This window comes from Canis lupus, chromosome 12 (genome assembly GCF_011100685.1).
Source record: "Canis lupus familiaris isolate Mischka breed German Shepherd chromosome 12, alternate assembly UU_Cfam_GSD_1.0, whole genome shotgun sequence".
NCBI lineage: Eukaryota > Metazoa > Chordata > Mammalia > Carnivora > Canidae > Canis > Canis lupus.
Window position 1 is genome coordinate 65592908 of NC_049233.1, and position 61084 is coordinate 65653991.

Below are 61084 nucleotides of genomic sequence, written 5' to 3' on the forward strand. Positions count from 1 at the left end.
AAACACGTTGAGTGAAGGAATCTAGACAAAGAAAAGACCTGGGGTGGGGGGCAGGTGGAGGGGGGTGCGGGGAAAGGCCTGGGTGGCTCAGTCGGTTGAACGCCCGACTGTTGGGTTTCGGCCCAGGTCGGGACCTCGGGGTCCTGGGGTCGAGCCCCACGTTGGGCTCTGGGCTCAGTAGGGAGTCTACTTGAGGATTCTCTCTCTCTCTCTCTCTCTCTCTCTCTGTCTCTCTCTCTCATAAATGAATAAATGTGGGGTTTTTTTTTAAGGTACCTACTGGCCCGAGGGCACAGAGCTGGGATTTGAACCCCAGCGTGGCTGACCTGGAAGCTTATCCTCTTTCTAGGGCTCCCCGGCCGTGCCTCCTGGCTTCTGGCCTGGGCTCTGGGTCTGCGGATAGGGGAGGGCCGCGCACTAGCCCCTTCCTGTGCCTGAATCATGAGAGCCTTGGGCTGGATTGCTTCTGAGGTTCCCGATAGTTCTAACATCCTCTGGCTCTGGACGTCTCTTTCTTTTAGAAAAATCATTTTTTTTTTTTGAATAGTTGATAGTCATACGATACACAATTCAAAAAGTCCCAAAGGGTATACATGTCACCGACCCGAGAGACTAAAGAGACGTGAGCACCAAATGCCACCAGTGGTCTGCAGGACTGGATCCGGGCACAGAAAAAGGATGTGAGTGGAAAAGCCGGTGGAAGCCAAAGCTTGGAGTTTAGTTCATAGTGATGTACGACGCTGGGTGCTCAGTGTGGCCCCAAATACCGCGGTCACGTAAGGTGTCCACGTGAGGGGCAACTGGGGGAGGCTCTTTGTATCATCTTTACAACTTTTCAGTAAATCTAAATTATTTCCAAATAGAAGTTTTTTTGTTTTGTTTTGTGTTGAGTATATAGTGAAACGTTGTCCCCTCGCCCCTGTCCTTGGGCCACCCAGCCCGTCCCCCGACCGCACAACCGACATCGCCTGTTTCTGACGGGATCCTTCAGGGATGTTCAGAGAACGTCAGAGCCGGGGTCCATATTGTAGAAGTGTCATTTCTCATAACAGAAAGTGTCTGTGAGACAAATTCCTCAAAGTGGGGTTCCTGGGCTTATCGTTTGGTTACTGCCGTGGGCCTTCCACGCAAGTTGGGCCGATTTATCCTCCCCCCCCCCACCCAACGGGTAGCAGGGCCTGCGTTTGGCCAAGAGACCCGGTCACCTCAGTGCGAGTGAGACCGCCAACTGCCGGGAGGCTCATGAACAGACCTTTCTAGAATGTCACAGAACGTGGGTCCGTTCGAGGCACGCAGCCGAGGCGAGCGGGGCGGCCGCGGGGAGCGAGGGCCGGGCGGTTAGCGTTCCTCACGTCAATCCTCACGTCAGTCACTGCCGTCCTCGGGACAAGACGTTCACAGGCCATTGTCTCGGCTCCACAGCACACAAAGGGTCAAGCCTCACAAATTTGCTCATGGTGGGGGGGAGAAAAAACCCCGCAGGTCAAAATGTTCAGATTACAGGTCCAGGAAAATCCCTTTACAGAAAGAAGACAGCAAATCCCCAGTGCAGTCGAAAGGACAAAACTCTCTTCACCTCCGAGATTCTCCAGTGAATAAACCGGTTAAACATGGTTTGGATTTACTGCGCATGAAAACAACTGGATTAAGGTATAATCTAGCTAGAAAGGAGAGGAAATGTACCGAGAGAGCTAAGGAATGACACAGCTGCCGGGTTGGTGCGTGCCAAGCGGGGGGGGACGTTCCAGTTTTATAACCAACTTCTTTCTCTTAAACGGTTAACTTTCCTTTAGATCAAGATAGCGAGTCTCTGCTTGCACTGGCCTCTGTGGCAGCGACGACACCGGTATCAGGGCAACTGCGGGAGCACTAGGTGCATCGATGGCCAGGCCTACCCGCCAGCAGCCTGGGAGATCCACATCGCGGGGGGCATCACCCGGGCACGGGTTCCAGGACGAGGAAGACCTGGCTTTGGGTGCCAGTTTCACCTTCTACTGGCTGTGTCACCTGGGACAACTTACATCGTCGCAGCATTTCTCTAGGGATCATGAGGACATTAAGCACCCGATAGGCTGCTTTGAGGATTAAATGAGATGATACATTCGAAAGCCCAGGCTGAAACCTCAGCACGCAACAGATGGATGTTTATAAAAGCATAAAATAAAACACACCGTACAAAGAAAAGGAATTCGTTTAATACATTTATTATTAAAGTGTTTTTGATTTTTTGAGACCGTGCGAGTGCACGTGGGCACACACTCACACCCCCCCCCCCATGTGAGTGGTGGGAGGGGCAGGAGAGAATCTCTAGCCGACTCCCCGCTGAGTGCGGAGCCTGATGTGGGGCTCGATCTCACAACCCCGAGATCGTGATCTGGGTCGAAACCAAGAGTCGGGCACTTAACTGACCGAGCCACGCAGGCATCCCATTAAAGTGTTTTTTAAAACTTGTGATAAGGGGATCCCTGGGTGGCTCAGCGGTTTAGTGCCTGCTTTCAGTCCAGGGCGTGATCCTGGAGTCCCAGGATCGAGTCCCACATCGGGCTCCCAGCATGGAGCCTGCTTCTCCCTCTGCCTCTCTCTTAGTCTGTGTCTCTCATGAATAAATAAAATATTAAAAAAAAATAAAACTTGTGATAAAATAATATGTGGGCCTTCTCTTTAACACACTAAACAAGATTCGGGGGCAGGTCTAAAAACTACAGTCACTTTCAAGTAGTGATCGGTGTACTTCTAGATCTGCAACGACAAATGTGATCTACAGACTTGTATTTATTTATTTATTTTTATTTTATTTTATTTATTTTATTTTATTATTTTATTTTATTATTTTATTTTTTCAGACTTGTATTTAAAGGTGCTGAGTCACAAGTTCTGCTTATCCTACTGCTATGGTTTGCTCCTATATTCGTAATGGGAGAAACGCCAAATCCCAGTTGGAAAATACTACGTACAGAGGTGCAACCTTTTTTCCCCACCCAAATTCAGACTCCAGATTAAACAATATCACCTCCTCTGGCCTCCGGACTGCTGATGAAAAGCATCTAAAAATTGTCAAGCCAGCATTCCTTTTACTCTTCCACGCTGGCTGATTTTCTGTTGGTCTGTGATTTTCTGCAATTAGAAAATGATATGCCCATGTGTGGTTTTGAATTTGTCCTGCTGGCTACCTTCTCAGCTCCCTGGACCTGTGGTTTGGTATCTTTAATTTTAGAAGGTTCTCAGCCATTACTTCGTATTTCTTTTTGCTCTGTTCTCTTTGCCTTCTGGTATTTCCAGTTATACCTTTGGGAAGGATCCCACAGTGTTGGGGAGTTCTGGGCTTTTTTTTTTTTTTTTTGCATTTCAGTTTGGGATGACCTATCAGATGCATGGGTTCTTCCTAAACTATCTCAAACCTGCTCATGGGCCCCTGGAAGGCATTCTTCATTTCTATTACAGTCACTCTGATTTTTATAGCACATCCTTTTGTTGTTGTTTTTTCCCATTTGTTTTTATTGAAGTTTGATTTGCTAACATATAGTATAACACCCAGGGCTCATCCCATCAAGTAGCATATCCTTTTGATGAAGGGTTTCCATTTCTGATATTACCCTTCTGTTCTTGCATGTTGTCTTTTTCTAATAAAGCCTTTAACATATTATATAGTTATTTTAAATGTAATTATTTTAAATTCCCTGCCTGAAAATGCCGAAATCTATGTCACATGTGACTCTGGTTCTGATAATTGCTTTATCTCTCTGGACTTTTTGCCTTTTGGCACGCCTTGCAGATTTTTGTGGAAAGCCAGGCATGTTGCATTGGATAACAGAAGGTGAGGTAAACAGGCCCCTGTGGAGACTTACGGAAATCGGATAGGGAGTGGATGTGTTTGGTATTTGCTGTAGTTATAGGTACCAGAGGCTTCAAATTCCTTTAGGTCTGCTTTTGTCTCTCTCTCAACTTTGGGTTTCTCTCATTACTCCTCCTCAGTCTTAGAGCTTTCAGCTGTAATCCCCTGTGACTATGCTGGAGCCCTGGGGGTGTGGCGGGCAAGTAGGGGGAACGTGTGCATTCCATTAGGTCCATTCCGGGTTTCAGGGGGGCCTGTGACCTTCACAAGTGTTTCCAAAGTGCTAGATAGAGCCTTGGCCCTCTGCCCGCTTCCTCCCTTCTCTTCCTGCAGCATTCCCAATCTTGTTTCCTTGAAGTCTTGACAATCTTGTTATGTGCAGTTTCCCCCCGTTAGGTGAGACAGGAAGGCTTAGAGGGGCTGGTGTGCAAAGAAGGCCCTTCCTCCAACTGGAATTCTGGCTCTGGCAAAGTCGGCCTTTGGCCTTTGTAACAAAGAAGGTTCTGGGTGTGCTTCACCGTGATTATTCATCTTGTCTCCCTTGCCAGAGCTGTAAGGTCTTCCCTGAGCTGTACTGTGGGAACCTGGTGGGGTTCCTGGAGGTAGGCCCAGGAACACATGCAGCCCCCCAGAACTGCAGTCTCCGGGAGCTTCTCACTCTCATGCGAGGCCACGCTCAACTTCAGTGTAAGTGTTCCTACCAGCTCATGACTCCAGAAGTTCCTGCTCCATGTAAGCAGATTTTAACGGTCAATTCTAGATGAGCCTCTCTCTCTAGATTTAAGGGTGATGGTTTGCCCTGCAACCTCAATTCAGATGGGCGGGTCTAAGAAAAGACACCGATTTTTGAGTTTGTCCAGTTTTTTTTTTTTTTTTGGAGAGATTAGAGCACACATGGACATGGGCAGGGGGAGGGAGGCCTGTGGGCAGAGACAAAGGGGGAGAGATAATCTCACACAGGCTCTATGCCCAGTGCAGGGCTTGATCTCAACACCCTGGGATCTTTTTTTTTTTTTTTAAGATTTTTATTTATTTATTCATAGAGACAGAAAGGCAGAGACACAGGCAGAGGGAGAAGCAAGCTCCACGCGGGGAGCCTGATGTGGGACTCGATCCAGGGTCTCCAGGATCACACCCCGGGCTGCAGGCGGCGCTAAACCGCTGCGCCACGGGGGCTGCCCAACACCCTGGGATCTTGACCTGAGCTGAAATCAAGAGTCGGATGTGACTGAGCTGCCCAGGCGTCCCTGTCCAGCTTTATCTTGTAAGGGTGAGGGTGCTAGCTTCCAAGCTCTTTACATGTCAGAGTTAAAACTGCAAGTCCCCTTTATCTTGAATAGCTATTTCCTTGCCTCCATCTGAACTCCCAGATCCCTTCTTGTCCTCACAGAGGTCACACTTTCTCTTGGGCTAGACTATCAGTGCGTCTTTTCATGACGACGTCCTAAGAGGGCTGAGTTTCTTGAGAAAAGGGGCCATGATTAACCTCGTGTCTGTTAACCCTTTGCACATATGAAATGCTTAGTGTTGATTTTATCAGATTGCTTCCATGTGCGGCCTCCATTCCAAGGACTTTGTGCTGTTAAATGAATTATCCTAGTCTCTGAATCAAGGTCTTGTTTTCTTAGCAAGGTTGGAATAATGCAAATTTCACTTACATTAAATTGAGATTTACCAGAGTAACTTCTCAAGATCTGGTAAGTCCTGTCTCCCTTGATTTATTAAAATTCCAGTTAATCAAGGGTGCCTGGCTGGCTCAGCCAGTAGAGCACACCACACTCCCAGGGTGGTGCGTTTAAGCCCCATGTTGGGTGTGGAGCCTAATACACAAATTAACAAAACCCAATAAATTCCAGTTAGTTAGCATACAGTATGATATTAGCTTCAGGTGTACAATATACACCAACACCCGGTGCTCACCATGCCAAGTGCCCTCCTTAATCCCCATCCCCTATTTACCCCATCAAGTACCCTCTCCCCTCTGGCAACCATCAGTTTGTTCTCTACAGTGAAGAGTCTGTTTCTTGGTTTGCCTCTTTTTACCCATTGCTCATTTGTTTCTTAAATTCCACCTATGAGTGAAATCATATGGTATTTGTCTTTCTCTCGATTTCTTGACTTCATTTTGTAATGACTTAAGTAGCTAAGGGGAAGATCAAATCTGAGCAAATTCTAGGAAAAGGGCCTTCCAGCTAAGTGTCCAAACCAACTGTTTCAGAATTATCTAGGAAGCTTTAAAAGAAAAATTCTTGGGATTCACTCAGTCTTAGGGAGTAATTATGGTGCACAGCTAAGTGTAGAAAAATAAGATACTTTTTAAATTTTTTTTAAAGACTGTATTTATTTATTCATAGAGACACAGAGAGAGAGAAGCAGAGACACAGGTAGAGGGAGAAGCAGGCTCCTTGCAGGGAGCCTGACGTGGGACTCGATCCTGGGTCTCCAGGATCAGGCCCTGGGCCGAAGGTGGCGCTAAACCGCTGAGCCAGCCGGGCTGCCCCCAAATAAGATACTTTTGATCAACAACCTATTCATGTTCAAAGTGCTTTTTATATGTGTACTTAAAAAAAAATCTAACCACAAAACCAAACCAAACTTATCCATTCATTCATTCATATTCAGCCTAGAGGACACAGGAAATGTTATTGAAAATTCACCCTTTTATTCATTCAATAAATTTACTGAGCACCAAGTAAGGACTGATTAGCAAGTCACCAGCCCTGTCCAGAAGAAGAAAGTACACTAACATGTGGCTTTTAGAGTCAGACATGCTCATGGTCTACATCCAGAGCCATCACACCCAGGGTAACCGTGAGCATGTCCTTTACACTTGTAGGGCCTCCGTCTCCTCATCTCTATCATTTACTTCCTAGGAAGTTCTGTGACAGAGATCGCAAAGGGAGTATTGAGGAAGACTTATATTCCATCCTCCTAAAACGGTTTCTAACTCCTCTCCTAGTCCAAACACACACACTGAAATCATCACGGCTCGCGCCCGCTGAGCAGTTAAGCTACACACCAGGCAGCGTGCTACGCTATCTGTCCATCCATATGTCAAATTTTATCTGTGAAGGTCTAGAGGCCAGCAGCCTCCTCCTTCCATTGGCTGTATTTATCCTCACTCCTGTAACCAAAACATTGACAAAGCAAGCTGAAGCAACAGGACCAGGACTTTTAATCTGGAGTGGACCATAACAAGAAGGTTGAGCTGAAAAGCCACAGGGTAGGAGAAAGCTAACTAGGAACTGCCATGGGTTTAATGGCACGCTTTGCTGCTGCCACTACTGTATCAATGACTACCACTGCCATCAGATAACTATTATTAAGTCTTTACACGTCCCAGACACTGTTCTATGGATTTTACATTTAGTTCTCAACAACTCTGTTACTGATGCCGACCCTTTACCACTGCTGAGACAAGGCATTTATTTTTTTTAAAGATTTTATTTATTCATGAGAGAGAGAGAGAGAGAGAGAGAGAGAGGCAGAGACAGGCTCCATGCAGGAGCCCGACGTGGGACTCGACCCCAGGTCTCCAGGATCACGCCCTGGACTGATAGGGTGCTAAACGCTGTGCCACCGGGGCTGCCCAAAGCATTTATTTACTGAGAGGACCCAGAGTCTGAGACTTGCAACATAACTCACTGCCACATTGAATTTCAGGAAGGCCCTTAAAGGGGAACGCCGGGGTGGCTCAGTAGTTGAGCGCCTGCCTTCCGTCCAAGGTGTGATCCTGGAGTCACTGGGTTGAGTCCCACATCAGGCTCCCTGCATGGAGCCTGCTTCTCCCTCTGCCTGTGTCTCTGCTTCTCTCCCGCTGTCTCTCTCATGAATAAATATAATCTTAGAAAAAAAAAAAGATTAAAAAAGAAAGGGAGACCCTTAAGAGCTTCTGGAACCTCCTTCCACATGGGTAGTGTTAACAGCACCTGCACTTTTACTTCACAGGGTTAAAGGTGTCATTTTATCTTTTTAAAAATCTTTTTAAAAAGATTTATTTTAGAGGGAGAGAAACAATACATATACATGCACAAGCAGGGGAAGGGGCAGAGGGAGAGGGAGCAGCAGACTCCCCCTCCCTGCTGGGCATGGAGCCCCGTGTGGGGCTCGATTCCAGGACCCTGAGATCATGGCTTGAGCCAAAATCAAGAGTGGGACACTTAACCAAGCCACCCAGATACCCCAAAGGTGTCATTTTAATATGGACCATGGTTTTAATTCTCTAAGAGACAATGCTAAGGAGTACTTTTCCATATCAGGCAAAGAGGTGTCACCAGAAATAAGCAACTTTTCACCTATCTTTAAATCTTCAACTTTTTTTTTTTTTTTTAAGATTTATTTATTTACTTATGATAGACACAGAAAGAAAGGCAGGGACACAGGCGGAGGAAGAAGCGGGCTCCAAGCAGGGAGCCCGACGTAGGACTCAATCCTGGGACCCCAGGATCACACCCTGAGCTGCAGGCAGGCGCTAAACCGCTGAGCCACCCAGGGATCCCAAACCTTCAACTTTCTAAGAGCATGTCTGCCCTTAGGCAATTGTAGAGACTAAAAGCAAGCAGGCCAGTACAACTCATCCTTAGACACGTTATGCCCTTGCCTATAAATGATCAAAATCAAAAGAATTCCACAGTGAGTGGAAGTCTTCACACCTCTGGTGTTTTTCTGAAGGTGGCTGTCCTGTGCGTTGTAGAAACTTTAGCAGCATCTCTAACTTCTGCCCACTGGATTCAGTAGCAATCCCTAGTTGTGAAAACCAAAAATGTCTTGAGATATTGCTAAATATGCCTTGAGAGCAAAATCATCCCTGCTTGAAAACCACTGCTTGAGAGGAATTTAGAGCTACCATTATTCTGTTCTGAGTAACATAAACTGACAGCTTTTTACTTCTCTAGCTCACTGAAACAAAACTTACCTTTGTTTAAGCTTTGTACCTTAATTTATAGTAACTGAAATGTCCAGTTTATGGAACTGTGAAATATTTAAGTAACAAAAGGCCTTACAGGGTGGCTCTAATTCCTAGTAATGTTCCAATCTGCTTGGTGGACATCCTAAGTTTGGCCCAGACCTAGGCTGGGTTCCTCTCAAATGGATGATCTGTCTCCACAGAAGATAGGGGACACCACTGAAGTGGGAGGACATGCTTTCTTTACTTGGTGGTTTAACCCTAGGTCACAACGGGTCCCCCCAAACCACCAGATGTTGTACAGATTCTAATTAGAGAACACATTCTGGCTGCAAAGGTCTGGCTACAACACAAGTTAGGCAGCAAGAAGTCATGCGTTTTCTGGTTTCTTATCATCTCTATCAGTCAGGCTAGGACACTGTGCCCTTCTCCCTTGGTTAAAGAGGATAAAGTATCCCAAGCCAAATTAAAGAGAAAGCATGGATCTGCTGACCAAGAAAAGGGTTATTATACCCTTGCTAAGTTTGCTTTAAAAAGTCACTCAGATGAACTAGGAAAAAAAATTCCTCTGCAAAATAGGAGGCACGGTATTGACTTATCTTAAAAAGGCCTTTTAAGAAGAATGACTTGAGATTATAAAGCATTTTTCAAACACACAAAGTGCTTCATAACAACTCAGTAAGCTTTAAGGAATGCTTTCTTTTAGTACGTCACTTTTTTTGTTGTATAAAAGAAAATACCCCAATTCAAAGGGTGGTAGCATATTTGATATCACCACTGTTTAAGAGGAATGGAGTTACAGGAATGAGAAGTATATAATTAGTAAATAATCCCTCTCAACAGTGAGTTAAAGTAGGACAGCCATAAAGGGGGAAAAAAGAAGCCGGAGGCAACACAATCAGTGCATATCAGAAATGCTTTTTTATTTTTATCTGAAAACAACTTAAATTTTTAGACAAATGATTTTAGTATATAAATTTGATTTGTTTTTATACAGAATATAAAGATTTCCCTCATTGATCTTCCACGTGAAGGGTATTACAAGCCTGAAGGGAGATACTTTCTGCACACAAGTGTGTATCTTACACATAGGGTACTGGAAACCAATGGTGTAGTGCTTCTACACATAAATTAGGTCAAGTGACATCACATATTAAAAAGGAGCAAGAGAAATGTTCTAGTTAATCAGATTCAAGAAGCAAACAGGACACAAAAACTGCAGATAAGACCAAGTCAGTAACTTTAGTTAGGACACTGCAGATTATACTGGAGTAATAGGTCTGCGAGGCTATAGTGTGTACCACATTAAAACAGCAAGGAAGAGCTATTCATAGAGAAAGGGTGGATGAGGGATTTTCACTAAAGCAAATTAACTTCTTGTCAACTGCCAAAACAAAACAAAACAAAACTGAGCATATGAATGTTAGTATACTGAAGGCGTGTTATACCAGTTTCTGTGCAGCATGCTAAAAGTTAGTTAGAACTTCTTCACTGGTGCATATGAATCATTAATAGTCATGGAAAGTTTTTTTTTTTTTTTTTTGGCGCCCTTCTCACCAAATTTCAGGCATGTCTTATTTTAGATGGTGTATAGCTTTTATCTATAATTTCGTCCTGTAAAAACATGTGAAGACAACGTTCATTCTGTGCCAGAGGATGACCAGCAACCCTAGGAATAAAAAACACAAACTTAGTCTAGTATTTTTCAAAATTGGGGCTGAGGGTCAAAACATATATTCTAAGGTTAAAAAGCATGTACAATTTAGTAATAGTTAAGTGTTATTCTGGACCACTCCTAAAGCTATGCTCTACCAACTAATGGTAGATTTCCCTTCCTTTGGTTCACAAGGGTCATTTAGACAACAATCACTAGCTTTGCACTGCTTCTGGAATACGTACCCAGTTAATGTCTTTATATATTTATTTGTATAGGCACAAGAAACCTAAATTAATATTAATGTTAAAAGTGAAACGTCATTAATTCTAAGAACCCATTTAAAGAAGGAAAAGATACAGGATCAGAATTAGAAATACACTGAAGTTCAATAAAACCTCAAAAAACTAAGAGACACATGTTTCCAGTTTTTATTTCTTCTTTTGGCTTGCTTTAAAGGTTTCCACTGCAGACTAACCGTAAGATGAAAATGGATAATGAGATTTCTATTTCTGAATTAAAAACACCTCAGCCAGCACTGCCTTCTCCAAAAGGAAAGCATGTTCATAGACAATGAAGGTCATGTGCTACAGCAGGTAACAAAAAGTTAAAGGCTTGTACAACTTTCCTTGTATAACCATTCACAGTTCTTCATTGCTTATTACTAGATTAAAATTGAAGTGTTGGTCAATACATAAGTTCACACAACCATATTCTCCAGCATTTGACTTTATTTGGTCAAAAAGATTTTTTTTTTAAAGATTTTTTTATTTATTCATGAGAGACACACACACACACAGAGAGAGAGAGGCAGAGACACAGGCAGAGGGAGAAGCAGGCTCCGTGCAGGGAGCCCGACGTGGGACTTGATCCCAAGTCTCCAGGATCACACTCTGGGCCAAAGGCAGATGCTCAAACACTGAGTCACCCAGGCGTCCCCTATTTGGTCAAATTTAAGGCCAATGCATAATTATAGTGACCTCTTTCCTGGCATAATTCTATTACTTTGGTTTTAAAAAATGGCTATAAATAATAATAATAATAATAATAATAATAATAATAATAAATAAAATGGCTATATTTCAAGAATAAAATTAAAAGCTAGAAATTTTGGTTTAAGAGTTTCTAAAGTAAAAAAAAGGTTTTCTTACATTGTGAAAAAAGATTCTGTTGTGAAAATTTTAAATGTGTACCTTCACACAAGACATGCTGATAATACTTCCATCTGCAATCAAACAAAATGATTGCAAGTGTACTGTAAGTTTTATTGTTCATGCTAGAACATACCTTAAATGAGAAAGAATCATAAGTAAAACTGTATTTTTAAAAATGCTGCATTTTTAAATATAATTTGCATATATTAACCAAGAAAAACAAATACAGAACTTAGGTCAATGCAAAGATACTCAAGTGTGTTAATATTTATCACATGATATTCAACTTGTTATATACTTTTACTTTATTAAATGATACAAAAAAGTTAGTCAGGAAATGGCCAAAAAGAAAAGCACTGTTCCTGTTTAGCTTAATACCTAAATTACCAGTATTCACCCCAAGTCATCTTGGATCACTATTCCACTTACACCTCGCGAGGTACAGAAAGCACTTACTTGTTAATAAATTGCTCCAGCCCTTGCTTCCTTTCTTCAATAAAATTGTCATCAAATATTCCATCATCTCCTCTAAAAGGAAGCTGACGCAAAAATGCTTTTCCAGGGAGAGGGGGAACTACAACCTAAAAAAAAAAAAAAAACACAGGAAAGAAAGTTCTTGAAGATGCTGACTAGGTTGTGAAAATTTATAGAGCACACAGAGCGTGAAGACAAAGTATATGTTCACTAGGATAGCCATTCCACTGTTAAACCAAATTAAATATAAAAGAAAATCAGTAACAAACATACTGAAAAAAGATTCAGTGTTTGGAGGCAAGAGAACCAAAATGCAGAACAGCCCATCAGACCACGGCTCCTCAAAAGCATGGCCCATAGCTTATCGTTTTTTCCTCAACTTTTCGAGGCACAGGTGTACAAAGAGAACATTCGAGCAATGCTGCAATAAAGGCTGCGATGCCTCTAGACAGTCTGGACACCACTTAGGGGAGACAATGCTTTTTTAGAATAGAAACTGCAGAGATAAAAATCAACCTTCAAAAAACCACAAAAAAAACCCAAAAATCAACCTTCAGTTATGTGAAGAAATGAAATATTAACCAATTCTTTCCAGCATGGGCAGGTAAGAATTCTGTGGTCTATTTCCTTTACCTCACACCATCTGCGTAGATTCCTACTTGTGTTTGAAGTGAGGATAAAATAATCAACAATTCTGTTACCACTCTTCCATTTTCTAGGCTAAGAAACATGTCAACTTTCTCCCAAATCCACTCCCTTCTCTCCCCCCAAGGATCATTTTCTTCCTACATAGGAATATCCTAATTTTACCTTTCAAACCCTAAAAGGGGAAGATAAAGTTGTCCTCCTGGGTTAACTTAAACTGATCTCTCTCTTCTACGAATTATCTGGAGCTCCAATATTGGAGTTAAATAGCACATAGCTAGCTATTTGTTTCACAAGTTAGGTTGGTTTCTCAACCATGGCACTATTAACATTTTAAGCCAGATTAATTCTTTGGGGGTGGGGTGGGGAGAGCTTTCTTGTGCACTATAGAATGTTTAATAGCATATCCAAGGCCTCTACCCACTAGACCAGGGAGCACTCAGTTAACACCCCTTTCTTGTTATAATAAAAACTATCTCCAGACATTGTCAAATGTCTCCTGGGGGACACAACTGGCCCTGGTGGAAAACCACCAATTTATCTTATAGATGCCTTCAAATAAAGACCCTGTCTCAGGCTTCCTATGGCTTTTTAAAGGAAGGCTGGGCACACAACAGAAGTTCGAATATCTGGTAAATGACTAACCACTTAGCTGGATCCATATCTTACACAAAACAAAAAAAGGTATAAACAAACAATTAGGCAAGAAGAAATATAAATAGTAAACACCAGTAATAAAATTATACATTTTCTAAAAGAGGTTAAACTTTAAGCCCCTGATACAGTTTCTATTCTAAAACAATGATCCAGCAGGGTGAAAAAGGGAAAGATCAACACAACTTAATTTAGAATAGCAAGGAATAAGAGCAAAAAACCCCCACAAAACCAAATGCCCAACAGAAACTTCCTAATTTCTTCCTAGATCTACTCTTCTCCCCAGATGACCGATTAAGACATCTAAAGATTTATCTCCATAGCATTCTTGAATCTCTCTTCCTATATTAGCATTTGAAGTTGACAGTTAAAACCTGCAGGGATATTACAATTGAAAAGTGGAGATCATGACCAGTAACTGAGCCCCAGTGGAATGGCTATCTGATGGGCAGGGGAAAACATCTGTAGCTATAAAGCTATTATTAAAAAAAGAAACTAGAACCAATGCACTCAACAAGTAACTACCATTAATTCAGGGCATAATTTAGTATGAAATTAAGATTACTATGTATTATCTGCAGAGATATATTCTTCCTAACATAATATTCAAAACAGCCACTTAAATGGTGAGGTTGTAGGTAACAGGATTAATAATCTACAAAAATCATGAGTGGTCTGTTTAGCAAAGATTCCAAAGATCCTTTTCAACATCAAATTATTTTTGCTTAAGCAGTCTGAAAAGATCTAGTTCGAGTTCTTACCATTCTAACAGTCATTAATCCAAAGATATGTGTATATGTGTGGAGTCATAAGTAGACAGGAAGATACTTAGGTCAGAATAATATAGAAAAACATACTTAAATAAAAGCTAAAAGATTTCACCATAATGACCAGTAAACATAATAATTACCACCTACTTTCTAGCCTCGTTTAACAGATTTTGGTTAAAAGTACTAATTTATAAACAAAAATAACTTGACTAATTGTTCTTAGCAATATTGTAATAAAAGTACAACGTTCACATAGGTTAAGCCCCTCACATATATTTTTTTAAGATTTATTTATTTATGATAGACATAGAGAGAAGAGAGAGAGAGAGAGAGAGAGGCAGAGACACAGGAGGAGGGAGAAGCAGGCTCCATGCTGAGAGCCCGACGCGGGACTCGATCCCGGGTCTCCAAGTTCGCGCCCTGGGCCAAAGGCAGGCGCTAAACCGCTGAGCCACCCGGGATCCCCGCCCCTCACATATTTAATATGCCTCAAAGGAAGCAATTAAGTGAAAATCTGTAGAATGGAAGATTTTTTGCAAATTACTATCTGAAAGGGACTTGTAAGAGTTTTTTATATATTCTAGATACAGCTCAATAATAAAAAGACAAAACACTCAACTAAACCGGCAAAGGGTCTAAAAAAAGGTATTTCTCCACAGAAGATAAAAAAAATGACCAATAAGTACATGAAAAGATGATCAGCATCACTAGCCCTCAGGGAGATGAAAATCAAAACCACGAGACTGCACCTTACATACTAAGGCAGCTGTAATAGTAGGGGCACTTGGGTGGCTCAGCCACTTAAGTGACTGACTCTTGATTTCGGCTCAGGTCATGATCTCAGGGTTGTGGGACTGAGCCCTGTGTGGGGCTCTGAGCTCTCAAGCCCTCAGCAGTGAGTCTGCTGGAGATTCTCTCTCCTTCTCCCTTCACCCCTCCCCCAATGCGTGCACTCTTTCTCTCCTAAATAAAAATAAATAAAACTTAAAAAAAAAGAAGACAGATAATAGTAAGTGTTGATGAGGATGTGGAGAAAAGAGTGGAACTCTCCTACATTGTTGGTGGGAATGTAAAAATGGTACAGCTGCCTTGGTAAAGTCTGGGAATTCTTTAAAGTTAAAGAGTTATCATAGAACCTAGCAAATTCACTCCTAGGTATATACTCAAGAGAAGTAAAAACATTATGTCCAAACAAAAACCTGTACACAAATGTTCACAGCAGGATTATTCACATAGTCTAAAAGTAGAATCAATCCAAATGTCTACCAACTGATGGATAAATAAAACAAATGAAATGTATACTCATACAACAGAATATTACTTGGCAATAAAAAGAAATTAATTAGGTGGGAAAAACCAAATTAATGCTGAAATGTTGAAAACACCTTCAGTGAAAGAAGCCAGAAACAAAAGACTACATATTCTATGCTCCTATTTATATGAAACGTCCAGAACAGACAAATCCATAGAGAAAGTCAATTAGTGGTTATATAGGGCTGGGTGAGGAGGGGTTGAGGGAGAAATTGGTAGTAACTACTAATCGGTATGGCATTTCTTTTATGGAGTGATTAAGATGTTCTAAAACTGACTGTAGAGATGGCTGTACAACTCTGTGAATATACTAAGAACCAATGAATTTTACTTCAAATGGGTGAACTGTATGGCATGTGAATTAATATGTCAATGAAGCTGTTATTTTTTCAAAAAGTGATGTATACATTCACCAAATGTTTTTTTTTATTTTTTTTTTATTTTTTTTAATTTTTTTATTTATTTATGATAGTCACACAGAGAGAGAGAGAGAGAGAGGCAGAGACATAGGCAGAAGGAGAAGCAGGCTCCATGCACCGGGAGCCCGACGTGGGATTCGATCCCGGGTCTCCAGGATCGCGCCCTGAGCCAAAGGCAGGCGCCAAACCGCTGCGCCACCCAGGGATCCCCCAAATGTTTATTAAACACTGCAGTGCACCATGTGCTACGTTAGTTAAGCAAAGCCCAAAACCTATAAACACACTTCTTCCCATAAATCAAAGACAAATACTGTACAATCTCACTTTTATGTGGAATCAAAAAAAAAAAAAAAGTCTAACTCACAGCAACAGATAGTAGCAGATTAGTTGTTGCCATGGGCTGGGGGATGGGGGAAATGGAGGATGCTGGTCAAAGTGTACAAACTTCCAGTTATAAAATAAGTTCTGGGGATCTAATGCAGAGGATGGTGACTACTGTTAACAATACTGTATTGTACACTTACATGTTGCTAAGATAGATCTTAAATGTTCTCACCACCAAAAAAAAAAAAAAAAAAAAAAAACAAAATTATGTGAGGTGATGGATATATTAGCTAAGTTTATTGTGGTCATTAATTCATAATATATACACATAACCAATCGTAATGTTGCATTCCTTAAACTTGCACAATGTTATCTGTTAACTGTATCTCAATAAAGCTGAGAAAAAAGGACACTTCTTCCCTGTGGTCATAAATAATGTTACCCAAAACTTTCCTAACTTGTACATTTAGATCTTCAAATCATCTATAATTTCTATACAGTGAGTTAAAAATTTTTATTCCTAAATAAACAGCCAAATGTTTCGACCCCATTTACTGGAAAAAAAAAATCATTTTCCTTACTGATTAACAATGTTATTTTTGTAATAAACTAAGTTTCCAATAAATATGCAAGTTGGCATTCTAAGTTCTATTACATTCTAAGTTCTATTACATTCTGCTAATCTAACTGCTTGTCCCTAAAGCAATACTAAACTGTTTTAATTACTACAGCCTTAGGAGAAACTCTGATGTCTGCAGGTGCTCAGTATATGCTGAATATAATTTAGGAGTCCTCTTGGTGTTTCCTTTGATTGTAAAGCTCATCTATAAATCTGCAAGTTTATTAAAAAAAAAAAACCCACTAAGATTTCTATCAGAATTTTGTGAATTTATAAATAAGCTAGAAGATAATGCTTTACTTTGATCACATCTACTGCTAAAATGTCACCTCTAAATGAGGCCTTCCTTTGACGACTCTATAAAAGAGTACGGTCCTGGCACTCCGTGGTTGCCTTGGTTTTGTTTTTGTTTTTTTTTCTTAACAGCATTATCACCATCTGACATACTATATAGCTTACTATTTTTTCTGTTTTCCCTTCACCACCATCCCAACTTCATCAACTGAATGTAAGGACCATGAAAGTGGGGACTATGTTCACAGCTCTAACTCACAGAACACACAGAATAAGCTCTCAAATATTTTATTTATTTATTTTTGCTCTCAAATATTTAAATAATGAATCTTTGAAAGTGAATATTTCAAACCAAGAATGTAGTCTATTTATTAAGTTTTGCTTTTGTCTTTCAGTATAGTTTTAAAGTTTTCTTTACATGGGTCTTATATTCCTAGTTTTACTCATAAATATTTTATACTTTGGTATTTTGGGGGGTAAAATTTTCCCCTTTACATTTTGATAGAATGCTATGATTTGTGTAATATATTGCTCTTGCATCCAGCCACAGGTATCTAGTTAAGGAAGTTTTCCTTCCATTTCAACTTAGCACACTTTACAAATGAACACAAGTTAGGCTCTACTTTAGGGCTTCTACATATTAACTTCTGATGTCCTCCAAACATAGGGCTAGAATAAGGAACATTAGAATGAGACTGCCTTGCTCTTATTATTTTTGCACCCCAAACCACTAAATTTTAAGACAAGATGACTCTTACCAAGGTATATAAGTGTTTTTTTTTCTTTTTGTAAGAGTGTTTTTATGTATCATCTATTAGACCATGGCCATCATTAAAACTAAGCTGAAGGGATCCCTGGGTGGTGCAGCAGTTTGGCGCCTGCCTTTGGCCCAGGGTGCGATCCTGGAGATCCGGATCGAATCCCACGTCAGGCTCCCGGTGCATGGAGCCTGCTTCTCCCTCTGCCTGTGTCTCTGCCTCTCTCTCTCTCACTGTGTGGCTATCATGAATAAATAAAAATTAAAAAAAAAATCAATTTAAAAAACAAAAAACAAAAAACTAAGCTGAAGAATATCAGCACGTATCACAGAGTAAAAGTAGTCCTGGTTTATGAAACTTCTGTTCTATGTACATGTGTGATGATGAAAAAATGCATTATGAGTCAATAAAATAAAAAAATTGCAAATATAATCATATGAGACATATTAAGGAAGAGAAACTTGGCAAGAAGTGTGTGTGGGTGGCAAGAGTGAATAGGAACATGAGGGAAAGGAAGGAAGTAATAGCAAAAGAGCTCTAAAAAGGAAGCATTATCCAAGTGTAAGTCAGCAAAAGCCTCAACTGGGCCATTAAAATAGATAATTCTTACCTTGCTCTCTCTTTCTAATTCACTTCGCAGCCATTCAAAATCACTGTATCTTCTTCTAACAGTAGATTCCTTCAGCTTGAAAATAGGCAGATTTGTCTGAAATTAAAAAAAAATCACTTCTAAGTTGAAGCATGGGACAGGGACTTCAAAAAAAGCGGGGGGTGAGGTGGGGAATCTGTCAAACTGATAATATGGCAAGCCTGGTTACCCTACAATAAGAAATAAGATAGAAAAATATCAAATACAATAAAATGTCATCTCATGACAAAATAAAACTTGGTATATTATTTACGCTGGAGTAAAATTTTTAGTTTTATTTTTTAAAAAGATTATTTATTCATGAGAGAGAGAGAGAGAGGTAGAGACATGGAAAGAGGGAGAAGCAGGCTCCATATGGAGAGCCTGATGCAGGACTCGATCCCAGGATCCCGGGATCATGACCTGAGCCAAAGACAGATGCTTAACCACTGATCCTCCCAGGCATCCTGGAGTACAACTTCTAAATGCACATCTGCAAACAGGCTTTAGGATGTCATTCTGCCTGAGGTCAGTTACATAAATATAGGCCATTTTTTTCTATTTCATTGAGCTGTAGAAATGCCAACTGAACAGGGGTGAGATAAAGCTAGCTCTGATTGCTAACCAGTTTAGATAGTACCTAAGCATATAATGCTCACAGGGAAAAACTAAGGGAAAGGAGACCTTAACAATCTTGAAATTAAGTACAAAATATCTCAATAAATATTTATTGAATATTGTACGAATAAAGGATTATGCTTAATGGTCTTCTAAAAGATGCCAGAAACTAGCAGGGAAAGTATGCAATGTCTGCACTGTTACTACTAGTAGGAAATCAGAAGTCCTACACATTAGGTCAGGCTCATAGATCCACAGCTTTATAGGCTGAGGGCAAGTTTAAGAATTGGAAACATAATGCCCAGGACTCTGAAGTTACACTGGAATGGAGACTGTTCTTTATAAGACTGCAAAGACCATTTATGTCAACTTCTAAACTTAAAGTAACAAGAAAGATTTCTATTATCTTTTACTGATCCCTATAAAATGAGAAAATATACCACCAAACCCAATTTAAAATGGTTGATAATTAAGGATATTAGCAGAAGCAGTATACCACCATGATTTCATTATCAAGAATAGAATTCGAAAAGCACATAACATGACAAAGTTTACAGGAGACAGAAATAATCTAACACAATGCCATACCATATGGAAAATGCTATTTAATACTATATACTCTTAGATCATATTTTGTCTTTAATTTGGTCTTTGCGCTTGCAGAACAGCAAACTGTTTTACAGCTGAAAAGAAAAAAGTTAAGCGTCACCAGAAGGGACATCATCCATCACATAAACTTCACTCCTAAGAAAATTTCAATCATTTGTTAAACCTAATGCCACTGGTAAGTAATTGTCATTCAGCAAAAGAAAAGCTTTTTTATTCAGGGCCTTAAACCCATTTTGTAGTAGGTCTCATTTTTTTCCAAAGTGTATTAACTTCTCCATGTTGTATACCTTATAGCTTGGAATCTTCTACAGATGCTATTGGGCATAACACTGGATAGGTTTCAAGCATGAAACCAAATCTCACAAGAGGTTTAAAAGCACTTGAATTTTCTTTCCCAGGTAACCACAACATTTGTTCATTGTATTAATGACTAAGAGCAAAATTGCACCTAACAAGACTCTTATTATACTAAAAGTCAAGCTTATATTTAGAGATGCTGGCTTGCTGTACAGAAGGGTATTCTCATTCCCCACAGGGAATAAAATTAGGTCCCCTAGGGAGCAGGATGATAATTCCCAGAAAGAAAGCACTGGATTATTTCTCTCTAATTTCACCCATTGGCTTTTTAACCAAGTTCACCCTTCCGCATTAAAATATTAAGTCTTTGTAAGTGTCTAAAGATAGAAAGGCTTTTATAGAATTGAGTGTTTTCTGCAGGTGAGATTTTACATTTTGAATTCCCTCCTCTCAAATTACTTTACAAAAGGGATTAGCTGCTCTCTTTATTCAATATGTTAAGATCAAGCTTGTGAAAAGAGTTCCCTTCGAATTTTCATACTTCTGGGTACGGAAGTCCATAAAGTTAATCTCTGAAACAACATATCAAGCTTACAGGTACAATGTTGAGGGAAGAGTGCCAATTCAGCTCATTTTACCTTCCATTTTCCCTTTTGAACTTTTGACACAATCATGACTCTATCTGATTCACTTTAATAGAAGGGGAGTGGGAAGGAGAAAAAGTCCATTCCTTTCTGTGATTAGCTAATAATTTGATAGATTATACAGCAAAAAAAAGGATCACAGTTAAAGAAAATTCTTTTATTTAATTTGCTCAGTTGGCTATGATTTCTCTTTACATGAGGATTGCTTTAAAGTTTTGATAAAGTCACACCCTTTAACTCTTAATATTACCTGCCCTTTACATTTGGAGTGGCCAAGTTTGCCAGTTAACTTCCTTCTGGTCAACACCACCATCTTTCAACTCAACTGGACCAAAATAAAAATGAAAACATGTGCAGGTGTTTTCTTTAAGCCATTGATTACAAACTATTGATCTGTCACTTTCAACTTATTTAACCCACATAACATGTTCCATTTTTGTTTTCTAAGTATTAGAGAAAAAATGATTACTTTTTTTTTTTTTTTTTTACTACCAGTTCAGGAGGATTCAACTATTTTTTTAACTAAAGATTTTATTTATTCATGAGAGACAGAGACAGAGAGAGGCAGAGACACAGGCAGAGGGAGAAGCAGGCTCCCTGCAAGAAGCCTGATATACTACTCGATCCCGGACCCTGGGATCATGCCCCTGAGCTGAAGGCAGATGCTCAACTGCTGAGCCACTCCACCCGGGTGTCCCAGGATTCAACTATTTTCAGTTTGGGAACATCTCTAAAAGGGCCAGTGCTAGGTAAGTTAGGGAATATAATGAGGACTGAGATGGAGCCTTTTGAAGCTTGTATTGGGGAGGTTGAAGGATAAGGGTATAAAAAGTTTAAATTTATGTAGTTAAAAAGTTGAAAGACCAAGAACAAATTGTAGACAAATATTTGCAACACAGAACAAAGGGATAATTTTATTAAAATGTAAAGAACAGGGACGCCCGGGTGGCTTAGCGGTTTCTCACTTGTCTTTGGCTATGGGCATGATCCTGGAGTCCTGGGATCAAGTCCCACATGGGGCTCCCTTCATGGATTCTGCTTCTCCCTCTGCCTCTCTGTCTCTCATGAATGAATGAATGAATGAATGAAAATAAATTAAAAATTGGCAGAACACGGAATAACTAATGGCAAGTAATGTTCAAACATCACTCACACAAGAAATGCCAGTCAAAAGAGTAAGATCCCATTTTCACTCATCAGACAGGCAGGTATTACATTTAAATACCTCGTGATGGTGAGGAGAGGACAGCAGTCAGCCAGCCAGTCACTTGAAAAAAATGCTGGGGCCTATGGGTGGCTCAGGCAGTTAAGCATCTGCCTTTAGCTCAGGTCATAATCTCAGGGTCCTGGGATCAAGTCCCACTTTGGGCTCACTGCTCAGCAGGGAGCCTGCTTCTCCCTCTCTCTCAAATAAATAAATAAAATCTTTAAAAAAAAAAGGAAAATATGTTGATGGTAGTAAAAACTGGTACAACCTGTAAGGAGAGCATTTTGGTGACATCTATCACTCTTTTAAATGCATGTATCTTAAAAATAAGATGAAAACCCAGAGTGAGGCAAACCATAAGAGAGTCTTTTTTTTTTTTTTTTTTTTAAGATTTTTTATTTATTCATGAGAGATAGAGAGGCAGAGACACAGGCAGAGGGAGAAGCAGGCTGCATGCAAGGAGCCTGATGTGGGACTTGATCCCAGGTTCCCAGGATCACACCCTGGGCTGCAGGCGGCGCTAAACCACTGCACCACCGGGGCTGCCCCCATAAGAGAGTCTTAATGCTAGGAAACAGGGTTGCTGCAGGGGAGGTAGGTGGCAGAATGGGTTACAGGGTGATGCGCATTAACGATGGCACTAGGTGTTATATGCAACTAGTGAATCACTAAGTTCTACTCTTTAAAACTAAAACTAAATAAATAAATGCATGTATCTTTTAAGCCAACAATTCCACTAGGAATTAATCCTACAAATATTCCCATGTATATAAAAAGATATCGGTATGTAGAAGTTTAAGCATTGTTCATGTAATAGTAAAATAAACAACCTAATAAAACTGTTACAAACAGAAAATGAAACATTATGCAGCTTTTACAAACTATATAATTCAGCCACAGACTGATCAGAAAGTCTGCCTGAGGGCAACCCGGGTGGCTCAGGGGTTTGGCGCAGCCTTCAGTATGCGGAGTGATCCTGGAAACCAAGGATCGAGTCCCATGTTGGGCTCCCTGCATGGAGCCTGTTTCTCTCTCTGCCTGTGTCTCTGCCTCTCTCTAGCTCTATGAATAAATAAAATCTTTAAAAAAAAAAAAGCCTGCCTGAGATGTGTTAAGTATAATACGTTTCAGAGCATGCGACTTTTTTTTTAAGCGTGGGACTCGATCTCAGGGCCATGAGTTCAAGTCGTACGTTGGGGGTACAAATTGCATAAAAAAATAAAATCTTAAAAAAAGAAGTTTCAGAACAGTATATATAGTATGATACCATTTATATAATAAAAGCATAAAGGAACAGATAATGGATTTGGCTGGTATTCTTTCAGCACATAAAGCCATGCTATTGGAAGATAGTTGAAAATGGTTAAACCAGTATGAACTACACACTGAGTAATATCGAGCACAGATCATGGGAAAACTGAAAAGATTAAACTGTGTCCTGAGTATGCCGCTAAGATATGTGTATCTGTGAGCACCAGGAGTAAACATCTCTGAACAGGACAATAACCTTGAAATAGAAAAACAGAACAGAGAAGTTACCAAAAAATTGAAGCCACAGAATCGGACAGAGTAGCTACATGTTTGTGCATGAGGGGTATTAAGAACACTTGGTTCTGGGGAGCGGGGGAGAACATTTTTTTTTTTTTTTTAAAGATTTTATTTATTCACGGGGGGTGGGGGTGGGGGTGGGTGGGTAGAGACACAGGCAGAGGGAGAAGTAGGTTCCATGCAGGGAGCCTGATGTGGGACTCAATCCCGAGTCCCTGGGATCATGACCTGAGCTGAAGGTGGCGCTAAATCGCTGAGCCACAGGGGCTGCCCAGAAGATTTGGTTCTGTTCTCATCACAAGAAAGAAAAATTTGTAATTATGTATGATAAGCAATGTTAACTAGACTTATTGTGAACATTTCACAAAGCATGCAAATATGGAATCATTATGTTGTACACCTGAAACTAATGCAGTATGTCAATTATATCTTTTTAAAAATTTATTTAAGTAATCTTTACACCCAGCATGGACCCAAACTCACAACCGTGAGATCAAGAGTTGCTCTGTCTCCCTACTGCTCATGACTCCCATGTCAATTACATCTTTAAAAAAAAAAAAAAGTCACTTCTAGCCATTTCTAAGGCTTATCTGCTTGAAGAATATGGACAAGAGTCAGACTACTGAAGCAAATTATAGCAAAAATTCCTTAAAGGTTTTACTTTGGATTTCATTTAAAATGCTTTATAGATGAGGCCCCTAGGTGGCTCAGTCAGTTAGGCATCTGCCTTCGGCTCAAGGTGATGATCCCGGGGTCCTGGGATCTCTGCTGCTCCCTTGGCTTATGTATGCTCTATCAAATAAATAAATAAAATCTTAAAAAAATAATTAAAACATGCTTTATAGACTTACCCAGAAAGTGAATTCTGAAATTAAACATAAATGATAAATATTAAGATGACTGAAACTTTTATTTTTTTAAAAGATTTTTTATTTATTTATTCAGAGAGAGAGAGAGAGAGAGAGAGGCAGAGACACAGAGGGAGAAGCAGGCTCCATGCAGGGAGCTCGATGTGGGACTCGATCCCGGGTCTCCAGGATCACACCCTGGGGCTGCAGGCGGCGCTAAACCGTTGAGCCACTGGGGCTGCCCTGACTGAAACTTTTAAAAGGCAACATTTAGTATTCTCTCATCCCGACATTGATATTTCCCCCTAATTTCAGAAATTGTTCTAAATTGCTCAGATTGAGCATAAACTAGAAGACACTATTTTCTGCTCACTACTGTTATTTTACCTAATAGGTAAAACTGTCAAACTCAATGATTTGGAAAAAAAAAAAAAAAAAAAAAAAAAAAAAAAAAAAAAACCTCAATGATTTGTATTAAATAACAATATTTTATTTGTAGGAATACTAACCAGACAGGTAAGATCAGAGACGAGTAAAACTAGTCTACCATCAGGCAAGAGCCATAAACAAAGCCATAATCTTCACCTATGTGTATAGGTATATATTATTAATAATGCTGAAGGGGAATTTGAGTAACCTTGGTCTTTGCAAATGCATTCATGGAACTGTGAAAGTTGTACAACTCATGTTTCATTATAAATCTAAAGCAAAGACAGAGGCTCCTACAAACACATCAGCTGTTTTCATAAGATCTATATAAGAAACCCAGTATTAAAAATAATTTAAAGCTATGTCAGGGCTATGGTACAAACTAACATTTAAAAAAGCAAATATTGTAATTATCTGCCTCTCAAAAAGTTAAGCAAGTTGCTGGGAATTCATAAAGTCTATAAAAACGATTTTATCCACTGGGGCACCTGGTTGGCTCAGTTCGTTAAGGGTCTGCCTTCAACTCAGGTCATGATCCCAGGGTCCTGGGACTGAGTTCCACGTAGGGCTCCCTGCTCAGTGGAGAGCCTGCTTCTACCTCTCCCTCTGCTCATGCTGTCTCAAATAGTATCTTAAAAAAAAAAAAAACCCAATTTTATATACCATTCTAAAAAATGCCTTTTTAATTATCATAACCCAAATACTAGTTAATATGTCAATACTACTTAATAACAATTTGGGGGGATGCTTGGGTGGCTCTGTCAGTTGAATATCAGACTCTTGGTTTTGGCTCAGATTGTGATCTCAGGGTCATAAGATCAAATCTCTAGTGAGGGTCTGTGTTCACCACAGTCTTAAGACTCTCCCTTTTCCTCTGCACCTCCCTACCATTCTCTCAAAAATAAATCTTAAAGACAAATAAATATGGGATACAATATAAAAAAGTGAAAAAAAAAAAACAAACAAACCCCAAATCCCTACTCTATATCCTACTTCTATTACAAAATCAAAGATATCACACTGGTTCTTCAACCCAGTTATGCTTCAGGATTACCTAGGTACCTTGAAACAATTTCTTAAATGGTACAACACAAGTATAGAAAAGTGAGCAAATGATCTTGAGGGTTATAGCTTGGTAAGTTTTCAGATGGCAGCAATCTGAGTAGTCTTTGAAAACACACAGTCTTGAGGCCTACCTCAGAGCAACTGAATCAGTTTCTAGTGGAAGAGGCTCTTAAAAGATTTTATTCTAGAGAGAGAAAGAGAGTGAGCACAAGGGGGTGTAGAGGGGAGGAAGAAGGACAAGCAGACTCCGCACTCAGTGCAGTGAAGCAAGCTGCAGGTCTGGGATCTGCCACAAGATCATGACCTGAGCAGAAATCAGAGTCCGAGGCTCAACTGACTGAGCCACCCAAGTGCCCTGGCAATGAGCCCTTTAAAAAAGGTTTCACCGGACACCTGGGTGGCTCAGTGGTTTAGCACCTGCCTTTAGCCCACGGCGTGATCCTGGAGACCCGGGATTGAGTCCCACATTGGGCTCCCTACAGGGAGCCTGCTTCTCCTTCTGCTTGTGTCTCTGCGTCTCTATCTGTGCCTCTCATAAATAAATAAATAAAATCTTAAAAAAAAAAAGTTTCCCGGATGATTAATACAAAAGTTTAGGCATTGTTACTATAACACATCTGACTGGTTCAAACGATCATCCAACAAGCAGCGAAACCAGTGCTTAGATGGAAATTTATAGCTGTAAATGTCCATATTAAAAGAGATGAAATATCTCAAATGAATAAACTTCTTAGGAAACTAGAAGAATAAACTAAACACAAAACAAGTAGAAGAAAGGAAATAATAAAAATCAATGGAAATAGAGAATAGAAAAACAGAGAAAATACAAATGAAAAGCATTCAATGCTTCAAATAAAGAAATGAGATTTTAATCAAATTTAAGATTATTTTTAGTATCTTGTTTTACAAAACATTGGACAAGTCATACTATTCCTTCTACAAAGAAAATTAAAGTCAGTAACCCTACTCTTTCTCACTCTGTCAAATCTCACAGAGATTCATTCAATACAAAAGTACACACTTTAAAATAGTCTGTATCTTGATAGTGGGTAAGAGCTCAGTCTCTGGGTTCAAATTCCAGCATCACCACTTACCTATATAACGGTGGGTCAGTTAATCGGTTTTTCAATTTGCTCATCTACAAACTGCAGATAATAGTGTGAAAGTATATCAAAATAGATGGTTAAAGTTGAACTAGCCCAGATAATTTCTTTTCTACTGCTTGGAAAATCATAGAAGGGATATTTTGAAATAAACTAAATGTGTAGCTCTGGAAGACCATGTTCTTAGATTTCATATAGTTTTTATAAAGATGAAATGAGGTAATATACACAAACATGCTAGAATTGAACCTAGCACCCAACAACTGCACAATAAATCTAAGTTGTTTTTCTTACATTACCCCTTTTGTATCTTTTTAAACTCAGCAAAAAGTTCTAATATTAGCATACTCTCCTTTGCCATTAATCAATTGTTGTTATTGTTATATTTGCTTTCTCAATCTTCTACACAAGGTTATTTTTGCTGAACCATTTGAGAACCAACTGCAGACATCATAAACCTTTACCACTAAGCACTTCAATGTGCATGCCCTAAGAACATTCTCTTATATAACCACAGAACAAGGACCAAATACAGGACATTAACATTGATATGCAGTCCATATTCATATTTTACCAGTTGTCCCTTTAAAATTAGAAAAAAAATTGGAATTCAATGAAGAATCAAGCTCTCTGCTTTGCCGTGTCTTTAATCTCCTTCAATTTAGAATAGTCTTCCTGGGGGAAGAAATGTGTGGGAAATATCAGAAAGGGAGACAGAACGTAAAGACTGCTAACTCTGGGAAACGAACTAGGGGTGGTAGAAGGGGAGGAGGGCAGGGGGTGGGAGTGAATGGGTGACGGGCACTGGGGGTTATTCTGTATGTTAGTAAATTGAACACCAATAAAAAATAAATTAAAAAAAATAGAATAGTCTTCCTGATGTTTTGCCATTCAAGACACTGACAATTTAAACAGTGAAGGCCAGATATTTGAGATACATTATACTTTTGAGTTTGTTTCCTCCTGACCAGTTTCATGTCCTGCATTTCTGGCAGGACTGTTCCTAATGGCAAGAACGTTGAAGCATTTTCAATGCATCATATCAGAAAGGACATGATGTCAGTCTGTCCGATTACTGATCACCCAATTAAGGTTAAGTCAGCCACATTTCTCCAATGTAAAGTTACCTTTTTTCCTCTTTAAAATAGTTTTTTTTTTCTTATTCTTACATTTGTTTTCATAATAAAGTTTAGTGCCATTTGGAATTTATCCACCTAAATTTAAAATTTACAGAACTTGCAGAGCACAGAATGAATTCTGCTTCTTGGAGAAATTCACATTTTTAGGTGAAGTTATTTGCCTGACTAACCATGAGGAGTCTAGCTTATCACAGAAAAAAGCCTTATTCCCTGCCAAATATAGTGCCAACATATACATATATACGTATATATGTGTATATACGTATATATGTATATAGGTTAAGTACCTTACGTTTTCAATTTGATTTAGTAAATAGATTCAGAAGAGGATTTATAGTCTACTTGGCTAAAATGAAGCCATGGATATTTGTACTTGCCTTAGGAGAAATTCAGAGCAATTCTCAAGCTTCTGTGTATTTTGCCTTTTCATTTGCAAGAGGAGAATATATTTTGCAGAGCACATTAATTACACAAGATACCTGGAGCATTCAGAAAATTCAAAAAGAATAAGACTAAAAACTTGAAGAAAACTATTCATTATTACTTAGTTGGTTTTTTTATTTGTTATAATAATATATCAGAAACAAAACTCTAAAGGGATGAAATGTTATGAGGTATTCTACTTAGTGGTGAGCATAGCATAACCTATAGACATGTTGAATTATTATGCTGTATACCTGAAACTAATATAACATTTTGTCAAATATACACAAATATAAACATTTTAAAAACCCTACCATTTGAAACCAGCCATTTCCCAGAAGGTATTACTAATGACATAGAGTAAAATCATCAGGAATCCAAATAGACATTATATACTATAGCATAGATTTTTGAAACCATGGTATAGAGCTCAAAAATAAGGGCTCCCTTCACATTTAAGCAGAGGAAACCGTCATACTGGTCTCCAAAAAGCTGGGTCTTACACACTTACACAGGCTGACCTATTAAAGTCAGCAGCTCACAGCTATCCTATATGTAACCTGATTATCACTGGTAGCCAAACAGAAAACCAAGCCTCAAAATGTGATCACCCGAATATAGCTTAACAATAGATACTAGAAAAATGTTTACTAGGTGTTTCTAGTATTTCTTCAGATAGTGTCACGTGTACATTTGAAAAAAGGGACTGGCAACAACATCAAAAGTATACTCAATAGACCATACTGTATTTAACCAATCCTAAGAGATGTAAATGGATGCCTCACTCTGGTTCTCATTAAGCGGCTGCATTTCTCCAAATATCTACATCTAGAGATAAAGGATAAGCTGAGAAGTGCTTAAGCTATTACCTCCACCGTTAGTACTTTTGATACTTGTTTTACCCAATCTGGAACAGCATGAATAACTGGAGATATGGTTTATAACCTAGATGAACTCTAAATATGGCTGGGGAGAAGTCATTTAAGTGAAGAATAAGCTTTTAGTCCAGAGAACCTTTGAAATGTAGATTGTCATTAAGCCAAGGTATTTGGTTTAGTTTCTTTCTTTTTAAAAAAAAAAAAAAGAAAATAAGGACATGGCCTTCCAGTGATACAATTTCCCATTATTTTAAAAGACGTACCTTTTTTTTTTTTTTAATTGAAGTATAGTTGACATACAACATGATATTAGTTTCAGGTGTACAACATGAAAGAAGTATCCTTTATGGCATAATACCCAAAACAGTAGAGAAGAAACTATCTAGACTGCGTTAATGCACAAATCAAGTAATTCCATATACTTTTCCTACTTTAACCATAGTCTTCATTTGTGAATTGGCAGCAAAACTCATTTGTTAGCTCATGCAAGATTTTCAATGAGCAACCTCTAAGGAAACTGCAGTAATAAGTCTACTGTAAAGAAAAATTTGTTCATGAACGTTTACATAATCCCATATAGGCTTCAGAAAGAAAACTGCTTATTAGTAGTCTATGGTTTTTTTGAACTATTTTAAAAATGCAAAACTATTTTCTATATCTTCCCAACTTCCTCATGGTAAGAACTGTCTCAAGAGTTTTAAACACGCACCCATTCCCACACACCTCAAGTGGCACCACCTACAGAAATTCATTCAAATTAGTCTGAAGTGGAACCCGAACATCGGTATTTTTAGGTAATCCTAAGGTGCAGCCAGGGTTGAGAATCACTGCCCCAGAACTACTATCCTATACCTACTAACTGTGAAACAGGGCAAGGGAGCTAAGGAATCTGTACGATCACCAAGTCATTTTGGTTTAGCCAAGGTAATTAAGGGCAGTAACATTTTACCTCCAAGGATAGTGATTTGGAACTAACCCTTATAAGAATAACTGGAAGTGAGATATAAAGGCACTGTAAAACTACAATGTGGAAATCAGCAGAGTATTAGTAACGAAACTATTCAGTAAATGTATTCTAAACTTCTATATATGCAGTTTCAGGCAGACAAAGACTACAAAGATCTAAAAAAGATCTCCTCCTCAAGACAGATTTACAGTATGACATTGGAAGGTGGGGAGGGATTAAAGAAGTATAGTAGAAATAAAATAGATATAAGGGACACCTGGCTGGCTCAGTTGGTGGAGTATGCAACTCTTGATCTTGGGGTTGTGAGTTTGAGCCCCAATTTGGGCGCAAATTACTTAAAAATAAAAATCTTTTAAAAAAAAATAAGCCACATGTATATGAAGAACATATTAGGTTAAGTATGCATGGTAGGCTCATAAAAAGTATCCTTACAATTAAAAAAACTATAACAGTTAATACACATTCCTTTGTAGGTATTTCATTTTGATGTCCTTTTAGACTTTTATATATAGAACTTATTAAATATGTTATGAGCTTCTCATTTAGTATCATTAATATGATTATATACAGACACTATATACATGACAGGTAGTATAATATAATGATTAATCATATGGTTCTGGAACCAGACAATCTGGTTTTAATCGCCAACTCCTGCGTTAACCAGCTATCTCACCCTTGGCAAAATGCTAAGGATGAAAGTCAGATGAAGCCTTGATATATACAGATCAGGGAATTTATATACCCTCCTTAAGACAAACCCCCAGGGACGCCAGGGTGGCTTAGTGGTTGATCCTGGAGTTTTGGGATTGAGTCCCACATCAGGCTCCTGCATGGAGCCTGCTTCTCCCTCTGCCTGTGTCTCTGCCTCTCTATGTCTCTCACGAACAAATAAATAAATCTTTAAAAAAACCCTAAAGGTGGGGATCCCTGGGTAGCACAGCGGTTTAGCACCTACCTTTGGCCCAGGGCGCGATCCTGGAGACCCGGGATCGAGTCCCACGTCAGGCTCCCGGTGCATGGAGCCTGCTTCTCCCTCTGCCTGTGTCTCTGCCTCTCTCTCTCTGTGTGACTATCATAAACAAAAATTAAAAAAAAAAAAAAAAAAAAAACAACCCTAAAGGTGAAATTACTGAGTCAAAGACTATGAATGTTAAGGCTTCAAAATGTCCTCCAGAGAGGCTACTTCACTCTAGATTGAGGAAGTACAGAACTGTAGTAGGCTATTACTTTGGTTACCTGCAATAAATCAGGCTTTCTGTATCCTCTCCTCTATTGACCTGGCCATGTGACCGCCTTTGATAAATGGTATATTAGCAAGTTCTTGTGAACTGAGGCTTGTCCTCCTGAACATCTGTTCTTTTTTTTTTTTTCTGAACATCTGTTCTTAAAAAAGACATTCTCTTTTGGAAGTCACACTATTCTGTTAGAAGTCTAGCTATCCACATGGAAGAAAATTCAAGACCTGATCAATAGCCCCAGCTGAATTCCCAGTTGGTGCCAGCACCCACTCTCCAGCCAGCCACAACGGAATCATCTTGGAAATAAATCCTCCAGGCCCAGTCGTGGTACTCCAGCAAGTACCAAGGAAAACAGAGATAAGCTGTTCCTTCTAAGACCTAACCAAACTACAGAATTGTGATAAAATGAATGTTAGTTGTTTTAAGTCACCAACTTTTGGGGATATTTGTTACACAGTAACGGGTAACTAAATCAGTAATCTGACTTTGGTGGAATTATGCTAAACATGGAGGACATGGAGAGGACAGTATTTCATATACAAAAATGCAGTACCTAACAAGCATACAGACTTCTTTATTTTTAACTCTGTTAACTTTTTTGCTTCCTTAATAGCTCTTGACCATGCTCTGAGCAGGTGAGGTGCCCAGAAAATCTAAAATAGTTAATTGAGGGATCCCTGGGTGGCGCAGCGGTTTGGCGCCTGCCTTTGGCCCAGGGCGCGATCCTGGAGACCCGGGATCGAATCCCACATCAGGCTCCCGGTGCATGGAGCCTGCTTCTCCCTCTGCCTGTGTCTCTGCCTCTCTCTCTCTCACTGTGTGCCTATCATAAATAAAAAATAAATAAATAAATAAATTAATTAATTAATTAAAATAGTTAACTGATTATGGATTATTTAATTATTAGAAGTAAAAAAAAATTATTAGAAGTATTCCTGCAACATTGAAGCAGCTGATAAAATGAACTGAAGTTTTCCTACTCTAACCCAAAGCAAAGTCCTAAAATAAAAGTTGTAACTTAGTAAGTTGCTTTCTCTGAACTAACCTGATAAACCTCTAAGAATAGAGTATGGAATAATTTGCCACCTACATTATATAAGAATGAAACTGGGGTATTTCTTCAAAGAATGAAATATTACCTGGAACACAAAAACATGAAAATGGGTATTTAATGAGTCTTAATTAAGACATAAGCGATGCTTATATTAATAAACCCCCTTCTCTTTTTGTGAGTGATTAGCTATAACAAGAGCAACTAAACAATGATATTAAATACTACATATATGCATGTTTTAAATTTAGAGACACAGAGTCATTACAATTTTTTTTTTTTAAAGATTTTATTTACTCATGAGAGACACAGAGAGAGAGGCAGAGACAAAGGCAGAGGGAGAAGCAGGCTCCCCACAGGGAGCCCTATGTGGGGCTTGATCCCAGGGACTCCAAGATCATGCCCTGGGCCAAAGGCAGGCGCTCAACTGCTGGGCCACCCAGGAGTCCCTCATTACTATATTTAATTCCTTCCATAAAGCCCCACAGAATGATTATCGTTCTTATGACCCAAAAGTACTCAAATCACTAACACAAAATCCTTTTATTAGAAATAGTAAGTAACTCTTGTAAGAACCCTCATAATAAACCACTGGAAAAAGCACAGGTCAAAAGAGGAGTTGTAACTTGTCATCAAATATTTCAATATATTAATAATTAGGTTAGTATAATTAAAATTTCTTGCCAGTATATATTCTTTAACTGTTAGGCCATCAACAGTGTTTGTGGTAGGGCTAGAGAGCATGGTATTCTGGATTCTGTTCCTCATAATTTAAGCTCACTTCTGAGTACTCTAGCCTCTTTTCTCCTCATAGTTTCCATTCCTTGCCCTCTCCTCTGAGTTGTGAAGTTTGTCAGAAAAGGAAATCATTCCAGATCCTTCACCTCTAGCCCCCAAACTACTTGGAAGTATGACAAATAATATATTTTAAATCATGACACTTATAAATACTAATTATGAAGTCTCATAAGCCACTGATGCTACTTAGAATGCTAAGAACTATACAGAATAAAAAGTATTAATTAAGAATCTACCATGAACACTGACTAAATCCATCCCTGATTAGCAGACTTTAATATAGACAAACATAGGTAAGGGTAAGGAGAGAGAAAAATTAAGGATACCAGAATACCATGGGGCAAGTTTCTATAACATAGAATACAATTTGAGGAATACATTATTATGATAAAGACATGTATGTACCACTTTTTAGGCTTAGAGGCTTTAAAACTAATAAAAAAAAATTTCCTGGGGCATCTGGATGGTTCAGTAGGTTGAGCATCCAACTCTTGGTTTTGGTTCAGGTCCTGATCTCAGGATCCTGGGATCAAGCCCTGAGTCAGGCTCTGTGCTCAGCAGGGAGTCTGCTTCTCTCCTCTGCTGCTCCTCTGGCTCTCTCTCTAAAGTAAATAAATCTTTAAAACAAAAGTTACTTTCTTTCATTAAATCTGAGTCACATCATCTTTAAAATGAAGATACTGCCATTTACCTCAATAATTAAATAAGAACTATTATTACTTCACATATATTATGCCCTTACTGAATACTGTGTGTAGGGCAAATATCATGCCACATTAAAAATTTTTATTTAAATTCTAGTTAGGGGGATCCCTGGGTGGCGCAGCGGTTTGGCGCCTGCCTTTGGCCCAGGGCGTGATCCTGGAGACCCGGGATCGAATCCCACATCAGGCTCCCAGTGCATGGAGCCTGCTTCTCCCTCTGCCTGTGTCTCTGCCTCTCTCTCTCTCTCTGTGACTATCATAAATAAATAAAAAAAAATTAAAAAAAAAATAAATTCTAGTTAGGTAACGTACAGTGCGATATTGGTTTCAGGAGAATTCACTGATTCCGTATTTACATATAACACCCAGTGCTCATCATAACAAGTGCCCTCCTTAATACCCATCATCCATTTAGCCAATCCCCCACCCACCTCCCTCTATCAATCCTGTTTGTTCTCTATCTTTAAAAGTCTCTTATGGGGATCCCTGGGTGGTGCAGCGGTTTACCACCTGCCTTTGGCCCAGGGCGCGATCTTGGAGACCCGGGATCGAATCCCACATCAGGCTCCCAGTGTATGGAGCCTGCTTCTCCCTCTGCCTATGTCTCTCTGCCTCTCTCTCTCTCTCTCTCTGTGTGTGTGTGTGACTATCATAAATAAATAAAAAAATTTAAAAAAAAAATAAAAAAATAAAAGTCTCTTATGTTTTGTTTCCCTCTTTTTTGTCCCCCTTCCCATATATTCACCTATTTTATTTCTTAAATTCCACATATGAGTAAAATCATGTGGTATTTGTCTTTGTCCAACTTATTTATTTCGCTTAGCATAATACATTCTATTCTAGCTCCATCCACATTATTGCAAATGGCAAGATTTCATTTGATGGCTAATATTCCTGTGTGTGTGTGTGTGTGTGTACACACCACTTCTTTATCCATTCATCAGTCGATGGACATTTGTGTTCTCTCCATAGTTTGGCTATTATTGACAATGCTGCTATAAACATCAGGGTGCATGTACCCCCTTACAAGAGTAAGTATTCTTGTATCCTTTAGGTAAATACCTAGTAGTGGGACTGCTGGATCATAGAGTAGTTCTATTTTTAACTTTTTGAGGAACCTCCATACTGCTCTCCAGAGTGGCTACACCAGTTTGCATTCCCACCAACAGTGCAAGTGCGTTCCCCTTTCTCCGTATCTTTGCCAGCACCTGTTGTTTCCTGTGTTGTTGCTGATTTTAGCCATTCTGCCAGGTGCGAGGTGTATCTCAACGTGGTTTTGATTTGTATTTCATGTGATAATGAGTGATGTTGAGCATCTTTTCATTCTGCTAGTCATCTGGATGTCTTCTTTGGAAAAGTGTCTATTCATTTCTTCTGCCATTTTTTTTTTAAAGATTTTATTTATTTATTCATGAGAGACACAGAGAGAGAGAGAGAGGCGCAGAGACACAGGCAGAGGGAGAAGCAGGCTCCATGCAAGGAGTCCGATGTGGGACTTGATCCGGGGTCCCCAGGATCACACCCCGGGCTGTAGGCGCCAAACCGCTGCGCCACCGGGGCTGCCCTCTTCTTCCATTTCTTAACTGGATTGTTTGTTAAGCTCTTTATACATTCTGGATACTAATGCTTTATTAGACATGTCATTTGCAAATATCCTTCCCCATTCCATAGGCTATCTTATAGTTTTGTTGATTGTTTCCTTCACAGTACAGAAACTTTTTTTTTGGATGAAGTCCCAATAGTTCATTTTTGCTGTTTCCCTAGCCTTCAGAGATGTGTCTAGTAAGAAGTTACTACAGCCAAGGTCAAAGAGGTGGCTGCCTGTGTTCTCTAGGATTTTGATGGTTTCCTGTCTCATATTTAGGTCTTTCATCCATTTTGAATTTATTATGGTGTATAAAGAGGTCCAGTTTCATTCTTCTGTATTTTGCCATCCAGTGTTCCTAATACCATTTGTTGAAGAAACTTTTTCCACTGGATATTTTTTTTCCTTTATTAAAGATGAGTTGACCATATATTTGTGGGTCTATTTCCAGGTTTTCTATTCTGTTCCATTGGTCTATGTGTCTGTTTTTGTGCCAATATCATACTGTCTTGATGACTATACCTTGAAGTCCAGAATTATGATGCCTTCAGTTTTGTTTTTCTTTTTCAGGATTGCTTTGGCTGTTCAGTCTTCTATGATTCCATACAAATTTTAGGATTGTTTGCTCTAGCTCTGTGAAAAATGCTGGTGGTATTTTGATAAGGATTGCATTAAATGTGTAAACTGCTTTGGGTAGTATAGCCACATGTCACATTTAATCCTCTGTGAAGTTTCATTTTTACAGCTGAAGAAACTCAAAAAGTGGAGTAAAGTAACTTGCTCAGAGTCATATGCATACAAATAGGCAGAGAGCAAGGATTTTTTCAAGTTCAAAGTTCATGGTCTTAAGGCACACGATGGTTACAGTATCTGACCCAAATAGATGTTAAATAAATAAAGCTTTAAAACCTCCACTAAGCGATTAATATGTAAAAACCTACTGTGTTCAAGAAGCTAAGTAACATTCGATCAAGAGGCCTCTAAAAACCTTTAAACATTGCGCAAAAAGTGCTTCTGAGCACACATAAGTTAACACTAAAAGCTTAATAGTATCAGTAAAATGTCTTCAAAATAAAAACCTCAAAAAAAGGTATAATGCAAAAAGGTAAGGGTGGGAGCTGCTGCAATGGTGAAGAGTTAAGCAACCCCCTCCCCCCACCGCCAAATCAATGATAAAGCTAGACAAACATGTCAAGAATAATCATATCAGGATTCTGAAAATTGGTACTATTACGAGCAGGAAGGGTTACGAGGAATTGGTTTCCTCTCCTGCTTTGGTAACTTGAAGGAAAAGATTATATAAACTTAAACAACTGTCCCTCCTTTGTTATTTGTTTCCATATATTTTATAGTGATAAAATACACATAAAATTTATCATTTTATGTTACAGAGTATACAATTTTAAGTGTACAGAATTCTGAAGCATTAATGTGAACAATTCACATTGTTGTGTAACCATCACTACCATCTATTGTGCCATGTTTAAATAATATACTTTATAATAATATAAGAGATTCTGAAGAGTTTTGACTTTTCCTTAAGAACATTTCAATGAGGGTACCTGGGTGGCTCTGTGGGTGAGTGTCTGCCTTTGGCTCAGGTCATGATCCCTGGGTCCTGGGATCGAGTCCTGCATCAGGCTCCCCAAAGGGAGCCTGCTTCTCCTTCTGCCTCTCTCTCTCCCTCTCGAATAAATAAAATTAAAAAAAAAAAAACAAACAAACAAAAAACCACTTCAATGATATTTCAGAGTTTGGGAGAAAAAATGCAGATCTGGTAATTTATGTCAGAAAACCATCATTCACTGAAATTAGTACTGTCTCTTCTCTTTTTTTAGAGTGCAACAGAAAGAGGCAATTCAGTAATTAAATGATAGCAGCAGCTAATAATAAATGAGATAAGAATTTTTTTTTTTTTTTTAACAAGGGGCTTCAGCTCACAACCCTGGGATTAAGACATGAGCTGAAATCAAGAGTCAGATGTTGAACAACTGACTGACCCACCCAGGGTTCCCAAATGAGATAGTATTTAAAGTTCATAACACACATCATAAAATTCTCATGTAACTCTAAAGACAACAGTTAACACTGTCGTCTTTAGAATGGGTAACAGGTTCAGAGGGGTTAATTGTCCAAGGGCACTCAATAGGCTGGGCAAACTAGGATATGAATTCAAGTTCATAATTTAAGTGTTCTTGGACTATGTTAATAAACACTATCTCCCAAAGAACAAAAACTTAGTGAAAGTTCTAAAAAAAATGGAAATCCATGCAATGTAAGTATTCAAGAGTTTTTCTTCTCTGCTACAATCTCTCCCTTGTCCCCTCTCCCCCACACATATAATAATACTCAAGTCTGGGATCCCTGGGTGGCGCAGCGGTTTGGCGCCTGCCTTTGGCCCAGGGCGCGATCCTGGAGACCCGGGATCGAGTCCCACGTCGGGCTCCCGGTGCATGGAGCCTGCTTCTCCCTCTGCCTGTGTCTCTGCGCCTCTCTCTCTCTCTCTGTGACTATCATAAATAAATAAAAATTTTAAAAAAAAATAATACTCAAGTCTGTTTCCAGTTCTTTTCTACCATCACTGGGTAGGGAAAGACAGCCGCAGATGCTTAGACCAACTGAGAAAAAAGTCTAGCTTCCTTGAGAATGATACCTGAATATGATAAACATAGAGGTAAAACCCAACATGAAAATGAGGTCTGTCGGTGGGGTACAGGTAAGGAGCCCTACACAGGGACTGATGGAGAAGGAGAAAAACAAAATGTAGTATCAGGGCAAGTGTAGGAATTAATAGTAGTAAATAAGAGCAACTATAAATTAAAAGCACAAAACTTGCTTTTTGTCCGACATCTTAGGCTGCAGGGGTGGCTGTTGCTCTCTGAGCTTCGCTATGCCGCCCAAGGACAATGAGAAGAAAGATGCTGGAAAGTCGGCCAAAAAGGACGAAGACCTGGTGAACAAATCTGGGGGCAAGGCCAAAAAGAAGTGGTCCAAAGGCAAAGTTTGAGACAAACTCAATAATCTGGTGTTGTTTGACATAGCGACATATGACAAACTCTGTAAGGAAGTTCCCAACTATAAGCTTATAACTCCAGCTGTTGTCTCTGAGAGACTGAATATTCGAGGTTCTCTGGCCAGGCAGCCCTTTAGGAGCTCCTCAGTAAAGGACTTACTAAACTGGTTTCAAAGCACAGAGCTCAAGTAATTTACACCAGAAACACCAAGGGTGGAAATGCCCCAGCTGCTGGTGAAGATGCATGAACAAGATCCCACCAACTACATTTTGGGAAATAAAACTTTATTAAATGAAAAAAACAAAAAAACCAAACACCCCCCCCACACACACACACACAAAACTTCTCTGCACATTCTGACACATAATACAGAATTTCTGGCAATACTGATAGCAAAAAACCGCCAAGATGTCTTTGAAACCATATGATACTGATAAGAAACTGTGCTCTTTCAATGAAGTCAGGTGAAACTAGGATAAACAGGACAAACACTAATCAGAAGCACAAGCCATCAAAAACTGCCGAAGGGAGTTTTGCAATAATTCAAACAACATAACAAGGGGACTTGTTCAACAACCAAGAATTTAAGTTAGAAAATTATAAAAATACAAGTTTTCTAGGATATTTCAATGAATCTATAACTGAAGCTGTTTTTCCTTTGCAGCTTGTTCAACCCTTTCAACCCCAGCCGATGCAGACTCCTCAGCAACTTCAGGTGTTTAGGAAGAGTATGTTAGGGACGCCTGAGTGGCTCAGTGGTTGAGCATCTGCCTTTGGCTCAGGTCGCCACCCTGGGGTCCTGGGATCGAGTCCCACATCGGGCTCCCTACATGAAACCTGCTTCTCCCTCTGCCTATGTCTCTGCCTCTCTCACGAATAAATAAAATCTTTCAAAAAAAAAAAAAGAGTATGTTAATGTGTATACTGAGGGACAATGCTGATTTATGGAAGTGCCTTACAATCTAAATTTAATATCCACTGGTGAGTTGCTTTTAGTTTGCCTAAGTAAGAATTTAGTCATAAGACTTCAACATTTTAATCTAACAGACTTTTTCTGAGGCCTTTATAAAGAAAGAACCCTTGAGGAAGCAGGGCAGGAAGGGATTTTGGGAAGCATTTCCTCTTCTACTGGCCACTGCAAGACCTTTAAGAGACGCAACTCCATTGGAGAACAGGAAATTACTTCAGGGGCCCTGAGCTAAGTTTAATCTTGGGAAGGCCCAGGGCTCTCAACAGATCTGAAAGCATTTTTAACAGAAATCTCTCTGAACCACGCAGACTTTACATCTACCTGTACAGGACTACAGAGAAGATTCTATACACTCTGAAAGGCAACCACTCATCCCAGTTCTCTTTGGTTAAGCTGTAGTTTAACTATAGTTTATAAACTTGTACTCAACTTCCTAATATAATAAAATTATGCTGGGACCAAAGGCAAAGTTGGGTAGGTCAGCAGTTGAGCGTCTGCCTTTGGCTCAGGGCGTGATCCCTGGGTCCTGGGATCAAGTCCCACACCAAGCTCTCCATGGGGAGCCTGCTTCTCCCTCTGTGTGTCTCATGAATAAATAAAATAAAATAAAATATAAAATAAAATAATGCTATAAAGAAAATAAGTCTCTAACCTTTGACTGGATTAAGAAATTTTCTCTATCTTAATTAGCAGATAAGAGGGTGGTATGTCACTACATGCTTGGGAGTTTGGCCCAGGGTTAACAGCGAACAGACTATGAATGACCACTGACTGGAAACACAATGAAATGGGGCAAAAAAGGTTAAAGAAACTGAGGAGAGAAAGCCCTATATACAATGGTCCCTTTATATGGAACCATCCTGCATATTCAAGACCAATTATTACTTATAATGAACTAAAGACAAGTCAAACTAGTCAACTTTAATTCCAAGGAAACTGGACAAATAGACGACTGGTAGTCTGAATCTAACACTTCAATTTAAATAGCCTCGTATGGCTAATGGCTACTATATTAGAATAGATTTAGACAAAGGCATATCAAAAGTTCTAGAGAAGAGCAAATCAAAACACATATTTCTTCTAAACAATCCACTGAACAGTATTTATAACTAATGGCCTACTCCAACCTATAAATCCTTTCCTAATTTTATAAATGTTTTACCAGATTTTATAATTAGAATCCTTCTTCTACAATACCTCCTTAGCTTTGACCTTCTTGAACTTTCTTCATACAGAAGCTCTGGGTGCCCTGTGTATTTGATACATATATTTTATAGACCTCAGAGTCTTTTAGGTTGGATTTTTAAAATCTATCCTGTCACAAATGGATCTGGATGTTTTAAGAGAACAGATTGTTCTTGCTCATTATAGATAAATGCCTCAAGTTTTAACATGCAGAGGTTTCTTTCCAAAATAGAAACTGAGGGAAAAAATTTTTAACATCAGAAGAAATTGTATAGTTATACATCTACTGCTTGAAATACTTAAATATATTTTAGACTTTGAAACACAGAATCACAAGATGCAAAAGTCAAAGTACTTTTCTCTTCTGTGTGCTTGGCATTATGGAGGTTCAGAGAGAGGCCTAATAATCAAGAATAACACCTTTTCTAAGTTAAATTTTAACCAAGAGCCAATACTCTACAGTATTCATCACATAGTACTCATAATCTTACACTGGTTTAGTCTCAGAAGTTGGCCCCCTCTCATACAAGAGCACCAGATCACAACAGCAAGGATAAACCACTGTATCAAAGATTATGTGGTTCTCTTATACTCAGTTTAAAAAAAAAAAAAAAAAAAATGCATTGGGGATGCCTGAGTGGCACAGCAGTTGGGCGTCTGCCTTTGGCCCAGGGCTTGATCCTCGAGTTCTAGGAAAGAACCACATTGGGCTCCAAGGATCTTAGGATCGAGTCCCACATCGGGCTCCCTACATGGGAGCCTGCTTCTTTCTCTGCCTGTGTCTTTGCCTCTCTCTCTCTCTCTCATGAATAAATAAATGAAATCTTAAAAAAAAACAAAAACAAAAAAAACCTGCATTGGCCATTTAATATTAATCTTGAGCTATATCTGGATAGCCAAAGTGACTTAGTCTCTCAGTAATTTTCTCTTCAGTTTGGAAAAATAATCCTCTATAACCTATTAAATAAAGCAGCCCAATGTGGGGTTCAAATTCACAACCCTAACATCAAGAGTCATATACTCTACTAACCCAGCCAGGCACTCCAAGGCATCTAACTTTTTATGTGGGGAAATAAAAAAGATTTCTTTTTTCAAAGACGATGAGCAATGGGAATCTTCTTTCTCCCTCTCTTTTTTAAAAGATTTTGAGAGACAGAGCACAAGTTGGGGGGGGGGGGGGGGAGTGGGACAAGCAGACTCCCTGCTGAGCATGGAGCCCAACTCAGGGCTTGATCCCAGAACCTCGAGATCATAACAGGAGCCGAAGTCAGATATTTAACCAAGTGAGCCATCCAGGTGCCCCAGAAAAAATATTTTTCTACACAATTGGTAAAACATCTTGGCAGAGTAAAAGGAGAGGGATAATAAGAACCAATGTTCCTAGATTCTGATGGAGAAGAAATATAAAGCTGTGGCCTATGACAAGTCTAAGTCAGGCTGAACTCCCATCCCTACTCTCATTCTTTTGAAATGAATGAGTATCCCTGGAAATGATCTTAGTACAGGTGTATGGTCATTCTTATTAATTTCCTATTGCTGCTGTAATAAATGATCACAAACTTAGCTTAAAATACAAATTTATTACTTAAAATTTTAGAGGTGCTCCAAAAGCTACAAAAATAGGGAAACACACAGCTTGCTCACTCCTGCTGTAAATATATTAGTAGTGTCTTAATGTTCTCAGTGGGGCACCTGGGTGGCTCAGCTGGTTGGGCTTCCTGACTCTTCATTTCAGCTCAGGTCAAGATCTTAGGGTGGTGAGATTTAAGCCCCATGTCTGGCTCCACACTCAACAGGGAGTCAGCTTCTCTCTCTCTCTTCGCCTCTGCCCCTCCTTCCACTCATGCGTATGCTCTCTCTAAATAAATTTTTTTTTAAATTTTATTTATTCATGAGAGACACACAGAGAGAGAAGCAGAGACACAGGCAGAGGGAGAAGCAGGCTCCATGCAGAGAACCCAAAGTGGTACTCGATCCTGGGTCTCCAGGACCACACCCCGGGCGGAAGGTGACGCGCTGAGCAATCCCCCCCCCCCCCCCGCTGCCCACTACTTCAGTTTCACTTCAAGATAACAAATAATGTCAAGGCAAAATAATTTTATAAAAATTATTTTAAGTCTTATTATGATTCTCTGGTAAAAGATACTGATCTCACTTATTTTGGTCGCTCAAATTATATACTCTATCATTCAATACCATCAACTAAAATGCTGGTTCTAAGTAGAACTGCCTCCATAGCTTTAAACAGCCATTGAAGAAAAAAAAGGGCTAATCATCTATTTTCAAGGACCCCTAATCCAACCCCAAGGTACACCCTTATCAGAGGTGCCATGTCTTCAGGGGTGTCTCCTTTCTCAACTTATCAAAATTAATTCTCAGGAAGATATCAAAACTCCTATTTAAGACTGTCAAAACTGAGGCACCTGGATGGCTCAGCAGGTTAAGCATCCGCCTTTGGCTAACGTCAGGTTCCCGGGATTGAGCCCCAAATCAAGCTCCCTCATCAGTGAGGAGTCTACTTCTCCCTCTCCAACTGTCCCTCCCCGCACTCGCTTGCTTGCTCTAATAAATAAAAAAAAAAAAAAACCTGGGGCTCCCTGGGTGGCTCAGTGGTTTAGCACCACCTTCAGCCCAGGGCGTGATCCTGTAGTGCCAGGATTGAATCCTGCATCGGGCTCTGCATGGAGCCTCCTTCTCCCTCTGCCTGTGTCTCTGCCCCCCCACCCCTTGGTCTCTCATTAATAAATAAAATCTTTAAAAAAAAAAAAAAACTTAAAGGGCAGCCCCGGTGGCTGGCGCAGAGGTTTAGCACCACCTGCAGCCCAGGGCGTGATCCTGGAGACCCTGGATCGAGTCCCACGTCGGGCTCCCTGCATGGAGCCTGCTTCTCCCTTTGCCTGTGTCTCTCTCTCTGTGTCTCTATGAATAAATAAATAAAATCTTAAAAAAAAAAAAAAAACTTAAAAAAAAATATTGTCAAAGCTAATGAGAATTTTATTCCTTACAAATCAAATGGCCTCTTTTCTCTAAACTTTGAAATATCAAGCATCAGCAAAAAAAGGAAAGAATTAGGAGAGATGATCAGAATGTTGCTAAAGCCACACCCTAGAAGCCACACCCAAAATATTTATGCTACTGTGGTAAAGCAAAGAGTCAGTTCTTCCTTTCTTCACATGGCTGAAAATGTTACTAAATTTCCCAGCTTCCTTTGTGGGAAAGGGCAATGAGGCAGGAGTATGTTTTCCCCTTGGCTAGAAGATGGATGTGATGCTGGAGGCTAACAGTCAAGCCATGATACTGAGACCTCTCACATGAAAAAATAAACTTTCTTCCTGAAGTTTCTTGTGAGCACAGCCCCAACCGTATCCTGATACCACCTTTCTTGAAAATTACATCAAATGTCACGTTTTACTACCATGTCAAAATTCCTAGATTCTAAATATTTCCTCAAGGAGGTAAAACTCTAGTTGAAAGCATTAAGTCACTTAACTAAGAAATCAGTAAAGCAGTACCAAGATTATACTATTGCTTTTCTTGGACACCATCATTTTTATCTGATGTTCAAAAAATTGCTGGCTCTGCTCACATGAAAGCAGCACAATATGGTAAAACATCGACATATCTAAAAACAGTTCAGTCTTTTTCTTTTCCTTTTCTTCTTTTTGGTAAGCATGATTATGAACCTGAAGACAGGGAAAAAATCTCTGTTACAAAGAATCACCAAGACAGCTAGGAGTTAAACACTTTTAGATTTTTCCCCTTTAAAGGTACTAAGTAGCAACAGTAACAAAATAGAAGAATTTCTTTCTTGAGGCATCTGGGTTGCTCAGCTGGTTAAGTATCTGACTCTTCCCTTCAGCTCAGGTCATGATCCCAGGGTGGTGAGATGAGCCCCAGGTCAGGCTCTGCCCTACTTAAGATTCTCTCTCTCCCTTTCTTTCCCTTTGCACATGCCCTTCCCTCCCCATCCCAGCTCGACTCATGCGCACACACTCGCGCGCATACACTCTCGTGTAAAAAAAAAAAATTATTTCTTAGATGGATATATACATATTTTTTTCCTGACTCCTGGCTTACCTCCATGATTATTACATGGGGATACAGACAGGGATGGCACAAGGGGCAAAAAGATCTATCCTGGCTGAACACAGTCAATGCCTCCCTTCTTCCCAAAAAGCAAAGCTATATAGGTTGTTATGCTTTGAACTAGTATTAAAGTGCCTGCTCTCCAAAAGACATTTTATCGTTGGTAAATATCACTAGTTTTCCTCTGTGCTCTCAGATTTGTCAGAATCTGCTGTTATGTTCTGGTTGGTTAGTTATTTCTATTTACTTTAAATTTGCCTTTTAAAATTCAATCAAGACTACCAACCACTTATGGTTCCATTTATTTTTTTCATACCTCTCAGAGACAGAGAACATGGTGCAACCAGAAATGAGCCTTGCTGTGTACCAGTAAAGTGCCCTTGTTAGGGTGCTTTTAAAACTACCATTTTCCAAATCCCACCACTAACCAATGAAATAAGAATCAAAATGATTTCAAAAGCTCCCCAGGGGGATCCCTGGGTGGCGCAGCGGTTTGGCGCCTGCCTTTGGCCCAGGGCGTGATCCCGGAGACCCGGGATCGAGTCCCACATCGGGCTCCCGGTGCATGGAGCCTGCTTCTCCCTCTGCCTGTGTCTCTGCCTCCCTCTCTCTCTCTCTGTAACTATCATAAATAAATAAAAATTTAAAAAAAAATTTAAAAAAAATGTTTAAAAAAAAAAAACAAAAGCTCCCCAGGAGAATATTCAGTATAGGCTCTGAAGATCAGAAAATGTAGATTCAAATCCCAGTTTTGTCTTTTATAATACCTATGACTTTGGGTAAGTTACTTAACCTTCCTAAACTTCACTTACTCATAATGTCCACTATGTGCTAAGTGCAGTGCCAGGTGCTGAAGAAGGGTGATTAAGACAGTCCCTGTCCTCTAGGAGCTTATTAAGATACAGGTACTAAAGGAAGCCACAAACAACCAAATAAATTTAATCCTAATAGGGCACAGGAAGGAAATTCAGTCTAAATTCCAAGGATCAGCAAAATCTCAAAGATGATGGTAAGGCTAAATCCTGCAGGACAAGTAACAGTAGCCAGACAAGGTTACTAAAGGAAGACAGTTTTATTTTTTTAAAGATTTTATTTTTTTAAGTAATCTCTACACCCAACATGGGGCTCAAACTCACAACCCCAAGATCGAGTCACATGCTCCACCAACCAAGCCAACCAGAGGCAGCCCAGGAAGACTATTTTAATGGCAGAGGAAATATGCAGACACAAGAGGCCTGGATAAAAGATAATTCCGCTTATTCAGGAGATACAAATAGTTTAGTAGGACTAGAACATAAAGTAAGAATGAAGGAGGGACAAGAGATGAGGATCAGATCAATAGGGACTCCAGCTTTTACACTGGCAAAACAGGAATATTATCTATTCTCTTTAGCTACCTCAGAGAGATCACATTTTTTACATATATATTTGCAATGAGCACTGCCTATATATATGTGTGTGTGTATACATATAAGCTTCAGCACATATACTAAAATAGGAATGATACAGGATTAGCATGGCCTCTGTGCAAAGATGACATGCAAATTCGTGAAGCGTTCCATATATATATATATATATATATAGCAGCCTCTTGAACAGAAGTACTCAAGTGATAAATCCCTTCTTCAGCTTCAACACTCACAGAAAAAAAAGCTTGCCTTTTTATAACATCACTAGCCAAGCCAGCCGGTCAACAACACGTTTTCTTCAGATCATCTCATCAGAGCACAGAATTTAAAAGCAAGCTCTTGCAGCTGTTCATCTCTCCTGACTGCATCTTACCCACTGCTGATTATTGAAGAGTCAACTCATGTCTCAAGAGTACCAACTTTGGGATTTCCTTCAAAAGGTGCAGATACCTTAGGGTGCCCCCAAACTAGGCTGTCAACAACAAAGGTTTTAATGTCCTGTTTTAAATTAAATGAACCGCAGCTGTGAAGCAATTCTAAACCAAGACCAGACTACTTCAACTCTAACCCTGGCTCTGACACTTACTTACTTTGGGTGAGAGACAACCTTCTGTGCCTTGGTTCTGTAAAGTACTAAAGTGAACAATACAGAACAGTCCCTAATAACCCAACATAGCAGGACGACTTTTTAACTGTTACTGCCTCCCTTTCCCCATGGATTAGGTAAGAACAAAAACCTCAAAGCCAGTAACATGCCCTTCCTTCATGGAGATTCTGCAAGTCAGCTGCAGCTAGCAGCAAAGATGTGTATCAGACAACATCTCACAGCCAGCTGATAAAGCTACATAGATTTACAGATGTTAAAAAAAAATTTACAGATGTTCTTTGGCACTAAAATACCTTGATTCTTTAAAATATTATTTCGAAAAAATAATAAAAAAATAAAAATATTATTTGTGCCATTTAATACATTCTTATAAATCCTGGGACCAAGTCTAAGAATTTATTTGTTTCCAATCTGGATATTAATAACTTCCAACTTAAAGAGGACTAAAAATAAATAATAATAATAAAATAAATAAAATGAGAGGACTCGCCAAGAGTAAAGTCACCAATACAGGTTTAGAACAGAAAACACTGTTCAGATACAATTTTTACTATCTTTCTTGTCAAAATGTTCATCAAATTTCGGGCACCTGGGTGGCTCAGTCAGCTAAGAGTCCACCCTCCTGGTTTCAGCTCAGATTGTGATCTCAGGGTCCTGGGATCAAACCCTGCATCCGGCTTTGGGTTCAGCATGCAGTCTGCTTGGGATTCTCTTCTCCCTCTGCCCTCCGCATCCCCCCTGCACCATGCACAGGCTCTCTCTGAAATAAATATATAAAATCTTTTTAAAAAATTGTTTATTGGGGTGCCTGATGGCTCAGTTGGTTAAGCAACTGCCTTCAGCTCTGGCCATGATCTCAGGGTCCTGATATTGAGCCCTGTGTCAGGTTCCCTGCTCGGTGGGGAGTCTGCTTCTCCCTCTTCTTTCTCCCTCTGCCATTCCCCCTCCCCCTGCTTGTGTTTTCTCTATCAAATCAATAAAATCTTTAAAAAGAAAGTTTATCAAACTTTAGTATTCAGTTTTATGTTTTAATAAGCCTCAGTTTTAAAAGGCTACTTCCAGGGATCCCTGGGTGGCGCAGAGGTTTAGCGCCTGCCTTTGGCCCAGGGCGCGATCCTGGAGACCCGGGATCAAATCCCACGTCAGGCTCCCGGTGCATGGAGCCTGCTTCTCCCTCTGCCTATGTCTCTGCCTCTCTCTCTCTGTGTGACTATCATAAATAAAAATTAAAAAAAAAAAGATTAAAACCTTTAAAAAAATAAATAAAAGGCTACTTCCATAACTATGCGAGGAGTTGAGTATTAGCTAATCTTATTTTGGTAATCATTTCACAGCATATATCACTACGCTATATACACCTTAAGACATCATATATAGGGGCGCCTGAGTGGCTCCATCAGTTGAGTTTCTGCCTTCAGCTGGGGTCATGATCCCAGAGTCCTGAGATAGAGTACTACATGGGGCTCCCTGCTCTGTGGGAAGCCTGCCTCTCCCTCCGTCCCCTGCCCCACTCTCTCATGAATATAGAACTAAAATCTCAAAAAAAAAAAAAAAAAAAAAAAACCCATTATGTATCAATCACATCTCAATAAAACTGGAAAAACTACTACTATAATCACAGGAAATATGCTACCTTAAAATATAAATTCTATTAATTATTTTTGGACTTAGTATGAAATTTACCACCTTCCAAATGGCATCAGAACTTTCTACATGGAGTTATACAAAATACAAATTTAAAACAAAAAAGCTACTGGGTTAAATACTAAACAAGATGGCTTCTTTTATACTGTATCTGCCTCGATGAAAGTATACTTCCATTCCAGATCTAACAATTTTAGTAACTCAACTGCACGGTAACACAGAAAATGTAGTTAGTTGATCACTGCCTTCAAAATTAGAACATATCTGCATTTCGAAAGAAGTAACTTTTAAAAGCTTAGTATATACCAGTGAATACTAAAGAGACTTATGTCCATTATCTCATTTAGTCCTATGAGGTAGGTGCTACTGTTAGCATATCTATTTTACAGAGGGAATGCTGTGGGAGCTTAGACTGTGTACTTTACTCTGCTTATAAATGATAAATCTATTCATTGAACTCAGCTCAAAAAAGATCCTTAACTTCACTCCTGTTTGAAATAACTGTCTCTAGTTACAACAGATCTTAACTAATTTACAATCCCCAGAAAATTAAGGTTACATTATAGTATAAACTTCATAAACAGTGACTGAATTTCCCCTTTAAACTTCTTTTTAATATGCCAAAATAATTCTAGACCCTGAGCTCTCCTAAACCTTTCATCATATATGGTGCTCTCTGCGGTACCTACCCATTAGAACAATTTTTAAAAACATTAACCCTGTACCAATTATTTTCAAAAGCCCAGAGATACTAATCAAGTGATCCTAATAGTCTTAAACACTATCTTCAAACCAAAAGATAAATGGAGATTGGGAAACTTGCATTCTAAAGTGCCACTATCTAGATAAAATTACTCTGTGAATTAGAGTAATTTCAATCAGATCCTATAAAATTGAACATTTTTCTCAAGACCAGAATTACATAGCAACTGTAAGATAGTTTAAGGGCCTAAACTCCACATGGCAATTCAATAGCAAAAGGCAGGCGATAGGAGGGAGAGCAGCAACAGCTTAGAAAAGTAGTAATAAGTAAAATTACAAAATGACTTACCTATTCATCTTGCTGGCCTATTTTACCTTAACACAAGATTGTAACTACTCTCAAAAATCATATGCTGCTCAAATAAGATATATTGTCTTACTATACGGTGTCCTGAATTTTAAATTAACAAACACATTACATATTAAGAAAAACCCCAATGGCATTTCATATGCATTAAAAACTCAATTACACTTTTTTAGGATACCTGCATTTATGACTATAAACATCATTAATATAGAAAAAAACTGGTTTATATAATACAACCAATGTGGGTGCATTCTTTGCTAATTCCATAACTTACCACTTTTAAAAGGAATTATTCTTAAAAATGTAGAGCACACCATAAGCACTATTTTTAAAGTGTCCCATCAGCTATTCAGTAATAAAGTATCAGATGTATTTTTTAAATAATTAAATCACACGAGTGCATTTAATGCAATGCACTCAGCAAGATAAACACAAAGTTATTAAATGGAGGAAGTGTAGGCAGGAGATTTTGCTTCAGTTGTATGACAGGAAGTACTAGCCATGGAAGTTTAGAAACAGGAATACCAAGTTCTGTTTTAGCACAAGAAATAAAAGAAAACATAGTGGTGAATAAAAGGAAGTTGTTTTTTGTGAATTTTTTAGTGAACATATATTTCAAAATCATTCCAAAAGTAAAAAAAAAAGGGGGGGGCTTACTTTTTCACTAAGCTTATGTGGTAAAGTACTTCCTTAAGTATACTGGAGCCTGGATTTTGCAATTTCACTATTACAGCATTGCTTACCGCTCACATTTTACACATCCATAGGGACACCAGGGTGACGTGTAGCATTAAACTTTAGTTTCACATCTTGAAGTCCGATTATTAAAATTATTTTTGGCGATACATGACAAATTTTTTAAGTGCACAGATTTCACGATAGGGATATACTTAACACGAGTGCACAGTTAAAAACGGTTAAGATGCTAAATCATAGGTTGTTTTTTAACCACACGCACAGAAAGTGCACAAGGCAATGAGCAATAGTACTCGGCTTAAATATTAATAATCACCTGTTATGTAAATCTCAGTTACTGCAAAGTGAAACTTATTATACTTAATTTTTGGTAGTAGAACAATTTGTTGTTTTTTGACAGCTGGGTTCATTTGCTATGATTTTTAAAGATACCTCCCTAGGTGAGAGAAAGTTCTTCAATCCCGAACTACAGTGAAAGTGAAGCTCTAGCCTCAATTAGCATCTTCCAAATCATCTGAATTACTTATTGCCATCAAATACTAGTTATGAAATCATAAGTGTGCTTCTCCTTCAGCTGATTTCCTCCATTCAATCAAGTGAACACCTCGAAATTAAGAGAGCAAGATCCCTAAGTGAATAATAGGCTTTCTTACAGCAGCTGCAGTTCTGCACGGTGAGGGAGACCACGACTCGCCACGCCTCGGCCCTCCAGCACCCACGGTGGCCCAGAAGGCTAAGGTCGCCCTGTGGTCCTCCGCAGGTTGGGCCCTGCCGAATCCGTCAGCCTTTTCAACACCCATTAGGTTTTTTTTGTTTGTTTGTTTGTTTTTTGTTTTGCTCCGAAAAGCGTACAAAGCTGGGTTAGTTTGGCAGCTTGGGGAAGGGGGGCCTGCAGCGACCCACCAGCTCGGCTCTGGCCACCCCTGGGGGAAAGTCTCCAGGGTTAAGAAAACTGGGAAAACTTGGTGCAAACCACCTTCCCCCCCCTCCCCGCCCCCGCCCCCGTCTCAGGCACATCTAGCTCCCCCTCCCGAGGGAGCACCGTGTTCTCGAAAGATCTGCACCTTTCCAACTCAAATGTCATTCCCAGATCAGCTGCTCGGGGCCAAGCGGCGCTCAACCCACGCCCTCTTCTTCGAGCACCTTCTCCAAGGAGCAGCGCTGAGCTGAGCTCGCTCCGTGCAGCCCCCGTCCAAGCCCTACAGCGGGGGGGGGGGGGGCTGAGCGGGGGCTGACCCGAGACCCCGCCCGCCCGCGGACGAGGCTGACGGCCCGGGGCTCCCGGCCCAGGTGGGATGGAGGGGGAGGGAGAGAGGAGGGGGAGGGGAGAGAGGAGGGGGGGGAGGGGAGGGGGTCTCCGAAGGCGAGAAAGCCGGCCTCACCTTGACCCTGATTTCGTAGGTGGTGAAGCGGCCCCGGCCGACCCCCACCGTCTGCGGGTTGCTCACATCGATCTCGAGGAAGTTGCTGGGCGGCCCGTAGGCATCGTTGAGGTTCTGCGGCTTGGTGATGAGCCGCCGGGTGTCCGCCACGGTCTCCGCCATTGCGCTCCTGCAGCCGCCGCCGCCGCGGACTCCCTCCGCCCCCGCCGCCGCCGCCGCCGCCGCCGCCCGCCGCGGGGACCCCGGGCTCGCGCACAGCGGTCGCGAGGCGAACGAGCACGTAGGCCGGGCGTTCCCCCCGCGCGCGGAGCTCCTCCCTGCGAGTCTCCGGCTTCCGCCTCTCGAAGCCCGCGGGGGAGGAACAGCTGACTCGCCGGGACGCCGCGCCCTGGGCCCTGGAGCCCCGGCTGAGGCCGCGGAGGGGGACTGCGGGCGAGGCGGCGGTCACGGGACTTGTAGTCGCCAACGGGTCCCGGCCGGACTACAGCGCCCACAATGCATCGGGCGAGCGCGGAGGTGCGGCGGGACCTCGGGGTCCGGGGGTGGGCGCTTCCTTCCTGTGTTCTCGCGGCCGCCGCGGCCCGAAGCGGTGGGAGGGACCACGGAACTGGTCTTCGCGGCCTCGGGGGCCGCGGGAAGGAAAGTTAAAAGCGGGGAATTGGGCGCGGGGGGCGGGGTTTGCCCGCAATCGAAACAAACCTCCCGCCGGCTCCGTGCCAGCCCAGCGTCCCACCGGGAACCGCCGAAGATGCCTTCTAGGTGGGCCATTAACAAATACCTCCCAGGGTCTTGACATCCTCGTGGCCGTTTGCCCCTATGTCTGTCTGGGTTGATGAGTAGGAGATAAAGTAGGAGAGTGCAGCACGGACAAAAGGCCAGGCCGCATGACGGCACTGAGGTCAAGCCATCGGGACACCGCGCTCTTGAAAATCTCGTGGTTAGGGGACCCCTGCGTGGCTCCGCGGGAGAGCGTCTGCCTTCGGCCCCGGGTGTGACCCCGGAGACCCAGGATCGAGTCCCAGGAGATCGAGACCCAGGATCCAGACCCGGGATCGAGACCCAGGATCGAGTCCCAGGGGATCGAGACCCAGGATCCAGACCCGGGATCGAGACCCAGGATCGAGTCCCAGGGGATCGAGACCCAGGATCCAGACCCGGGATCGAGTCCCAGGGGATCGAGACCCAGGATCCAGACCCGGGATCGAGTCCCAGGGGATCCAGACCCAGGATCGAGTCCCAGGGGATCGAGACCCAGGATCCAGACCCAGGGGGTCGAGTCCCACGGGATCGAGACCCAGGATCGAGTCCCAGGGGATCCAGACCCAGGATCGAATCCCAGGGGATCCAGACCCAGGGGATCAAGACCCAGGATCCAGACCCAGGATCGAGTCCCAGGGGATCCAGACCCAGGATTGAGACCCAGGGGATCGAGTCCCAGGATCTAGTCCCACGTCGGGCTCCCTGCATGGAACCTGCTTCTCCCTCTGCCTGTGTGTGTCTCTGCCTCTCTTTCTCTGTGTCTCACATGAATAAATAAATAAAATCTTTAAAAAAGTCTCGTGGGGGATCCCTGGGTGGCGCAGCGGTTTGGCGCCTGCCTTTGGCCCAGGGCGTGATCCTGGAGACCCGGGATCGAATCCCACGTCGGGCACCCGGTGCATGGAGCCTGCTTCTCCCTCTGCCTGTGTCTCTGCCTCTCTCTCTCTCTCTGTGACTATCATAAATAAATAAATAAAATCTTTAAAAAAAATAAAAAAGATTAAAAAAAAAAAATCTCGTGGTTAGGGGGCCGAAACCTGCCTTGGACAACCTGTGTTTGGGTAACCTGCAACTTTCTTCCCTCATTTCCCACAAGTCGGGCTCCCTGCATGGAGCCTGCTTCTCCCTCGGCCTGTGTCTCTGCCTCTCTTTCTGTGTGTCTTTCATGAATAAATAAATAAAATCTTTAAAAAAAATAGTAAACGTATTCTACAGCTTTTGAAATGAAGCTCAAATAAGCCTTTATAAGAAATGGGCTGGGGGGGGAGAAACAAGCAGATGGTAGTTCATCTTGGAACTTGGAGGTAGAGAGAAATCTCCATTCCTGCCTAGAAAGGTATCTCTGTTGATGTCACAGTTCTGCAGCTCTATCTGCATTTTTTAAAAAACATGTTCAGTTTCAGAACCCTCATTTAGGTAATCAGCCCCTTAAGGTGAAGAGTTGCCCAGGTCGTTAACCATCCATAGGAACACAAAGAATACTTGGAATAAAGAAATCACTTAAATCCGATATAGACTCTTTTCTAGTAAAACTCAACATTCATTGACTCAAGTATTTATTGAAGGTCTAGTAAGGTGTTTTTCAACTGCAGATGCTAGAGCGCTAAGGGTAAATAAGACATGGAAGTTCTTTGAAGCCATCAGGTCTGCTATGTAGCCTATTTTGGGGAGACGTAGTAAGTCAATAAATGACATACCTGCCGATATGATTGGTGCTATGAGAATAAAACTGGGATAATGTGATAGAGAATGAAACATTCTAAGTGAAGCTCATTTAGACAAAGTGGTCAAAGGAGCCCTCTATCTCTCTTTCAAAGAGTAAGGGTAATTGTCAAAAGAAGTGCTGAGACAGGACTCCCTGTGGAGCCTGCCTCTTGGTGCCAGAGACCAAATGGTAACTTGGCTGCTGTGAGCTCAAGAATGGAGTATAGACTGTAGGGGACGAAAATAGTTTTCTCCTGCCGGTCAAGATCTTCCAGCTGTTTGGAGAATCAAATCGATACAAGACAGATTAAAGGGAGAAAAAAACCCCAAAGTTTAGTTCCATGCTCATGGAGGCCCAATAATGAAATTGAGATCCAAAGAAATGACCAAAGCAGGCAATTTTTAGACTTTTTAAAAAAATTTATTTATTAATGAGAGATAGAGAGAGAGAGAGGCAAAGACACAGGTAGAGGGAGAAGCAGGCTCCGTGCTGGGAGCCCCACGTGGGACTGGATCCCAGGTCTCCAGGATCAGTCCCTGGGCCGAAGGCGGTGCTAAACTGCTGAGCCACCGGAGCTACCCAGTTTTTAGATTTTTTTAGACAATGAGACAATAAATCTGTGAGGAATTGATAGGACATAGAAAACAGAAGATTGGGAGATTTAATTAGTAAGGAATTCTGAGCAGAATTTGGGCTGGGATAATAGATTAGTAAAAATTAACAAGGTTTTTTTCTATGACTTTCTAGACTTTCTGATGATAAGGTGTTTTGTTTTGTTTTAACTTCTTAGTACAGTAACAATACCTTCCATGTGGGAGATTTATTTCTTGCTTTCGAGAGGGAGAGAGGAGGGTCTGAGTGTGTTTGCACAGACTGTTTTCCAAGTAACTTTTATTTAAAATATTATGCCAAGATGGCACATTTTGGGACAGCCTGCCTTTGGCCCCTGTGAGATGATACTTTGAATTAGAATATATGAGAGCTAAGAGACCAAGAACCACTGTATTGTGCTGTCATCTGTGACACTTGAACAAAGTAATCATGGGATAGTCTCATAGGAAGCTTCTGTCTCATTCCTTGGAGGCCACACAGCAGCTTTGGGCAGCAGCAACAATTGCCTGCAGTGGGAAGCAACTACAGAGGGTAGCAATACAGCAACACAGCAACCATACAGCTGGTATAAGCTTTGGGAGGAAAATTATTTTTCAGGATATACAATTGTATTCCTAGAAAAATCCAAAAAGAATAAGCTACCAAAATTAACATGAGAATTTAGTGGCTGAATGAGATTACAGACCCTCTTTATAGTTTTTCTCTGAGCAATGTCTCATCAGAATGGAGAATATATCTATGTTTAATTATTAGAATTAGAAGAGGAATATCTGGTGTATTGGTGAGGATCACAGAAAAATCTTTCCAGTATAATGTGATTTGGGTAAACAAACAGAACAAAAATATATAAAGATATGTACATCTATCTGTTCATATTTTTGTCTGTGCATGGGAGAAAGTATGGAAGCATATACAGCTGGGCTGTTGACACTGGTAACTCAAGAGGGAGTGGCATTTGCAGTGGGGACAGAAATGGGAAGGCACCAGCATATTCTAGGGATAGACTAGGATGTTAGAAATCTATTAGCAATTTTATGTTTTCCTAAATGTCCTAACTCTAGAAAAATAATTTGTTAGTGTACCTGTATTACCATGGGAGATGAGAGTTGTGTCCCTTGAGTAGTATACTAGCATAAATACATATGTATGTATATAAATGGCATCATAGGATACACACACTTTTGTATCTTCTTTCTCTTAACAATGTATCTTGAAAATAGTTTCATATTTGTACTGCAGGGAGGTATTCCATTACATAATGTGCCATAATTTAACTTGTCCCCCTATTAGCAAATATATATGGGATGTCAACCTTTCACTATGATAGTGCTGCAATGAATAGCCTGCATATGCTATCATTACACATGCAGGATTATATTTATAGTATAAACTTATGTAAATGGAATTACCGGGTCAAAGGATATGTGTATTTATGAGAGATATTGCAAAATTTCCTTTGTACAGGTTTAACCAGTTTATATCCTGTACAGCAATGTATGAAAGTGCCTATTTATCCATAGTTTCACTAACATGAAGTGTTAACAAACTTTTTAACCTTCACTAATCTAAATGATGTCTTTATTTGGGTATTTCTTATTCAACTGAGCACAGTTGGGCATCTTTTCATATGTTTACAAGCCATTCATATTTCATTTTTTTGGTGATATATTTATTCAAATTCTTTGCCCATTTTTTCTATTGACTTGCTCTTTTTCTTGATATGTTGGAGTTTATTAAATATTAAAAGGTAAACATTTTGTATGATATAAATGGCAAATATCTTCCCCAGTTTAACTTTTGACTCTGCCAATGATGGATTTTACCATGTATTTTGTAATGTAATTCATATAGTTGAATTTATCAATCTTTTCTTTTATGGCTTCGGAGTTTTGAGGCATGCTTAGAAAGCCCTCCTCCTAAAAAAAAATCCACTTTTTGGGATCCCTGGGTGGCGCAGCAGTTTGGCGCCTGCCTTTGGCCCAGGGCGCGATTCTGGAGACCCAGGATCGAATCCCACATCGGGCTCCCGTTGCATGGAGCCTGCTTCTCCCTCTGCCTATGTCTCTGCCCCTCTCTCTCTCTCTCTGTGACTATCATAAATAAATAAAAAATAAAAAAAATACTTTAAAAAAATCCACTTTTTTCTATACTAGTTATAGGTTTTTTAAAAAAATATTTGATCCAGAATTTTCACTTTGATTTGATCCAGAATTTAATCTAGAATTTCTTTTGGCATAAGTATGAATCTATATTCCCCCCATTTGACTGCCTAGTTGTTGCAACACTATTTATCAAACAACCTTTTTTTAAAAATTTTATTTATTTATTCATGGTAGACATAGAGAGAGAGGCAGAGACACAGGTAGAGGGAGAAGCAGGCTCCATGCGGGGGAGCCCAACGTGGGACTCGATCCCGGGACTTGAGGATCGCCCCCTGGGCCAAAGGCGGGCGCCAACCCGCTGGGCCACCCAGGGATCCCCTCAAACAACCTATTTAAAAAAAAAAAAAACCTATTGTTTACTCACTGATTTGAGATGGTTGTATTATTATACTTGAAGTCTAATAAGAATTGTATTTCTCTTTCAATCCTGTATCTGTAACTCTATCTGGTATAATAAAAAATACATTGTTTTTTATCTCTGGATTCCAGCACTGAGTTCCTAAAACCTTTGGAATTTTCTGAGTGATAGGAATGTCTTAAGCAGCCCCTTTGGACCACACCTGAGTTTATGTTAATGAAGTGAATCAGAGCAGGGCCCCTGGGTATCATCTGGTTGGGAGCTGGTCACCAGAAAGAACCAATACTTGAGGAGAGAGGGTGGGAAATTCCAGCCCACCCCCCACGTCCTGGAAGGTGGCAGGCAGGAGGGGAAATAAAAGCTCCACACATGCCGACCTGGGGACTTTGCCCAATGCAACTCTTCCATTTGGCTGTTTCTGCCCAATGGAAGAGATAAACCAGCAAACGTTAGTCAAATAATTTTCCTGGTATCTGTGAGTCAAATGATTAAACCTGAGAGGGAGATTATGAAACCCCCCAAACCTGTAATTGGCTGGGCAGATGTAGATAGTTTTTTTTTTTTTTTTTAATGATAGGCACACAGTGAGAGAGAGAGGCAGAGACATAGGCAGAGGGAGAAGCAGGCCCCATGCACCGGGAGCCTGACGTGGGATTCGATCCCGGGTCTCCAGGATCGCGCCCTGGGCCAAAGGCAGGCGCTAAACCGCTGCACCACCCAGGGATCCCAGATGTAGATAGTTTAGGCACTGCATTAGTGGCTGGTGTCTGAAGTGGGAATAGTCTTGTGGGTCTGAGGCCTTTAACCTGTAGGGTCTGTGCCAACTTCAGGTAATTAGTGTCAGGATTGATTTGAACTGTTGCACACAGAGTTGGTGTCAGAGACTCAGGCTTTGGAGATGGCGTTAATCTGTTCTAGTAGTACATCCCACAGTCCCTGTCCTCTTAAAGGTTAACTTCTCTACTTCTGCAGTCCAGGAGATCAGCATGTGGTTGCTTCTTAGTCTCAGAGTTTGGAATCTCTGGGAGGATTATACTTGAGCTAGATACATCTTCACACTGATTTTCTTTGTATATTTGTCTACAGTTTTATTTAAAGAGGCTAAGTGCTGGAGGCGGAGCGGGAGCTAGCCAGGCCCAGGTTGCATATCCCACTCAGCAAAGAAAACCTGCTAGTAAGGTGACCACTCTCAGCCCACAGGTTAGTGATTACCTGTTGTGTTTTAGGCATGCCCTTTGAAGGGTCTTAATCCCCACCCTGAGATCCTTTACAAAATACCTCTTCCAAAAACACAATTCTCTATTTTGTTATTTGTGTATTTGTGATTTAGTGCCTCTTCTGGACTGGTAAATCAGGCAGTGCCCAGCTGGTTGTGTTAACATCAGAACCACTCTCTCTTGCTTTTTTCAAGTTCTTCTCCACTAATTATTCCTTTTTTCCTATATCTTCTTATTCTTTGTGGTAGCCATGAGAATGTGTCTCTCAAATCATCAGCCTAAAGAAACAATTAACCTCTGGCCTCAGCTGCTGTGCTTTGAAATTTATTACTACATTCGCTCCAAGGCCACATTTCCCACATGCTGCTCCCAACCAATGGCTGAGGATTGCTCAGACATCAGGGATATAAGGCCCATTCCTGGGAGAGGAGAGACTCTTCTGATAACATTGGATTCAATATCTAGAAGTCAGGCAGCCATGACAAGGAGCAATTCCTGTTTTCAGTTGAGTGGTTGATTTCCAGGGTGGGGGGAGGGGAAGACAGTCATGGGATTCCTTTTGAGATAGAAGGGCCCCTGACGTGCATAGTGACTTATTTCAAACATGTAAGGACAGGCAAAGTTGGTTTATACCTGGATCAGGGCAAAAACAGGTCCTCAGCTGTAGGAGCACTGGAAACCAGGCATTTGTATGCCTTCTCTCAAGAAAATGGATTACCAGCTTTCTGAGTAAAGAACCATCAATGTTATCTCAAGCAGTGTTTCTCAAATATTAATGTGTGTACAGATCACCAGGGGACCATGTGAAAATGCAGATTCTGACCCAGGAGTTCCAGGATAAAGTCTGAGATTTTGTATTTCTAACGAGGTCCAGGTGATGCCAGTGCTGCTGGTCTCCAGATCACAATGAGTAGCAAAAATCTAGAGAATCTCAAGAATGCAAGATACGTTAATTGGTGGGGTGGGGAGAGTCCTATTCCAGAACCAGTGGAATCCTATGATCTCTTTAGCTGAACAGATGTGTCCCTCTTAGGACTTTTAGGTCCTCTGGCCATCCATGTGACAAATACATACTGAGAACCTACGATAAACCAATGTGCTCGGTGCTGGGGGAAGGGTGAGCATGGAGAAGAGGGAAGGTGGTAAACAGGATACAGTTTTTGCTTCCAGGATCTTTCAGACTGGTCATAGAGATGTAAGAATGAACAAGCCATGTCAGTGGAGTGTGATGGGAGCCACTTAGCCCAGTCTTGAGGGTAGTAAGGAAAATTCCAGAAGGAAGCAGCAACAAAACCAAGGCATAGGGTTGGTGTTTGAGAGGCAAGGTGCCTGTGATTTGGGTGTGCATGTGTGTGGGAGGTACATTCTGGAGATAGAGATAAACATATACAGAGGCCCAGAGGAAAGAAAAAGCATGGCATAGCTAGGTAGCTACACACAGTTTAGTACTACTGGGATGAAAAGGGAATAGGAAGGACTAAGGCCAAGAGGGATAAGGCCATGAGGAGGCATTACAGTCCATGTTTATGATTCCAGATACTATTTAAAGACTTTCTAAAGGAAACCACTAAATAGGAGTGATTTGACTTGATTTTTGCTTTAGAAAGATCATGGTGGTGGAAGTAAGATGGTAAGCAGTGGGAATGTAGAAAAGTGAATGGACTTGAAAAATCTGCCCCCATTTCCCTGGTTTGATGCAAATAAAGTACTGCACTAAGCAACTGAAGACTGTTGAGACCAAAAGTTTGAGAGATGCCACATCAAAGAAGGGTATCAGGATGCAAACAGTACCACAACTCTTACTGGGACTTGGAGGACCCACCAAATCTCTGTGAGTTGGTGCCAGTATTCTAGTAAAAGACCTTAGCCACCAGGACATAGATTCCCAGGCATACCAGGGTGGTTCCTAATTGTTTTTGTGAAAGAAGTAAACTCTTCTAACTATTCATTTGGAAACATATCTGCATAACAGATATATTTGTCCAGAACCTGTGGGTTGGGTTTTTTAGAGAGCTTGACCAAACCTGCTGGACCAGGGCTTGATCCACTAAGCTGTTTAATGCTCTCAATTCTATAAAGACCTCAGCTTGGAGTGGGTGTATCACAATAGTGTTTGCCACTCTTCATATCATAAACTCGCTCAGGTACCTATATGCTATTTCTGTTTGTTGTCCTATTGGCTAAGTCAAACTCTACATGTCTAAAATCAGTCTCATCCCATTTACCCTCAAGCAATATCTCTTAATATTTATATCCTTTTTGCTGTAATTATTATCATTATTTTTCTAATCACTTAGACTTGTCACTATGAGCCATCTTTTTTGTCTTCTTTTTCATCCACCCCTCTGCCATATCTTGGTTTTGGTTAATGTTAGACTAGAGATCTTCATACCGCTTTGACTTTTCTAATCTCTGCTATCCATTATTTACATATTACCATCCTGATATGTTTTTATATTATAAATATATCTTGACTAGAATTTATATATATATATATATACACACACACACACAAGTATATTTAAAGATTTTATTCATTCATTTGACAGAGAGAGAGAGCAAGTGAGAGTGAGCACAAGTAGGGAGAATAGCAAATCAATTTTGTTTAAAGCT

At 40.4% G+C, this 61084-nt stretch overlaps 1 protein-coding gene, 1 non-coding gene and 1 pseudogene across 2 annotated transcripts; 2 read left to right on the forward strand and 1 right to left on the reverse strand.

Annotated features, from left to right (window-relative positions):
- Positions 1 to 9636: 9636 nt before the first annotated feature.
- Positions 9637 to 52091, reverse strand: SNX3 (sorting nexin 3). The gene is made up of 4 exons (XM_038554879.1): positions 51659 to 52091; positions 18425 to 18520; positions 12003 to 12127; positions 9637 to 10407 (listed from the first exon to the last, which is right to left on the reverse strand). Exons 1-4 carry the CDS (start codon positions 51818 to 51820, stop codon positions 10302 to 10304), a joined length of 489 nt encoding a protein of 162 aa, XP_038410807.1. The 5' UTR covers positions 51821 to 52091; the 3' UTR covers positions 9637 to 10301.
- Positions 38487 to 38857, forward strand: LOC100688163 (annotated as a pseudogene).
- Positions 46312 to 46419, forward strand: LOC119874328. The gene has a single exon (XR_005368200.1). It is a non-coding gene; the product is annotated as a U6 spliceosomal RNA (small nuclear RNA).
- Positions 52092 to 61084: the final 8993 nt, after the last annotated feature.

Coding starts and splice junctions, on each gene's coding strand:
- SNX3 (XM_038554879.1), bottom strand. CDS start 51,820: ATGGCGGAGACCGTGGCGGACACCCGGCGGCTCATCACCAAGCCGCAG. Junction 12,128..18,424: donor AATTAGAAAGAGAGAGCAAG/GTAAGAATTATC, acceptor TTTTTTTTTTAG/GTTGTAGTTCCCCCTCTCCC. Junction 10,408..12,002: donor CTGGAGCAATTTATTAACAA/GTAAGTGCTTTC, acceptor TTTTATTCCTAG/GGTTGCTGGTCATCCTCTGG.